Source organism: Haemaphysalis longicornis, unplaced genomic scaffold (assembly GCF_048455015.1).
Source record: "Haemaphysalis longicornis isolate Haplotype H1 unplaced genomic scaffold, Haemaphysalis longicornis Haplotype H1 scaffold_5, whole genome shotgun sequence".
Lineage (NCBI taxonomy): Eukaryota > Metazoa > Arthropoda > Arachnida > Ixodida > Ixodidae > Haemaphysalis > Haemaphysalis longicornis.
The window spans coordinates 61,540,531-61,612,619 of record NW_027526385.1 but is presented as its reverse complement, the minus strand read 5'-3'; positions in this window follow the sequence as shown (position 1 = coordinate 61,612,619).

The window sequence follows — 72,089 nt, the reverse complement described above, 5'->3', positions numbered from 1 at the left end:
CGCCCGAGCAATGACCATCCGGGCAGGGCAGGACACGGACACCCCAACTCCGGCACTCACATATAAAGAAATTACGAACGAATACAAAGACGAGCGGCGTACCCTCCCCGAGCCACACCGCACCCTGACCAGGGAGCAACAAACAATACTCAGGCGCATCCAGGCGGGGTCACTAGCCCACCCCGTCCTGTTGCATACATTTTACCCTGAACACGGGGGGGACCGCTGCCCATTCTGTAAAACAAACAGCGGCACGCTCGCACACATACTGGCGGAGTGCACTGAACTGAAGGCCCCTATACCCCCCCACCCTCCCTCCACCCCCCTACCCCACTCCACGAGCGATGGGAGACCTTGCGGTCCAGCCCCGCCCTGCCGACCCAGCTCGCGCTGGCGGCCAGGGGCCAGGAGCTGCTGGCCCAATACGGTTCCCGCGACCTGGGAACCGCTCCGTTTGGCGTCTGAAAACGCCTCCAGCTCAAATAAAGTTATTACTACTACTACTACTAGACATTTTACATCTCTCTACACTCTATGCTTTTACTTATTGAAGAACCATTGGCGTATTTCAGCAAGGTTTTCGAATTTGTTGAGGTCTGTGAATTCTTTTGATATAATGCTTTTATTTCTTACAACACCTTTATTAACGTTTTTGAACCTTCACTTAGCTATTCTTCTCTGTGTACGGTGCATTATAACGCAAAGGTTGCAGTGCTAAAAATCACAACTTCTGTCTTTCACACAGGTATAGCTATGCCTGACACGCGAAAGCGCTCGAAGCTGCAATGAAATATAAGCGGCAGAGGTTTTATTTGTGTTATGTTCTTGCCGCCGAACTGGCAAGTGGGCTCAGTCATAGACGCTTCGTACGGAAAGGTTTCAGGGTTTTCCCGGGGTGAATAGACAGAAATAATTGGTGACTGTGTTGCAAGAATTAGGCGCTGTACAATAATAATAAAACTTCTACAATGTTTTTTAGCCGCCGTACAATGAGCTTGTGACAAAAGCCATCAGCCCACGTGTGACTTGGTTGCCAACAAAGTGCCTTCATGGCACGGCAGTTGTGTCGATAATTTTGTTGCAGCTGAAGACGTTCTGCTCAAAAACGTCGCGCTGCTCCTGTGTTTTCATAAGACAAGAGACAAAATTTCTTAGTGGCATGTGGAGGGTGCGTTGATGTGTGGCATCTCGGTGGCCCAAAGTGCCTGTCAAGTAGGCTGGCATTCAGCAGGCAGCGTTGCTGTGGACAAATCGTGATGTGGCGTATTGGAAAGGCTGGCCGTGGGAGAGAGAGAGAGAGAGAGAGAGAGAGAGAGAGAGAGAGAGAGAGAGAGAGAGAGAGAGAGAGAGAAAACGTTTATTCGAGCTTTCTAAAATGGGAGTGGTTTCCTAGTCCGGGAATCCATCAATTCAGCGGAGAGCCTTCGCTCTGGATGCCAGGAGCTGCTGGAGTCCCCATGGTGGCTGGTCACCAGGTTCTACCACAGCTCAGGGGTGGGAAGAGGGAATCGGATAGGTTGATTGATTGATTGATTGATTGTAGGGTTTAACGCGCCGACGCAACGCAGGCGACGAGGCGCGCCGTAGTGGAGGGCTCCGGATTAATTTTGACCGCCTGGGGATCTTCAACGTGCTCCGAAATCTCGCACACACGGGCGTTTTTCCTTTTCGCCTCCATCAGAAAAGCGGCTGCCGTGGCCGGGAATCGAACCCGCAATCTCGTGCTCAGCAGCGCAACGACTTAGCCACTGAGCCACCGCGGCGGGTAATCGGAGAGGTGGAAGTTTGGGATTGCACACACACTGTATTATGAGCTAGATTTCCGGGTTGCGAACAAAACTGGCATACAGCAGAGTATTGAGTTGGAAACATACGGTGCAGGCGAACTGGGTGAGGAGAGGTATTGGTTTTTAGTCTGCGGAGCAGCGATTCTTCTTCCTTGGATAGTGGCGGGTGATGGGGAGGGAAGTCTTGTCTGTCGGACCGGTAATATTGCGTGATGTCTTGATACGTTACGAGCGGGATTGATGATGTGGTCTCCTCGGAAGCCTGGAGAGAAAGGGCGCAGGCTTGCTGATGAGCAAAGTTGTGGCCCGTTAGGGAGGAATGGCCAGGAGTCCAGATGATATAACTCTCCGGCGGGGTTGATGTGGTAAAAGTAGCTTTAAAGTAGAAGGGTGTTGGTGGTGGGGGTGTTGTCGAGCGAGGAGGAAGTGAGGTCGCTGATTCGGCATACGTTGTTCATAGTTGCGTTTAAGTGGCGTGGTAGTATTTTGAAAACTTCCAGAAGCGAAATACTGAAAAAGCGCTACACGAATAAAGGGAGCACAGGACGAGCACTTACAACAAAGACTTAATGATAAAAGCCGGAGAACATATACCCTCTCAGTCACCAGACCATGCGTGCGCCTCCTGTAATCTTATGGGAACAACCCAAAAAATTAGTGCCCTTCCACTCTGTGAAGATGAATGACCTGCAAAGCTTGATGCAGTCTACTGAGTGCATAAAACAAAACCCGTTTGTTATAATTTGCGATGGAGCATATTTCCTAGCCAATTAGCTAAATGCATCCTCTGAAAACCGTCTGAAGAAATGATATTGGCTCACGCCGGCTTTTCAATCGGGCAAGTTGCTGTTCATCCGGGAGTGATTCGCCGCTACTCGACGGGCTGAACTTGAGGCGGTAAAGGCGGCACCAGCAGCTTTTAGTTGTTTTGGCACCCGTTTGCGCTTGTGTTCGGGTCAACGCTACAATTGTTGCTCTTCTTCCTGCAAACGAACGGCATGCATCCGTCCCATAACGATTAAAAACTTGGAAGCCCTTGTGCTGTATTTTCGCGTACAAACATGTGGCTGTCCGTTTTCCTTCCCCGTCGTATGCATCTTACTGTGAGTAAGATGTCTGTTCCCCACATCAACCCACACCCGAAACACTCTATTTAAGTAGGATAGCCGAATAACTGCATCGAGCCATGTAATTTCGACATCTAAATCTCGCACCAGCACAACCGGCTTTTCACGGGTAGCAGCACGAAGCTTACTGTACGTCCACGCCCCCCCTTTTCCACTCGCAAACCGTGCACGCATAAACCGGCATCCGGTAATGGTGCATACTTAGACGGGAAAGACACCGGCGAAAATGTCACTCGGAAGGCCTTCCAAGCTGAAAAAGAAATGCGCGCTCAAGCCGTCGTTCGAACTGGGCAAGTTTCTCTTCAACCGGGAGGGATTCACAGCTACTTGGTGGAGTTGAATTTCAGCGAAACGGCGACGACGGGTTTCGGTCGCGTTAGGGGCACCCTTTGGCAGGTGTTACATGGGCTTGCGGGAGTGGCGTCTATTTATGTCCACGTAAACGAGTGAGCGAACGCAGCAGCGGCGAAAGTAAGAAATCGGAAAGCAGCGTCTAGCGAAGGCGGAGGTGGAATACCGCACGTGCGGCTACGGCGTCCGCTCTCTCACTGCCTTCCCTCACACATGTCTCATGCGTCACCACCAAGAGGCGCCCTCCCCCTGACACGTTCCACAGACGCTGTTCCATTCTCAGCTAAACCAAACCACGTGACATTTGCGCGGGAGGTTCAAAGATGGTTTGCAACAACGTGCTCGATGTTCTCTTGTGTGAGGTTAATCCGAACCACGTGATATTAGCGCGGGAGGTTCCAACACGATTTTCACCATTCTGGACGGCCGCGGCGGCGCGCTGCGCTGTAGCAGCAGAGTAGCGCACGCCAGCGGGCGTTCGCAGATTACGCGTACACTTCCTGAAACGAAGCAGAAATGCGCCGTGGCCGAGGAGACTGCAGGTCGCGCTGCGCACAAATTTTGTTTTAGGGAGTATAGTAATCGTCAGTGCATTTTTTATGGCCATTCGTGATCCTGCTTACTTTTAGCAATCATCTGATCACCGCACTATCGCCGTTAGCTGCCGACTGCGCAACTTGTCAAAGGGGCATTAGTGGAGGCGAGGGGAAAAATACTTGCAAAAGTGGTGTTGGCGGTGGCGAGGAGGAGCCCCGGAGTGGCGCCGAGTAAATCAATGACACCGGAATGAAAACGGGGGTAAGACGTATACTGCTTTGCAGTAAAACAACAAACAATAAAAAACCCACAAAAAACAAACACCTACATCATAAACAGCCACGCATGTGTACAACTCAAAGACTTCCAAGATACGCAACATCTTTCTACTGTAAAGCAACAGTTGTCTACTGACACACCCATTCCCTCTCAGGGTTATCTTGAACACCTCAGCTACTTCCCTCGTCAACTGCCGCACATGCTATGCTTGAACACAATCGTTGTATCACAGAAAAGCAGCCTGCGCCCACCACGGCGCCGGCATTTGCTGCAATGTTCCGCAATATGTAACGATATAGTTCCTTTCAGGGACAGTTCAAGCTGCCTGAGGCACACGTTTACGCATCTGCCCGTTTATCCGACGTACTCCTTACCGCAAGACACTGGAAGCATATAAATACAACCAACATTGCACTTGGCATACCGCGTTTCATGTTTCACACCGCATTCATTCCTGCCTGTGCGATGGTCACCGGACAACCTTTTTTCCATTAATGAACAAACTCTGCCAACTTTGCTTTGTGCTGTAAACAGAACCTTCACATTGTACCTGGAACAAACTTTTTTAACGCATGTGAAATCTTGTGCATACTGACCCCTTGTGAAAACAGGCTTCAGTACCTGGATTTGAATTTGACACTCTAGAATGAACATTTGTGCTGGTGTTATCAGCCTAGGTCCGTAAAGCCAATTCGGAGTTATACGTCGGGGCATTCTATGTTGGTAAAATGAGGAATGCAAAGTCTGTGTTGGGTGCTGCTTTGGATAGGTCATGTGTGCACTGTTGAGAGCAGGCTTTTGATCGTCAAGTGCGTCGCCTCCGAAATACCGGTTTCCCAAGCAATGTTTTGCGGTCTGTGTATAAAAAAATATTAGAGAACTAAAAGGAAGGAAGGCTGACGCTGACACGGCTGCAGTATTAGACGGTAGGAATAAGAGGCCGGCACCTATTCCCTATCTGACCAAGATGTCACATGAGTTGAAAAAAGTTGGTTCCAGGTACAATGTGAAGGTTCTGTTTACAGCACGAAACAAAGTAGGCAGAGTTTGTTCTTTGGTGGAAAAAAAGATTGTCCGGTGACCATCGCGCAGGCAGGAATGAATGCCGTGTGAAGCATGAAACGCGGTATGCCAAGTGCAATGTTGGCTGTGTTTATTTGCTTCCACTGTCTTGTGGTAAGGAGTACGTCAGACAAACAAGCAGATGCGTAAACGTCCGCGTCAGAAAGCATGAACTGTCCCTGAAAGGGGAAATATCGTCACATCTTGCGGAACATAGAAGGAAATTCTGGCACCGTGGTGGGTGCAGGCTTCTTTTCTGTGATACAAAGATTGTGTTCCAGCATTTGTGGCAGTCGACGAGGGAAGTAGCATTTGTTGCGTTACACGAGAAAGAGATTGCGTATCTTGGTAGTCTTTGAGTTGTATATCCGTGTGGCGGTTGATGAAGTAGCTGTTTGGTTTTGTTTTGTGGGTTTTTATTTGTGTTTTTTGGGTTATCATCTGAATATAGGAGATGCCTGCGTGGCCCGGTGAATGGGAGCGTGTATGTTCTCTGGCTTTTGTGATTAAAGTTTATTGTGAGTAAGCGCTCGTCCTGTGTTCCATTTGTTCGTGTCGTGTTTTTTCAGTGTTGCGCTTCAGGAATGATTCAAAAGGCAATTCCACCAACTAGCCAAATTCAGCATTCTGCGGCAGGGTAGTAGTAGTGAGCCCGGCCAAGGGTGGCATGTGCGCTGGCACGAGGACCTCTGTGGCACGGGATATTGGTAGAGGTGCATCTGCCGCACTGGAAATTTGGTTTATGGTGTCAGCGTCAATGCGAGAAAGTGTCGCCATGCTGGGTGGTTTAGAGGGTACAGTGTGTGGCAGCGTATCATGCGCATACCTGTTGGTACGTCTTCTGCAGCAGGCGGTGTCGGGTCGTTCCGACCACGGTACTGCGAAAGAAAATCAGCCCGAAATTCATCGTACGGGGTTGCGCTAGGGGTTGGTGCGGCAATGGCACAGCGGAGCTAAATGGCGAGTGTTTTCCAGTGGATCAAATAGTTAATCAGCTGTATTGTGACGCCGTTGATGCTCTCAAGATGGTGAAACATTTCAGGGGAAGCGTCGTTGCAACTCCGTTATCGGTGGGTCCCAGGTTGCCATTTCGAAGTGACGCTGTCCTGTCATAAACGCGGAACGGCCGGGTTACCACATGTTAGATACGGATGTGAGATCGGTGGAGCAGATGCAGCTTCTTCTATTTATTGAAGCGAAGGCTCTGCCAGAACTGGGAGCGCCGAAGACGATCTACCACCCAGGGGCGGAGTTATGCTCCATCTTTCTTTCTCTGGCAAAGCTCATGCGTCTATCCAGGTATCACTGAGGATGATAGCGCCGGTGAAGACGATAACGACGTTGTCGTTACAATCGGAAACGCCCATGTATGGAGTTTTTGGCATAAAGAATCTCACGTGGTCTACAATATAACGGGTGCTCCACTACAGCGCACCTGGCAGCCCAGGTGTAGCATTTCTAGGTTGAATTGCGCAATTGGATTTCGCACACGCACAACACACACCTATATAGCTTGGCGGTACTACTGCATTTTTTGTAGCTAAGAGTTGAAGCATTACCGATGTCGAAATTACGAGACAGGGCACCACTCAGGCAAGCAAGCGGGAAGTGACAGGGCTTTTTATCCTCCTTTACAGGCAGGAAGACAGCAGCTGCGCATTAGGAATCACCATCCTCTGTCTCTCCTGCATTGTAGGCATCCTTATCACCCTGGCTGCCGTCATCGTCCTCATTCAGACAAGTACGAAGTTTTCTCTGTTCTCTCGTATGTGGCGCAGATTGGTCGTTGCACTAGGCCGTATTGGGTGCGCATAGTATATTACATTAAACATACAGTAATGTTTGTGCAAGAAAAATTGACTAACGTTCAAACTACAGCAGCAACCAACAGTTACTGTAGAGAGCGCTAACCTCTTAGATTTTTCTCATTCCTAACCACCGGAAGCAATTTCGAACAGAACTCGTATTAAAGGAGTACTGACACGAAATTTCAAAGCTGAGATAACTATGTAAAACGCTTCCTTTTTATCAGGAGATATCTCCCAGCAAGTTTCAACAGCAACCGTTCAGCAAAACATATTTAAAATCCATTTTAATCTTCGCCCGCACGAGAAAGCCAAGAGCGGGCCGACGTGACATCATCTGCTACGTGCCCCAAACTGCCGACGTCGGGGCTCCCGTGACGAAGCCGACGCGCTGGCTGTGGTTGGCGGGCGCTGCTCGGGCGTGTGTACACGTCATGGTTTTGGGACTGACGTCATGCTGCCCGGGCCTGTGCGGACGGCGAAGACCTCGGCCGGTCTGGGCGCGCGCGTGCGCTCGCTCGCGCGCGCTTCCAGAGAGGCAGCGATACGGCAAGAATGGTGACGCCATGTCATACATGCTGTCATGGCGGCCGCTCGGCGTTTTTTTGTCGAAACCGAAACTAGCACGAATAAACGACGCCGTAAATGAATGTTTACGCTGCGCTCGACCGTCTAATCTGTCATTATATGATTAGTGGGCTGGTAGGCACGCATAGCAGCGAAAAAAAAGTAAAATAAAAATTTCGTGTCAGTACTCCTTTAAACTGAGAAAATGTTTTTCCTATAATTTTCGGCACACTTTGCCATACAGAAACCTGTTTCTACGCGTTTATAAATAATTGTCGGCAAGTAAAACCGCTTTTTTCTTTTTACTATGTAAATGTTAAAACAACTGGAATGAGTACAGAAAGGTCTGCTGTGTGTTTTCACAGAGGATGAAACAGGCTTGTTTGGTCGACATCTCTATACAGGATTAAGGCTTTGTGTAGCTCTGGGGCACAGGGGAAACCATATTTGAAGGTGTTTTGTGAAAAAGATGTTAGCCTTTATCAAAAAACCTCCCATTGCCGGATCGGGTCACTGGCGCTTGTAGAGGGCCGCGGCAGTTTTGAAACTTTTACCACTGTAAAACAAAAACTACTGCAGCTATCGCGTTAGTTATTTTTATGCACGGAATTTGTATACTTCTTATTTATTTGACCCATTTGGGTTTGGCTTGCGGAGCAAAGACCTTTAATTAAAAATTTCACACTTGGAAAAGTTTGCAGAATTCTCTTAATAGGGGGGGGGGGGCTTTTTTCGCTGCATGTAAGCAAGCTAGGTAGTTAAAGTTTTAATGTTATTCTTGTATTTCTGCTCACTATTAATGCCAACTTGTGTATGTGGTCAGGACAATTTAATTTGAAAAGAGCATTTTACTGCAGCTAGGTAACGCATTTTGGTAAATGCCACTTTCGAATTATTTATGCTTTTTCAAAATACCTACACTGCAAAAAATGTTCAACTAGTTTTGTTGTTTTGAACCCACAAAGCACCAAGTAAGGCCTGCGGTGGCCTTCTCAAGCGGTTTCTGAAAAGTATATGACCGCAAAGTAGGACGAGAATGGGACATTACAAAGGGAAAATCACGAAAGAAATATTGCGGTGAGCATGCTTTGTTGAAATCGAGTGTAAACAAAGTACCCAGCATTTTAACACGTCATCGAAAAGTACCCTTAGTGGATCATTCAAACTAGCGCACTCGCTCTTCCGGTTGCGTCTTCTTGTGCACAGCTAACTGCTTTCGCCTGCGTGCTGTTTAGGACCACTCGCACATACACAGATTGTTAGATCAGACCCGGACCTCTCTAGAGCGACTAAGGAGCACTTGCTATGCACAAGCTGAGTCTAACTTGTAGCAGCAGGGAAGCGTTCCCTCGGAAATAAATACCTTCTGAGAGACGGTGGCTGCCGTTTTGCTTCCTTTCCGTAGAATATGATCGTACGCTACCCAGCAAAACGAACACTGTCACAAAAAACACATTACCATGACCTTAGCCACTCGGAGCGATGACAGGAGGCAGCTAGAAAAATCACCGCAGCTATGAATGGTTCATGTGTGATCATCGTCTGCGGCGACTCATACATATCGACGAGCCTTCAGAGGCTCTATGCCTCAAAATATTGAGGAGCGTACGCTTTGTGTTGATTTTTTAAGAGATCATAAGAGAAAAATTGCCGTAAGAAGAACCTCTCATAACGCGAAATATCCGGACGCTAAAACAAAAGATTCTCTTCAGCCGACTAGCGAGCATGTGCACCCTGTCCTGTATTTAAAATCGCTACACGGCTGCCCCCATGGGACTCTTAGCATCTAAATCGCCTTAGTTGCCGCTTAGCCGCTATTGTCCTCGTGCATCAGCCTCACGTTCCTCCTTCTTCACGCTCAAGCGAACGACAGTGAAGACGTACGGCCTTCTCGGTGCTAAGGGCTCTGCAGTAGCAAAGGGTGACACAATCCTCGGGAATCACTTTATGTGTACTCCAATTTTCAGTGAACAGACAATTGCACACAGGTGCTACTCCCGAAGTTCCAAGACAGCGCGGGCACTAGGTACGCAACTGAAATGCGCATAATTCAAACCAAAGGGTAATTTGCAGTGTTGGTTCATTACATGCATTTTGTGTCACTCCATGACTCCGTTGTGTTTCATTTGAAATATTACTGCTATATTATAATTATAAAAAACCATGTGCACAGCAATGTTTCTTTCTTATTCTGTGTTTGCCACCGCAATTTCTCGCCCTGAACCTGCCGCGGTGGCTCAGTGGCTAAGGCGTTGCGCTGCTGAGCACGAGGTCATGGTTCGATTCCCGGCCGCGGCGGCCGCTTTTCTAATGGAGGCGAAAAGCAAATACACCCGTGTGCGCGACATTTCCACGTACGTAAAAGATCCCCAGGTGGCCAAAATAAATCCGGAACCCGCCTCTACGGCGTGCCTTATCGCCTGCGTTGCGTCGGCCCGTTCAACCTCACAAATAAAACCAATCAAACTTCTCGCCCAGCATTGTAGTAAAAGGGTTCCTAAAAACTACTTCAGTATATCACCGCAATACTGCTAACAAGCCCCTATTTGGCGATTTTTGCGCTGGAAAACAACAAAAATAATAAAGAATGTTTTATTGTTGGCGATAGAGTGCAGCTTGGATTTATCGTAAAAGCTGGAAAAACAACAAAAATTGCCATTTTTATTATTGGCTTTCAACACCAAATGCGTTACCAAACCAAAATGCCCAAATACGTTACCAAAATGCCAAATGCCAAAATGCGATATACCAAAATGCGTTATCAAGCTTCACTGCACTGCTTTTTTTTTAAACTAAACTTTCCTGACCATACAAACTGAAATTGGCCCATACAAACTGAAATTGGCCCAAGGTTTGGCCAAAGATAAAAAATAAGACTGAAAAATTCAACAGCCTAGCCTGTTTAACTGCAGAGAAAAAACGCCACACATCTGGCAACTTTTATGAACTTCTCAAATTTGGGACTTTTTATCAAAAAGAATACGCTCTGCAAACCAAACACGAGTACAGGAAATCATTTGAGAGTATCTAAAGACTGCACAAAAAGAACAAATGCGACAGCTGGAGTAGTTTTTTTATCGTGGTAGAAGTTTAAATTTTTCGAATACCCTACACCTGACTAAGAAGAACTTCCTGGCTTAAATAGACGACGCGCTTGTCGTCACTAGCGAAAATTGAGAATGCCAATCACATTTTTCAACGTACTGTATTGGAAGGGCTATGAAGCCAAAACACGACTTCGCTGAGTGTGATAAAACTAGCTTTTGAAAAAGTGAACTCACTCGCACGGAACCGACTGAGCTCCATTCTAATCGCACTATAAGTTTTTGTCGTAATATTGGCCGCAGTAACGTTATATGGGCCAGCATTATAGAACCACCGCTGTCAGTGTTAACTGTATCTCAGCATTGAAGCGGTAAAAACAAATTGAAGTAAAGATCCCACTACAATCACCCATGCAAGTTTTTTGCCAGTCGCCCATGTGGTTGTCTGGAAACGCAAACACAAGTTTTTTATACATATCATTAGAAATACCACAATTGCTTGGGCTAACTACAGCTTAATGTTCTTCAATAGTATCTCGTTTTTCCCTTTTTATATTCTGGGCAAGCTGATAATATTCTGCCAGGGCAAAGCAGGTGTTTTTTTTATGAGCCTACTTGTATTTCTTCTTCAGGGCCTTTTGAACGAAGGTCATCCTCTAACCAGCGTTTTCTAGAAATGCTAAAGGCAGTAGAGCAGTAGAATTCACGTCTCTAACTTCGGAATGAAGTTTCTTTCAGGTCAATTGGAGGAAGACTAACGTTCTACTGTGGGGCGGAAGTAAGACAGACGTAATTTTGCACCTTTTTTTGCAGCATGTACCATGCACTGCCAACGTTTGCCGAAAGCGAAGTTTTCATGCCTTGCTGGTGCCGTCTATCGTTACTTCCAACGCTGTGCATTAAAGCCCCCTTATTAAATTCACGCCTCGAGAAAAAATGCTACCCGTTGTCGGAATCGGATCGGGGTCCTTGCTTTATAAACCAACTACCAAGTGCGCCCTTTCGACACGGTCGTAGAAGTTTGCATTTTGAACATCAGTTGCATGGGTGAATGCTGCACATTTCATCAATAGTTCTCTTGAGAAAGATACATGGATATTTTTCAGGTCATGGTACCGATGATAACGTGCCCTTTTCTAAAGAAAATGGAGGAGGCACCGGTCCCACTGAGCCAAGTATCAAGCCATACGCTGGTAAGTGCGCTTCAACGCAACTGTTTTGTATACAGGCACAAGAAAACGATCGAAAATACATCGTTCTGCTTCTGGACATTCAGCCAGACTGCAGTAGCTGTGATGAGCGAGGGGAGACATTTGGCACGTCCTCCTCATTATAAGAAACCAACCCATTTTCTTTTCCAAAAGGCTCGGTTCCACGGCTGTCTAATATCTTGAAAAATAACTGCGGATGAAAATTCAGATATTAAGGTTTCACAAGCCGAAGCTCCACCTTGTTTATAAGGCGCGCCGTAGTTGAGGTATCCTAATTTATTTGTAAAACCTAGGATGCTTAATGTTTGCAAAAATCTGGACAAGTGGGGACTTCGATTTTAGCGCTTAAAAAAACCAATGGTTCCCCTGGGCTACCGCGGTCGCAATCTGGAAGAAACAAGAGGCAACATTAGGGTGTGTTTTGTCTGCCGGATGCTGAACTAAACTTCCAAAAAGGACGTGTATCCATGCCACGAATCGACGATTCCTTCGACAATTTCTTCCACGCAAAGTACTTCTAATTGGTGTACCTGAAAACAGGCTACTCGCTAATTGAAGTGGATGAGACAGACCGAGAGAAGATCACATTTATAACCCCGGACAGCCTATACGAATTCAAGATGATGCCGTTTGGTCTGTGCACGGCATAAGCAAGGTTTTAAACAGTGATCGACACCGTCCTAGCTGGCCCACAGTGTCCAGCACACTTGCCTCAAAGAGCTCGACGACGTTGTGGTATTCGCCCGGACTTTCTGCGAATACCTTGCAAGGTTCGAGTCTGTATTCGAGGCTATTCGTACGTTGGGATTTACGCTGAAGCCTGAAAAGTACCGATTTCCGTACGAGACCACGTCGTCAACCCCATGGGACTCGTGCCTGGCCCGGCAAGGACTTCAGCCATAGCGGACTTGCTAGAACCGAAGACAAAAAGGGCGTGGGATGATTTGTGGGTCTGTGGCCATAGCAGCGGCGGTTCGTCCAAAACATCGCACGCATTGCTCAGCCATTTACGCGCTTGACAAAGGATAGCTCCCCTTTTAGCTGGGAAAATGCCCATTTGGAAGCATTCTGGGAGCTGCAATAACGCTTACAAAGCCCGCCCGTGCTCGCTCATTTCAACAAAAACGCCGAAACTGAACCTCACACGAACGCCAGTGATGTTGGTTTCGATGCCGCCCTTGTCTAAAAGCAAAGTGGTTTCGAGAAAGTAATCACCTATCCCAGCCATGGTATATCGAAGGAAGAGAACTACTCATCGTCTGAGAAAGAGTGCCTCGCTATTTATGGGGTCATTTAAAAGGTTCGCCCTACGTGTGTGGTAGACCATTCAAGGCTGTGACAGACAACCATGCGCTGCCTTCGCTCGGCATTTTGAAGGCCCTTGTGGTGTCTTGGGTGGTGGAGCTTGCACCTGCAAGAATTCTACGGTACCAATCGTCTATAAATACGGAATCCGGCAGGAAACGCTCCGACGCCGACTGCTTGTCTAGCACCACCGTCGACCCACCACCACAAGACACGATGAAGACAGCATGGTCTTCTGAGTTGTGACGGAAAGCAACCTTGCTGGCCAGTAGCGTGGCTACCCCGAGTTACATATCATTATCGACTACTCCTAGGACGCAACATCGCTGTTCCTTGGGCCTACAAACAGAACTTACCAGAATTCAGCCTCCAAATTTTGGTCCTCGTAAAGAAAAAGTTTATCCACGGAACGAGAACAAATTATCTTCGTTCTCGTCGCCGGAAATAAACACGAGACCTTCCGGACTTCTGCAGCCAATCGCTTTCCCATCGAAACACCGCCAACAGATTGGATTCGACCTTGTGGGCCTGTTCCCTTCGTCACGGTCCGATAAGAAGTGCACTAGTAGGGACCTACTACATGACGCCCTACGGAGAGACCGACTGTCTTCCTAGGGGGACTGCACAAGAAGTCTGAAGTTCTTCCCAAACCATGTTGTGCTGTGACATAAAGCCCCTGAGGTCCTAATCATGGACCGTGGAGTGGCTACTGCGGAGCCCTTCCGAAACCCGATCTAGTCAGTATACACCCTCTCATGCTCTAGCTAATCATGCCAGTGGTTCGCGAACACCTGCTCGAGGACCTCTCTCACGCACTAAATCAGCGTGATGGGCCACAAAATCTCGATGCTTGGTGGCCTTCCCAGTTTCGAGGTCAATATCGTCTTCGTCATCTTCTATTGGATCGGTTGCTTGCCACTCCGCTAGCGCACGGTGTAGTATCACGTAAGCACATCGATTGAGGGATCAACTAATTTCGGAGAGCCTTGTTCAAAACTCCAGCTGGTCCCATCACTGACCTGGTGTGTAGCTCCCGCTGAGCGGTCTTGACCTCGCCCTTGATGTCGCGATCTAGTTTCTTGTTCGAGACCACCGGAACGCCGGATGTTTCTCGGCCCGCGTATAAGGTGGATACTTGGCACTCAGCCTCTTAACCAGCTCGTACTTGCCGAGGCTCTTTTCGACCTCGTGTATGAGCCGAGCCATGCGATTCTGCTGGAATGACTTCGTCTTGGTCTCGTCCAATAAATTCCGGATCAATGACCTGGTCCTTTCTCTGATGCAAGCTACCATAGATGCGGTTGCACACCTCATTCCACTGCTGTCTGCAGAGCAACGCGCTGTGCCTCGCAATCTCTCGGTGCAGTTGTCACCTACTTCAGCTTCTTGTTCCACTTCTGCTGCTTCTACCACTGCCTGATCAATTTCTTTGCTTCGATCAAGTGCGCGAGCTTGCTGTCGAATCTCGGGATGTCATCGTGAGTCTCGATCGACTTTATAGTTTGCTAGACCTCCTCCTTGATGCCCGCCGTCCACTATTCGATATTAACAATGTATTTTACTACCGCCGCGTCGTTTCGCCTCAGGTTGCGAAAAGCATCCCAGTCGGTCCACTTCTGCATCAAGTTGCAGCCCCCGCCATCGACCAGCTCGATCTCCAAGATGAAGTGGTCGCTCCCCAGGTCCTCCCCGGTGTTAAACCACGTCACCTCTCCCCAATACTTGATGAAGGTAAGGTCCTGCGTGGTGTCGCATTGAGTCGAGGAGCCGCTCTTCCGTGTGAATTGCTTGGAGTTACTGATGAGAGTGAACCCCTGCTTGGTTGCGTCGTGCATCAGCTCTTCTTATTTGGCCGTATCATACTTGTAACCCTATGCATGTTGCGAGACATTAAAGACGCCCGCCACCACCAGTGTCTATTTCTTTGCTTGACTGCTAGATGCTGTCATCATGGTCTCGAACGTCTGACTGGTCTTGCACGTTACTGTACACCTTCACCACGAACACGGCACGCTTTCTGCCTGTACCTAACTCGATCTCGAAAAACACTTTCTCGCACTTTCTCTTCTGTTTAGTTGAGGTTCAATGGCAGTTAAGCCCTTCCTTACCAGTGTACGAACCCCTAACCGACAGGTCGTGTCAGCGTGGGCCCTGTACAAAAGCAAGGTCGGGTTCTTTACCGCCGTTTCTTCTAACATGATGATGTCTGGCTTCTTCACCACTCTCCGCACATGCTGCTGGAGGGACGCTATCTTGTTTTAAGGCCGTTGGCAATTCCATTGTCAGATCGTGAGCGACGTGGTCGCCAACCCCCATTTTACTGTGCATTGGGACCATCTTGGCATGGTTGCTGCTGTGCTGCTTGCTTCATTGGTTCTTGTAGATACAGTTGCTTAACGAACTGCGCCGCAAACACCGGGCTTCTCACAATGGGTTTTGGAATTTGCTCAATGAGCTCGAACCTCGCGCTCAAGTTCTGCATCAAACCCGCCATTGCTGTAATCGTTTTCTCAAGTATGGCGAACCTTTGCTCTGTTGCCCCCGCCTTCTCCTTGATCACTATCGGGAGGGTACCAGACGTTTTAGGTAGTTTCTCAAGCTGTTCTTCAAGGTTTACCTTTGTTGACATCCGTGTCTTCTTTTTGGAGGCCTCTGGATGCCTCCTCGTCTTCTTCGTCGTCTCTGGCGACCTACATGGGCAGCTGTTGGGATGCCGCAACTTTTTCTTGAAGCTGCTCTGCTTGTCTCAGCTGTTGTACCTGCCTCTACTGCGCCGGAACCGCCACCTGGTATCCGCTGGCCTTGGCTGCCCTTGATGCCATTGCTGCCGTTCTTGCGGTTGTTACTATTGACACCCCAGTCTTCCCACCTCTCCAGCTGCTTCGCCAGCATCTCGATGGTCGGCCTTTGATTTTCGTTAGTTGCTCTTAGTTGCTCGTTGGCCCTCCGTAGCTGCTCGTAAACCTGGTTGTTGCTGTTGTTCTTGTATGTCCTGCCGTTGCCCTTTCCGGCGGCCGTCCAGCTCACCCCCGCGTGGAGCTGCTGCGCCGGCTGCTGGCCGCCTCCATTGTTTCCGCGAATAGACACGCGTGACAAATAGCGTTTGATCGCAGGTGTTGTGACTCATCCCGTGAAGCACGCCGTCTGCGGCTGCCGTGATGTGTCGTCACGGCACCTGGTCTTGTAGCCACGGGAAGGAGCCCCGTGAAGACGTCCGCTGCGGATGCTGCCTTTGATGTTCTTCGAAGTTTCTTTGTTCCCAACGTCGTTTTCCTACTACGTACGGAATCTTGCGTCTTGATTTACTGGCTTGGTCTCCTGTCGGGTGGCCCTCACCACACAACTTATACTCGGATACACAGGTATGATCTCCCTTGGGGTAATGACCGCACAGTCCAGGCAAAACGTCACCGCTCGCAGCTTTTCATGCACCCGTATGCAGCAGGAGTAATCGGAGTCATAGTACGGGCAGGCATCAAGCTCAGAAGTAAAACACATCGTTGGAACGAACTCGTTAGGGAGGCTCAAGGTGGAGATGCGGGAAAGGGCATGTGAAGAGGGAGGGCATACGTCGCCGCGGTGTCCAACTGTTCGGCAGCACCTATATACCTGAATTTGCTTCCTGTACGTTCTACACTGGTATAGCATACACCCGCACCTCGCAAATCTTGGAACCTCCTCACCCCTGAAAGCGACAATAACCATCATCCGCGTACCAATGCGCTCGGCCCCTATTGCACAATGGATGTAGTTTGTCACAATCTGTTCATTGAGCTTGCACTCGGAATCTTCTACTGGGACTCCCCTCCCTTGGCGGTACTATATGCTGTCGTTCAGTACGTGTTGACTTCATGCTTTTTGCCTCAAATTTCAATCTTTCCTACTTTGCTATACTTTTTCGCCAGTGCCATGCTCGTCGTGCTCATAACCACGATGTTTTGCAGAAACGTAGGGCACATCACGTCTTCCTCTCTCTACACTTTCTTGGTAATACCCACAGCCACCATGGCGGCCTCTGCCACACGTGCCGGTTCACTATTTTTTTTGTCTAACCACCGCAGGGTCGCAACACAACCGTGATCTTCTCTGCGGTGCCGCAGAGGAGATCAAGACAGAGGAGTACTTTGAATGTGGGTGGCCCGTGTAAACTCGCTCCTCACGCACTTGGCCCTGTCCTTGTTTTCAGGCGCTGAAAGCTCAATGTCGGGAAGGTCAGCCACCTCACCTCGGTCTTCTCGCCATCTTCATATCGCGCTGTTCCCGCTCACGCTAAGCCATCCGCAGGTGTTGTTAAACTCTTCGGGCGTAATATCTTCTCCCTCGACTTACACGAAAATCTGGGTCACCAGCTCCGCCAGTGCTGGCGTAATAGACGGGGCTCCGTCGATCCCGCCCGCCAAGACCCTGGCAGTTATAAGTTTAGCCCCGCAACTGCGGCGGCGAAAATGAAAAGTGCGATAAACTGGTGAAACCGCTCCTTTTACCGAAAATAGGGTGTCAGTCGATGACCCACACCTTCTCGATCACGATAGTACTAAATATTTCGGGGATGGAAAAAATAAACACTGCCTATTTGGACATTAAATGCAAAGTCGACGTGAGCACGTTCATAAAACTGAGTGACTGCAGCGCCCCCTCAGTTGTGAAACGTTCATCGGTGTATTTTTATTTCTCATATTTAGCCGCAAGAAATTCTAAAGCATTGCGGGCAACGCGTTTATAGAGTCTTGCTTGTGCAAGTGGCGGTACGCAAACAAACCCATCGCTAAGAAACAGTATCGGATGGTTCGACTGAGTCTTTTAGTTTCTTTTGATGGCATCGCTTCAATGCGAACGTGCACCAAAATAACTGAAATTTGTGTTTTATAACTGGCTCATTTCAAGTCACTCCGGCTCAAGACCCGCTACTGTTGCGCGAAATTGGGTAGTTATGTTATTCGCTCAGCATTTTCTTGCTAAGACACGTTTTCGTGGCTCGAATAGAGCTGAGGGAGGTACTAAAACCAGGTTCTGTCTTCTTTAACAGTGTATTTTATCTTCCTTGCTCGTTTGGGTAAACGAGTAAGTAAAAATAGGCTAGCAGGGTTTTTTACGCCGAGAGACATTGATGTAGTTTGTGAGAAATGAAGTAGATACCTTCTTTTGGTGAGAAAAAGATAACGGTACAAAAAACAGGCTCACATTACTAAGACATTCGTCGATGGATTTTTTAAATGTGCTTTCTATACATGGGCATTGAGGATGCGGGCCACACGTTACGGAAAATGTCATGGCGGTTAGAATCAGGGAGTGCTTCCAGCATCTAACGCTGCGTATAACAAAACCTAAAACAACCCACACGTAAAAAAGCGGTTTCGTGCAGTCCGACTGAGCGCATAAACCTCTATTCTCGTTTGAGACACATGAGTCCTGTGTCAGTCTATACGTCTCAAGTTTAACCACCTAGAGGCTAAAAGATATCCGCGTATCCGCTCACATTGCTGGAAAACCGTGGAAAACCGATGACGTTTCGGTGGGCTCTTTCCCTCACTTTCCTCTCATTCTTATACCCTTGGTTGCTCGTTCCCATTGCCTATCATAACCCTGAATCGATTCTCTTCATACTCCCTCCGACAGCAACTCTCCGCTTCCCTACTTATCCTCCAATGCCCTTGCTCTCGCTATCGCTCCTTTTTCTTTCTCCCTTTGAAACCTGTTTTTTTTTTCACCTCCTCCTCCGTAGCACAGTTGGGCACATCGGGTACGCTGGCCAAGCATCCGTGCCTAATTTAGAGATAAAATTATAAAATTACATTTTTCAATTCCTATGTTAATGTTGCCCTACCTGTAGCATACTTTGCTTACGAATAATAAATTGGGAATTGGCAGCGTAGCCAGCAGCCTGTGATTAAGGCACATGTTTCTTGCAATCTTCTAACACCAAAGATGCGTCTAACTAGATAAAGAACAAAAAAATTAGGCGATGTATGCTATTCAGATGCCTGCTGAGCTGGTGGTGAACTCTAGCGATACATTGTCTTTTCTTACGTCTGCCAATCTCATTGGTAGGTCGGACACTGAAGCTCCCGAGCGCACGCCGTGTCTCTCAACTAGAACACCTACACGTCAGAGTTTACTTCATCACTGGGCGCAGCCGGTCCCCGACATGCATCGCGAGCCGAACATCCGCAACGCGACAAGCACCCCTGACACCTGCTCGTCGGCTCCTTGCCTCCTCATCACTCCCTCGGATAATTCTTGGACTGCATTTTGCTCTGTCCTTTGCTGCGCCGACTTTTGAGTGATCCCCAGCGCGGCTCCTATAAATGGCGGTTGGTTTGAATATGTGGGCATCAAAGTAGAGTGAAGCTTTCGATGATACTTGCATCGTCTTTGTGCTCTTTACGCCATTCAAGTCAAGTAAAAAAAAATTTATTATAAATAGAATGTTGATTACATGGTTAGGATATGAAGAACGAAGTCCCAAAGTCATAGACCAGCACGGGACCTCCTGTTCTTAAGTGCGGAATGGATTCAAAATAGAACGATTTTTGAATGACAGCCCGGGACTCTTGGCATAACTTGGCTAAGAGGAGACTGCCTTTGCCACTTTTGTTACGCTTTTTTCTATTGCTCGTGATTTCCACTACGCTCGTTCTCTTTCAATGCGGCCAAACGTTGTTGGTTGCCTCAGGCTTTCGAGCCAGCATACTCAGCTTACATTCGTGGTCTGCGACGCGTTTCCATGTGTGCGAAGAGAGTTCCGTTGTACGGGACACTTTTTTTCGGTCGTAATGTACCGTACGCGGAAACGTGTTCGAGCAATTTTTGTACGGGACACTTTTTATTGGTCGTAATGTACCGTACGCGGAAACGTGTTCGAGCAATTTTTTGGACGAATCTTCACGTGAAACTAGTGGCACGTAGGAGGCACGATATTTGGACACCAGCTCCAATGGCACGGCAACTTACAAACTGGAAACAGCTCCGGAAGCGGCGGCGGCGACGCGGCTTATATTTGCGAAGAACAGCGCGACATCTGGTTCTGTTGTGAGAAACCGAGGATGTTCTTTCCGACAGCGGATTGGAGGGCTCCGGGGCCACTTGGCACACAGTGGTGCATTCGGCCAGGGAACGTCATCCCCATCTCCAGCCCCTCTAAAAGCCACAAGGAAGAAAATGAAGGTTAGCGTATTGACCCGTAACTTACATGCTTTTATTTTACGACATCTAGAGTAAGCGCAAAATTTCGGGACTGGCACAATCAAAATTTTGGTACTTCTCATTTTCAGACCTCCCTACAGGAGCTGCCCAGGGTTCTACGATCGGTGAACAGGAAAGCACTATCAGGTCATCGGATGCTACGAATACGGGAACAATGGTGGCACCCATGACCACAGTAAAGAAAAAGAAAACTACAGATTCACGTTATGGTGAGCGTACGTAAACGCGTCTGTATTGGGAGAGCTGCCGTGGTTTTTTAACGCGTTTCGTTGAAGCATTCATCGGTCCTCTCTTCCAGGGCGGACCAAATGTCAGACTTGTGCGTGCATCTGTTCGCCTCGTGTCATTCTTAATTTTGGTACTTTCATGCGACGACCGCGTTTTCAGGCAAGTTCGAAACGTGGCTGTAGGGACGCTCGCAAACAAGGCGCGGTTCCACGCCCAATTCATAGCAGCAGATGCCGGTTACGGTGGTTCCGTTTATGAAGGTTAACTCTTTATAGGCCTCTTTGTTCTATAGTTTTTGAACAGGGTGGCCACATGCGGCGGAGCAAAGAAGCACGTAATCATTTCAAAAAAGCCAACAAAGCGCAGGGCAATTTTTTTTAGTAAGTCACGTATGAAACTTCCGCTTTAAAAGATGAAGGTCCAAACAAAACTTACAGGAATAAAACGCTAAATTTAATATTACAAAAACACCTTGAACATAACTGAAAGTAAATAGTAGCAAATAGTACGCATTATTAATCTGGAATCAAATCAACAATAGCGCTGATTCCATTTATATAGGAATCCTCTTTGTGGTCTTCAGACTCCACGTTTGTCAGCAATGTTATCACGCCAGTGCGTGATTGTGTTACTCATTAAATCCACAATGTGTGTCTGGCTAGTACGGAAAATGCGCAGTTCCCACTTTGTTTGAACGTTGCATGTTTTTCCGGTTAAAAAGACGTGTATGCTATCACTTGAAAGTCCCGGCAGGGACGCATCGAAAATTATGGCATACCATACGATCAGTATGCCACTCAACATAGGATTGTTCATTCTATTTCTGTATCGCAGCATCACGACATTTATCAGTCTGAACCCGCCGTCTACATCGTCGTTGCGTGTGGGACTGGCTAACAACGACAGTGCGAATTGCTGTGTAAGCTTAGTTCCGCGTTCAGCATTTGCGGACAAAGATAGGCACTTCTACGCATAATTTTGTTTGGTGGAATGACGCCCTAGTGAATTTCGCGAGCACTCTAATCAATCCATTCTCATAAAACACTCGAATAAATTCCCCACAGAAGCTTCACTCCCGTGAACAAATCTTCAAGTGACTCGGTAACAAAAAGACGACCAAATACTTAAATAAGTTGAACTGCCAACCATGATACCTTGCCTGTCCCTAGCGTACACGCCGATTACTTATTAAAAGTGTCTCACAAGAGAGTTGGGGAGAAATCTTGATCTTTCAGATGAAGCTCTTGTTTGGAGTTATTTTTTTTTTGCTCTTCAGTATATCAGTTTTGTTTTTGTTGCAATGCTGTTCAGTGTTAAACACATGAAGCTCGGACAGGTTCTCGACACTGAAAGCTGTTTTGGCTCGCCCCAGTGTCACGTACTTTGTCCAAGGTGCAAACAAGAGCAAGTAAGAAGCCAAATTAGTCGTAGTGCAGGGTTGAAGTGGAGGGGCCCTATTGACTGTCAAGAAATTCGTACCCCTTCCTGGCTGTTTTCCCCACTCGACATTTTGGTGGCGAGCGGGGGAGAGCGTTGAATAATAGAGTACCCGCGTAGTAAAAGAGCGCTTTCGTCTCCACGGCCGCACACGGGTCGGCAGGCCGGGTGTTTCGAAGGGAGAGGTAGGAGAGGACGCCGTGGACAACGGAAGCCCCTACCCCCCGATTATGGGAAGACTTTGGTGCTGCGCGCAGTGGGCGGGAAGAATGGAGTGAGAACTGTGGGTGGCCGGACGGGCGGCCGGGACGCGGCGTCGGCCATTGAGAGCTCTGTTGGGATGCCAGTGGGACTGTATTGGTGAACTCCGGACCCCCGAAGATTGCTTCAAGGAGGTGAAAGTGTGCGGCCTAAGTTCATAGAAAACTGCGTCGCTAATGAACGGTGCCCATCCAAGAGGACCGGCAACCTCCCGCGTCACCCCTGCGAAACCATCACCCGGACCGCAGCTAATTCGTTATCCTCTTCGTTACTATATTTCGGAATTTCTGAAATCATGTTTTGTTTTTTCGTACTTACTTAAAAGACAACGTGGTTCGTGCGAAAGATTGCCTCGTTAGAATCATACTGACACAACCTTCAAAGCGAACTTCGCTCAAAGTAGCTATATTAGGAAAAAAGGGAATGTTTATGAGACCCACTCGCTGATTTCACGCAACAGAACCCATGATGTCATATGTGCCAGCTGCTCGATGGGGTGAGGCCAGCGACAGCGCACCCAAATTAGGCAGGGTTTATCAGCTTCCAGAACGAGCTATTTGCGCTTAAATTTAGGGCACTCTATTTTATAAGAGTATGGATGGAGGGATAAACGGTGAAAGTTATGCAAGTGCTTATAAATATTAAGGTACCAAAGGGTTTAATGGTGTTGGGGCTGTGCGCAGTATGGTTGCTTTAGCAGCGCAGCACTTCGGCACTTTGGGCTTGTTTGAGACGACACTTGCTGATTGGCGTAAGTGACGGTGCCTTACGTGACCATATTTGGGAAGCGAATACCATTTTTTACGAAACGATTACTTTCTACCTGAAAAAGAAACAAGCCAGGTACGAATACGGTCCAAAACAAAGCAAAGAGAGCAAAGGGCCTGGCGCGGTATGGAGGTGTCATCGAGGTTAGTAACGGTAAGCAAGGCTCTGCACCCCACCAAGTTTAGCTTGAAGGCACGTGCTTGTGATGTCATTGCAGACTTCATGAAAACACAAGTTGGGAGGAGAGTGAAACGTTTTACTTAAATTGAATAATTTCTCAGTGAATAACCCAGGCAGCACAGGAGTGTTTGGCCGAAGTCAAGCCGATAGTCTTTGGCCAGTAATTTGTTATTCGGTCATTTGCCGGCAGACGGGTTCTGCGCGTGTTCGAATGTGGGCCTTTTCGCCGTATACTGCCGTACCCCCATGACTATCCAACGGCCAGTCTCCGTCGGCTTGTCGACCAGATTACGTTCATACGGCCAGACTCCAGGGGTAGGGTTCCAGCCATTGGACAGGCACCCATGTGCGGCCGAAGTATGGCCACCGGAGGTCAGCCGAGATGCGGCCGTCGGACTCCAGCCGCACTACAGCTGCCGATAGTTCGGCCATGTTACGGGCATTTGAGTTCAGCCACAGTACGTTAAGTGTACTGATGCCGCTAAACGACCACTGCATACAGCGCAACCATATGACTCAGTCACCCACCATACTGGGTCCACTGCACCCACATCATAGCGAGCCCGCAAGACACCACCATCCGTCCAGCCTTCAGTGCAGCCTTGCGTATTGATCAGCCTCAGTTGACAGCAACATTCATTCATTACACACTACTCACAACTATTCCAGCTATAGCAAAGAAATATTCATGTTTTTACTATTGGTGGAATAGTTGCATAGTCGAGGTACTGATATCTTCTGCGCGGTGGCCCAGCTGCAATGAACAGGGAGAGGGGGCATATGGCGCATAGTTTGTTGGTAGAATTTCAAACAAAAAAAGAAATATTCATGTCTTTGCAATAGCTGGAATATTTGAATAGTCGAAGTCCCGATATCTTTTGTGCGGTAGCCCAGCTGCAATACATAGGGAGAGAGGGGCGGATGCCGCATACCTTAGGGGGTTGAATTTCAAAAAAATGAAAGTGCTGCTTTTAACCATGAAATTTCTTTTTGGGCAATCTTCCCGAACAGTAGCATGCTCTTAATAAATCATGTATTTTTACAAGAGTTTTTTGACCAGTATAGTATTTAAAACCGCTACGCATGCTTTTACGAAGCGTTTTAGCACTCCCCAAAACACCCAGGAACATTCAACGTTTTTTCCTTCACACAAAAAGTAAGTTCTAATTTTCTACCATTTTTCCTAGAAAGGAATTTTATACTCGACCAACTTTTCTGGTGATCTTTCACAGGGCTGGTTTTAGGAGAAATTGAATGACTACCTTAATTTCCAATCTTTTCTATGTTGTTTTCTTGAGTTACGTGCACGCCTCTTAGGTAAGTCCAAATTAAGTCCGAAAGAACCGAATTTTAATCGAAGATCATACTTCGCAAAAAATTCTAGGCGTGTTGCGAATTACGCCCTGCATCTGGTGGCTGCAGTTCTGTCCAACTTTGTGTTTCCGCAAGGAAAGGCGTAAGACTGGAGTTTCACAATTTTTTTTTCAAAACAAGAACTTACCAATAGTTATATGCATACGGCAAACCTTGCTTACTCCAACAAGTAAAACAATCAATATTTCATTAGCCGAGTTTGAATGCGTAGGGCTCTCAACCCCTCGGAGGTAATCTTGGGGCTCGGAAATATGTATGTGCACCTTCCTCCAGCTTTAGAATGTAACAATGCCTTTCTCGCTCGCCCCTCGAAAGAGCACTAGCCGTGCTGTTCACTCTACCATTCCAGAGGCCACTCTTTCGCACTTTCGACAGCAGCAATGGCGGTGCGTTAGTCCTGTTTTGTTACGGCAATTGGCACTCCGGTAAAACAATTTTTGTATCGTTCTATAGCATTTGCTAAAGTATGCCCAAAAACAGGCACTTTTCACCGGGTCTTTCTTTGTTTATTCATTTGGTACCGGCATCGCCTTTGCATGCAGTACATCAGGGGGATACTTAAAAATAAGCAACGAAGTTGAGACCGAATAGGAAAATATTTCACCGAAACGCGGTGAAAATCGTCTTTAGAAACAATGGATACAATCATAGGTGGAGGATACGTTCACTGTTGTATTGATCTAAAAATATTTACTACCAATTACGATACTCCCTAATGCAATATTTGGGCGTAGCAGCAGTGCGCAGAGGCAGCATTCACTCGTGGGTTCTCTCGGTGGCGGCGATGATCAGCCTCTCACTCGGCGGCGCGAAGCGCGTCTCAGGAAGGGACCACGACCCGCGTATTAAGCAGGCAACGCGCACCATCATCACGCGTACGCCCCTCTCACCTTTTCGGCAGCGTCGCGCAGATTGGTGTCTCGTGCTGGCACAGCATAGTGCCCTCCTCCCCCACCGTACATTTTCGGTGAGCGCTCGCGCCCGGTGAACCTTCGTCCCCTCACAATTTCGCGCCAGTCTCCTCCTTACAGCATACCACCCCCCATCCCACACCGCACACTTTCACAGAGCGCTCGCGCCGCCACAGCGAACATCGCTCGCCTCAGAATTTTAAATGCGAATGCATTTCTTAGCCGCGGGTTGTCTTGCGTCGTTGAGCGGCGTGCGCCTAGCAACAGCTGTGGCGCGCGCATAGCAACCGGAGCAGGTGCGGAGTAGCGGAGGGCAAGGGGAGAGGAGGAGCGCGCTCGGCGTGTGAGGGCGCTCGCATCGCGGAGCTCGGAGCGGAGAGAGAGCTCGCGCGCGGGCTGGCGCGGGTCTTTCTCTCCTCTCCGCTTACCCCTCTCCGCTCGCTGCGCATATAAATGCAGGGAGCGCACGCCTCTCTCCGTTACTGCTTGCCGACTGGCGCCTTGATAGCGATGGAAGTCGGTGAAGTCGAATCCCTCGCGGCAACGACACCGCGAAGAAGAATTCGGTGCACCCAATGCATTCGCATTTCCGCACGATCCCCTTCGGGGAGGTGGGGGGATTTTTTTTACTCTCTCCTCCGCTGCCTTTTTTTCACTATTCGGTGTTGCCGTCGTTCACTTGGTTAAGATGGCGACGCGGCTTAGCCGAGAGACAGCCGTTAAAGGGCTGCGCCCTAAAGATGAATTGTGGAAGGCGACACCTTTCACGTACAGTTAATAATTTACTTCAAGATTGCGGTCCCACTTTGGAATATGTCGAATGGCGCTTGTATAAACTTATCCTTATTCATTCCAGTTTTCAAATGACAGATATTGTGAAAAAATTTCAACCTGAGGTTTCGACTCTGATCTTTCACCTCTTATCATTAAGGTTACTCTTTGCGTTCTCTCACTCTAAGTAGACTATCCCAATTACCTAAACCGAGTCGCATGCCCCATTCTGTACGTCTTTGAGCGTATCGACCCGCTACTTGGTGTGCGAGTTCCAGGAAACACATGCGTACTGCAACATTGAGCGTACGTGAGTGAGATACGGTTGTTCTTTTAAGTTAGATGAAGGTTCGCTGAAAGTTTGTGTCCGAAAACCCAAAAGACATGAAGCCTTAACTTTTATGTTGTAAAGGTGCCTAGTTCACTTCAAACCAGTCGTTAAATAAACTCCTAGTTTTTTACATTACCGGGCCGTTCTGAAAGCAGCGCCATTTACGCCGTACGTATTCAACGAGTACGATGGTTTTCTTGTAAAGCTGACGTGAACACACTTAACATTCAACGACATTTCCTAGTCGGCACAGCAGGATACTATTACAAAGAAATCATGTTTCAGGTATTCAGAATCATGTTCATTCTCTATAATCCTGTAATCTACACAGTCATTCGCGAACATTTTGAACGAAGATTTTGAGCCAATAGTAATATATTTATACATAACAGAAACAAAAAAGTGCCCGCAACTGATCCCTGGGGAATTCCTGAGATCATGGAAACATATCCAGACGAACATCCGTTGAGAACGACCGACTGCGCGCTATAGAGACAGGTACTGGGCTATCCATTCAATAACCGATTTATTAAGTTTATAGCCCCGCACTTTACTGACAAAGTCACATAAAACAACGTCGAATGCTTTTTTGAAATTCAAGAAAATAGAGTCAACTCCTTTACTCTTATCTATTGCGAGAGTCAAATCGTGCGTGAACTCAACAAGCTGCCTTGAGCAAAAAAAAATCCTTGACGAAATCTGTGTTGAGTAGGATGCTGAAGATTGTTTAACCAAATGTTTCATATCCCAAGTGTAGCTGAGCACATCTTCAAACACCGAAGCTAAATTAAAATGGGGAATTCGTCATTGACAAGTCTTTGCGGTTATTGAAAATTTAGAATAACACTTCTTTTTAAACAGGCAGTCGTAAAATCAGGTAAAGTAACATTCTGCCGGGCACGATGTTGGGGCTACAAATTCTCGAGCATAACTTCTTCTATGTTCTGTAACAACAAAATAATGCGACATTGTTTTTCGCAGTAATATTTTCAGAACAACTGGCGGAAACTTGCGCTTTTCTACGCCCTTGCCGAGTCTATCGTGGGGAGTCCTTGTCATGGCGCCGTTAGAGCTGCTGCCTGGTGGCCGCTTGCTCGACGCCCTTGCAGAGCAGTTTTCTGTGAAACACGGCCATCTCGGCTCGGACACCTATGCTGTGTGGATGTCTCCAGTTCTCTCCATTTCTGGAGGGGTTGAATAGCGTAGAGCTGGTGTGTCGACGAGACCGGAGGGCGAGTCATGGTAGCCCTATAGTATACGACTGGCGAATCTTAGCTCACCCGTCTGTGTAGCACAGACTTCTTGTGGCAGACAGTAGTATTCCCACGGCCTAAGAGTTTAACTGGTAATTTCCAGTGGGTCCTTGCACCTTGCCTGTTCACCTAGTACCACTCATTGCTGCTTGACAAACGAGGTACGTTCATTTAAAGCGCAGGAACACTAGCGAATGAAAAACGCGTCTGCATTGCTCGGCTCCCTAAAGGCTTTTTCCTCACCAAAGGAAAAACTGGTCGTACTCCGGCCGGTGTTCTTCCAAACACGAGTTCCAAAAAATGCATGGGTTTTCTGCGCCGGACGCGTGCCATTATTCGGATGTACACCGATTACCGAAGGAAAGACGGTTAACGAGAGACCTTACATCGGCTGCTTTGGTGAAAACCGGTTGCCAAATATTCTGCTGCCATTCCCTTGCCATAATTCGGCCGAAGGCCGATAACCGATTAGGAAACGTACATTCTGTGGCTCTACGTCGGCCGGTCTCTTTTATAAGACCGGTTTCCCGAGGAAAACGTGCCACCAGACGCACGGTTCACCGTGGAGAGAGGGAATGGCATGGTAGTCGCATTTCGGCCGGTCTCCTTCCGAACACCAACTGCCCCAAGAATACCAATATTCTGTGGCCGGTCGTTTGCCATGCTTCGGCTAACCACCGCTTCCCTAAGAAGAAAAGGACGCCCTATGTCCGTCTGTGGGTCGTTCTTTTTCTGAACATCGGCCGCCGAAAGTAAACTGATTATCTGGCAGCCGGGTACCTGCCATTGTGTGTCTGAACACGGGCGGCTGTAGTGGCTGATCAGGCGTGGACCTATTCCCGTTAGCAAGTCGGAACCACATCTTCTCATTCATCCGCATGCAGGGTAGAGCTGTTTGTCGCCCCTCCCGTTCTAGGCATCAGCCCCGGATTGTGTCATGGCTGATGACATAGTCATTATTTGCACTAGGCCTCCCCTTTCCATCGTGCACCAAACCACCAGTAATTTGTCGCAAGGATTACTGGGCGTTTAGAATGTCTTACATGCGACTTTCAGCCTCACCATAAAAATACGTACCGGTGCATTAACTGCCGCAAAACCGACCCAGGCTATTCTTGCGGTGGTGTAAAAAGCTGTGTCACTCAATTTTAATTGCTTTTAAAATGTTAACAAACATCAGACTGATATTATTGTTGAGTAAGTTTAAGATCAGGAGATTTGGGCGTACAAAAATTTCATTGGTAGAGCAGAATGAGACAAAGGAACCTTATTCGCTTTGAAGTAAGATATGAGGGAAAATATTTCACAATTTCTTAAAGGAGCACTGACACGAAAATTTTATGTTACGCTTTTATGGCTTTTATAGATGCTTAATGGTCTGTCGTACCTTAAACACCACTTCAAATACTTCAGCGCGCGATAGTTCATTACATTGAACAGCCTCAAAATCATTTGTTTCAAATTCTCGCGCTTTCATCCCGAACGGCGCATATGACAGAATTCCGGCCTGACCTCACCGCTTTGTGCGGACGTCACTGGCGCCGCTTGAGAAGGTGTTGCGCCCGCTCGCCGCACGTGGGGCCCCGCGCGGGAAGTGACGTCACAAGTTTTTGACGAGCGCTATCGCGTCACTTATTTTGGCTTCACGGGGTGATGTCACGCTGATGTCCATTTGCTGAGTGCCCCTCCGCGCGCTGCTCCGACGGCGCGATAAATGAGATCCAATTGAAGTATGTTCTTCGCATCGCAGGCCGCTCATATTTCAGCCAGGGTATTCTGCTGAGGGAAGGAAGAGAACGGTGCAATAATATTAACGCCGAAAATTGGTGTCAGTGCTCCTTTAAGATAATGTTTAGGGTTTCTGCAAGTAATCATAGCTAGATAGAGCTGGTATTTTGAGGTCGCTAGGTCAATCTCTTTGACATTGAAGATATGTAATCTCTGAACTGATGCCTGACTACATCTTGTGAAATCAATACTAAAGACAGTAATAGGAGAACAAACAATTTGGCTTCCGTCTCTCCCAAAATAAGAATACTGACATCAGCCAGTAACAAGGGATAACCTGCACTTCACACTCTGGGCGCCATTGTAGCACAGAAATGCTGGAAAGCTTACAAAATGGGCGCGTGTAACATTTACTGCACCCGCCTTTATACCATTGCAGATTTGGTTTTCGCTAAAAGTAATCGCCATTATGCACACTAATCCTCGCAACAGACCGCTTGCCATTTGTCAAAACGACCCATATTCGTTCACGTTACTCCACACGGTGGCGTACCCCAAGGGTACGCCGCCGACCTTTCATTTATACGTCTGACTCGGGAAAGTGGCAACATTCAGGTTTTGCATTTTCTGTTCTTTACCAGTGAAGCCACGCTTTGGACCACAACTTGTAGCATGCAACGCACGCCACAAGGACATTTTCTGAGTATTTTTCAAACTCCCGCAGATGCCCCTCCAATGCCTCTGAACAAACTGTTGTGCACCGTAAGCACCGTGATTGGGCCCCACACGTATCTCCCTAGCGACGGAGTGTGCAACCTTATTTTCTACGATTCACTCTCCAAGGATCAAATACTCCACTTGCCTAAAGATTTGAACGGAACGCACAAACTTTACAGAGACTATGCCAGAGGCCTTCGAGTCACGGAAGCCGGCATGTCCTTACTGCAGGAGTAAGTAGGCTTTGCTCTGCAATGTTTTCATGGGCGTTGAAATTTCAAATGTGTTACCAACGTTCCCAGTTAAGCACCGTTAAATCTGTCACGAATGTCCGCTTTTTAAGTAACGTTTAACACAACTTACAAATTTCATTCGAATTGGTGGCTCGCTGGAACTGCAACCAGGCTAAATCTGGGTACTGAGAATAAGTTGAAGGGAATTCACATCTTTTTAAAAAAAATCGAAAATTCAAAATGTCCTACCACATTTCCCCCTTCGCTGTACTTGGTTTTCTTGACTTCAACATATATATATATATATATATATATATATATATATATATATAAATGCAGTGGAACCTCGAGAATACCCCGATAGCGTCGTACGACCGAGGTGGGAGTACATGCCAGCCTAGTAGAAGGTCCCACGGCACAGATGGGCTAATAGCTTATTTAAACTATATATTTAGCGTGTTCTGTCGTAATTTGGGGCTGAAATCCAAAGTAAAAAAAAACGCCAATTTTGTACCCTTTCCCCTCTATGACGTCCGAGATAGCCTGCCAGCCAAGCGCCGCGCGTTTGGAGACACCCGTACCGTCCGGGGCTATTTATGGTGGTCCGCGCGCGTCTCGCGCCCACGAGAAAAATCAGGAGTGGTTGAGCAAATTCGGAGGGGTAAAAGTAAGTGTGAAAATCATAAGGCCAAGCGAAATGAACGTGATTACAAGGTGGAGATGAAAAAATTGCAGAATGTCCACTCAGTGGATGATGGCGAAGGTGCGGAGTACGGGGACTCGAAGTGACATCCAAGGTGCGCCCCGAGTGACATCCGATTGGCGCCCCGACCGTCATTCGATCTGAGCCGTGAGTGTCACCTTGATTATTCCCTAAATTAAACTGCAACTTACGGCGCAAATGGAATTTCGCTTGATTTTCGCTTGATGCTTGTGTGCGCGCAGATAGACGCGGACGGACATTACGAGGTCCTAAGGCGCTCCGCATCGTTACAGGCGAGGGAGCAAGCCGTTTGACTCGCGGGTACTAACTCACGGCACAGCCCAATGGGTCAGATGACACTATGTCTGGTCTACTAGACACAGGCTCGAATCCTGCCGGGGCCTGTGTGATTTTTTGCGATTGTAAATGGTATACGTTCGCACGCGGCGGGACATTTTGCGGTCCTATGGTGCTCCACACCTAAAAAAAACTCCCGATATCTCCACGAAGTCAATGATGATGAGAGGGGCGAAGCGAAAATTCTGATCGGTGAAACCTTGAAACATTCGCCCACACATCATATGAAGACTCGACACGTTGTTATATGTCTTCTTGACGGCGCGCACCATCTGAATGAGTGAAGGACATAAGTCGCGTTCGTAGCCGTGCTCGCGGCTCGGTTTGTAGGGCAGTGGGAAAAGCGCCACGTACCTCCGTCGCGGCCAGAGAGTCGTGGGATCGAAACCGCGCGCCGCCGCGTTAAGACCACCACTCTTCACTCGCAAAGCTTGAGAATTGCCACCGTTCCATTAACAAGCCCGTCGACGATGTCGATGTTTGTGGTGATCAGGTAGGGCTTGTTTGGGACGACGAGAATCTCCATGGTAAGTTAGCAAATTCGGTGTGTGACATTTTAGCCACCTTGGCCGTCGCCTTCTGCAGAGCGTCTTTTGTCGCGTGCCCCCTGTACATGTCTTGAGCTCGCAGACGACAAACTACAACCTCTTCTTCTTCCTCTTGTCCTTGTTGGGTACCAACGAACGCGTTCCACGTTTTGACCTTTTGATCTAATCGTTGGTTGGCCAATCCCTAGGGGCATTCTGCCACAATCATCATCAGCGGTATGTACACGGCAGCAACGAGGGACGGGACAGGACCCGAGCAAGAGGAGCTTCGCCCCTAAAACAGCATTGCCGTACATGGTAAAGACCGCCCTTGAATGGACCCGTCACCCCCCCTCCCCCATTGGGTCAAAGTGATAAGACAGCCGTCGTTTCACACAATGCCCAGAAACGCGAAATAGATCAGACGATTCAAACTTCACCCTTAACCGTGCTGCGGCAAAATTATAGCGCGGTATTGCTACAGTGAATTGCTGCGGCGGCCATCGAGGGACACAAAATGGCTGTGCCAATCTGTACAAGTCGCCATTCCTGCGGCGGACGCGCCTGAATTGAGTCACTCTAGCAAAGACAGGGGCGGAGTAACGACGCGACTTAGAAAGATACTGATAAGCAGACAGTCGACATAGAGGGAAAGACAGCGTAGAGGGAAAGGAAGAAACATGGATCGAATGGTCGGGGAAAGCAGCGTATTGTTTATAGCCCTGAAGGTTGCATCGTATGTGGTTTCGCGTTCGTTGACGGCTCGATTGGCGCTTCAAATTCACGGTCCGCCTGCCACCGGAACTTTGACTTCTCGCGGTTGGCATGCTGGCTTACTGCGACCGCGTGGGGCCGTCGCAGGGTAACTTATGCGCACGAGTACCTGCCTGCTTGCTTGCGCTTCTCCAGGCAGTAATCTGGCCCGCTTGCGGGCCTTTGCACATCAAGCAGTGTCAAACGGGGGTTAGTAATAAAGAAGGTCAGGACGACGTGGCGAAACGGTATAAAAGATGGGAAAAATGCCGGCTTATCCGTGCAAGGGTCCTTCGCGAAAAGCGGACCACGTGCCCCCTAGCCTCATATCTGGGTTTTTAAAAATGCACTGTTTTTACAGGGAGTTAGCCGGGACAGCGGGGATCCGTCGTAAGAAGCCGGTCGTCGTAAGACCGCGGGTTGGATAAGCGGGGCTATATATATATAATCGGGATATATATATACAGGAGAATCTCGATAAATGGAAATCGCTTAAACAGAATTGCCGCTTAAACAGAACAGTTGCCTGGAATTTGGTTGGTTTTGTATTCAGATAACGTAAAAAAAATTCTCGGTAATCGGAACTAAAATTTTCGCTACACCGTTTAAACGGAACCAGAAATGGAACTTCTTGTGAAATCCACTGGCATGAGAATCAGCTTTTTACGGTTCCGGCTGTTTGGTTCTTGTTTTTTTTCTTCCTCCATGGTTTTTTAGCCATCTTGGTCTCGTAAGCCTAGTCTCGTAAGTGGGTAGCCGTGTTAGCGCAACGAATGCCACATCGCACTTCTTGTTCCAGTCGTTTGGTCTCGATTCTAGACGCCGAGGCTACAAGGCTCACGTCCTGTCGCCTCGTTCGTGCCATCGTTGTGCTATTCGTCCTTCATTACCACGTGGCCGTCTTCTAAATTCGGTGGCTCGTAAGCACTCGTGAAATTGAGGCCTCTAGCCTCCGTGAAGATGCAGTTGCAAAGAGTCAAACAAAAATAATTGACGCATTTTGTAGTGCACAGCAACTCATTGTTGCCAAATCAACTTTGTGAATGTTGTGCTTACGCTTCTTGTAGTTTTCTTGCTTTCTGAATACTATGAGCTACAGTCAATTTCCAGTTGTTAGAGTTCTATGAAATGCCCTTAGAAGTGTGTACGCACATAAATTTGCACCTTAGAACATCTCTCTCAGTAAACGGAACTCCTGTTAAACGGAACTAATTTTTCCGGTCTCTTGAAGTTCCGTTTATCGAGAGTCTACTGTATATATATATATATATATATATATATATATATATATATATATATATATATATATATAAAAGTTTCAGGCATTAGTTCCTAATTATGTGCCACTTCACGGTGAACGGCCTAATTATGACGACTCACAAATAAAGAACAACGTGGTATACCCAAAAGTGTAATTAGTATAGTTACCCACCATGGCATCGCTGGAACCGAAAACCGGAACCGATATGCTTGCCGAAACTGAACCCGCACCTTAACTAATTCGAAAAAAGAAGTACCAGTTACCGGTTCACGAAAACAATTTCTCCGTCCGTTGTTGTTAGCGTCCGGTCAGTGTCATTCTAAGGTTTTCTTTTCACGCACAACACACTTCGCAATTCCTCACGCACTTTTCTACATAATATGAACCGAAACCCTATGAACGCTCTCCGTGGTCGCAACATTGGGAAAAGAGTGTGCAACACCACTGCGATGGGTGTTGCTGCTGGTCACGAGAGCAGGCTGCTCAGCTGGGAAAAAATGTCACACTTTCGCCGCAGCCTGGAAAAAGGTTGAAGCACCCACATCAACCTTCTCTTGGTGAGACTATGCAGGGACAATCAGGCGGGGCTCAAACCTTAAATGTGCCCACTTGTAGCCCCTCAAAGGTACAGAAATTATGGCTGGTAGGAACTTTTTCATAATAATGTACACAACAGCTCGAGAAATGGTTCACAGAAAGAAAGAGACCACATATGCGCTGACAATGAAAAGCATGTCTGTATTGATAAATTTATTTTGAAATTCAGATTAATGGCTACTGAGTGGTAAAACCGAGAGACGGGAATCTGCACAGTTTGTTCAAGGTAGAACAGGCAGGGAACCACTGCCGTTCCCACAGGGACGCACACAGATGATGATAGCTGGATGCTTCCGGAGAATGCCCAAGCAGGGATTTGACGATCGAGATCCGTTGGTCCTACTGTTCTCTTCATTACAAGTAATCATTTATTTATTCATTTATTTATTTTATTTTCATCTAGGGCCCCCAATGGAAAGGACGTTACATCAGGGGTGGGTTTGCAACAGATCGGCAAAGGAAAAATAGGATGTGGTTTAACAAAAAATGTGGTTTAACCAGGTGGCAGAATTTATTTTGTGTTTCAGGTTGCAGAATTAATTCCCACTTTAGAGGTTCAAAGCATTGTCCAGTACAAATAACCGCAAATATACGCGCGGTACCAGGAAGATAACTGTCGGAACCATTTATTAGATATTAGAAATAGTCGGGTCCGTCACTAAACAACTGATCAAGTACGTCCAAAAGGTCCCTTCCAATATGTTGCCGTTAAATGATGATTTTCAGTGATTCTTGAATGTGACCCGCCAGGGCGTCTCAGTGGCTAAGGCGTTGCGCTGCTGAGCACGAGGTCGCGGGTTCGATTTCCGGCCGCGGCGTTCGCTTTTGTGATGGAGGCGAAAAGCAAAAACGCCCGTGTGTACGAGATTTCGGCGCACGTCAAAGATCCTCAGGTGCTGAAAATTAATCCGGATCCCTCCAGTACGGTGCGCCTCATCGCCTGCGTTGCGTCGGCCCGTTATACCCTACAATCACAGCGATTCTTGAATGTGTGTGTATCCTATTTTAACTGGTATATGCTTGGACATTCCATTTCTTAGCTGTCGGAATTAGGAACTATTTTGCAATTGTGGTAGCATTGAGGCAAGTGTATTGTACCTGCATGGTGTTGGAACAGCGATCTGAGAATCAAGGGAGTGGGTCATGTGTATGTTCGGTGGGGATGCGTGGTAGATTTAGTGGAATAATTCGAGTCGCGCTGGTTTCCTGCGGTGACAAAGAGGAATAAGTGCGGCACGTTTTAGTAGGCCTTTCATAGTAGTGAATGTGAGTAATCGAAAAAGACGAATCTTGCAGCACGGTTTTGGTTGGCCTCAAGGTTTTGCTTCAGAAAATTCGGGTGTGGGCCCGAACCTTCTGCGGCGTTATTCAGCTTAGGGGATATTATTGTGGTGAAAGCTAATGTTTCAGGTGGCAGAAGCAAACTTTAAAGTTCGTTGGACGTAACCTTAAGATCTACTAGCTCACTGAATAGATGTGATCGGACCATGATAGGTCACTTGAGGTCGAATTTATCGGCTTTATACGAGCGAGGGAAACCCCATGCTACAAGAAAGAGATAAAAAGCTGGAAAGGGTACCTTGGAAATAGGTTTAAAACACACAACCGGGGTACTTGGCCCGGGCCAATTCATGACAATGCAGTGAATATAAAGAAATCCATATATTTCTGTAAATAAACAACTCATTTACATGTTGTCAGCAGAAAGATTTGCTCTAAAATGAACTATCTAGAGCAGATATATTTTAATTTTTTCTTACAGTGTGCATGCAGACGTAGTACGTAGGTCGTCGACACGGCCTAAACTTTAGGCCCCTAGCCAACGTGCAGTCTCTGTGCTATCATAGAACTTAACGATTCATTCACTTTACCGGCCTGATCCAAAGTCGTGACGATGGCCGGAGCGAAGCATTATTACGGCCCTGGTGGAGCCCTGGTCTGGCCAGGCCTCAGGTGAAAATTCAGTCGGGCACTCCCATCCCCACCCCAATGCCTGGATGTTTCGGGGCTTTAGGTAGGATTGAACCAATGCACACCTCTTGAACACCTGTTCCTATCGTGTTTCACCACGTGTTCACCCCAAGTCCGGTGCTCCACGTGGCTTTTTGGTACCGTACGGTCAGGACAGTCAGCCCTGACTTGTAACGTGAAATACTTAAGTACCTACTTGTGCAAGAAATATACGAAACAAGACACGTGCCATTGCAAATTTTAGAATGAGAATTCGATGATTGAGTAGTGCGTCCAGAGTTGCTCACTAGACATTTGAGTTCACAGATTGCTGCTGCCGTATACGGAAAAGTTGCTCTTCAAAGGCGGATAAATCGCATTGTGTGTGCGTGGAAGTTTACGAGATAGTTTTATTTGTAGATTATATTGGCAAACATATGAAGGCCGTCCCTCCCCTTGGTTGACGGATGTTCCAAATATTATAAACGAAGAAGACGTGGCCACTGACAGCTTCTGTCTAGTATCATCATCGTCATAGTGGAGTTCCATCCGCCATTTAAGAGCTCTTTCATGTCCCGTTGTCTCCAGTTCAGTATCTTCAACGAAATGGTGCCGTGACCAGGATGGGATATACACAGTTGAAGAACAGAGTGGGCGGACCGGCGTCAACGATGACGTGACTGACACGGATGCGATAGGAATAAACTGTTACCGCTTACCAGAGACCGCAGGTGGACCTGACTACCAAGGATCAATTGAGACCTCGCCAGGCGGCTAACGTTCAGGCGCCCTCCACAACGCTACCGATTCTTAACGGACACCTGCCGGGACCAACGGAAGAAACGGTTTAGGTTTCCTGCCTACCATGATTCTTCTTGGCGACCTACAGATAGTAACACGCCAAGCATCGCCATGGAAGCTATTTGCGAATGAAGATACCTAATCTGCAAGGACGCCACCACACTGAACAGCGACATAATATTACGGGATGAATGCCGAGAGGCCATTAATCGGTGAGCTAATTCTCCTCAAGAAAAGACTAAGTTAAAAATATGAAATTGTGAATGAACTGGACAGTGAAATTGAAGAACTCGTTCACCTAGTTACTTTTCGAAAGAATGTGAAGCCACATATTAATTCGCCGATTCTATCATGCTGAAAAAACTCAGAATGGACCGACTGTTCCCGGAGTTACAAAAATACCCTAGCGATGAGACTGTAGCAATAGCCTCCGAACAACACGATGGCACCATAACGAACAGAGTCAGCATAGAAGAACAGTGGCCTTGGTAACCGAACCCTCGATTTAGCTGCACCTTCGAAACACAATCGTGAGGAGCCCCACGTCACAGAACGAGCTGGTACCTTCAGAGAGGAACTTAATGCCTCAATTGACAAAGTGCAGGCAGCAGCACCTAGTGCTCACTCAGACGCAACGAAAGAGATTTTTCCACAGTTGACGCTGCAAACGATGAACCGGCTTGATTACCTACAATGAATATAATGGGTGATAACAGCGACGACATCACCGTGAAGGTGTCTAAAGAGTCGTCTTCTGCGCAAGATTTAGAAGAGATTAAAAAGTGTTTAGCGCGCAACAAACGAGTTCATGGAACACCAAAGGTGAACCAAAAAACACTGGGGAAGCATCGACATATTGGCCCAGTTTCAGGCGCACCCATCGAGTGTTCTAATATATGTTGCCATCGCGGAAACACGGATTCGGAGGGGATTTTATTGACTACGGCAAAACGTGAAGATTTGATATTGCCGATGCCAAAACAACGACGGCGAAAATATGCGAAGCCGGACGGCCCGACTACAAGCATGCAGAAGTACCACAAGGCTCGACCGAAAGTGAAGTACAGAGGGATAGGGAAAATAAGGAAGCAAGGGAAAGCCCCACAACGAAGGAGCTGTATACACCTGAAGAGGCTCATCCAGTACGTCAATTCTCTAGGACCCGATAGTCAACCCGACGTAAATGGCGAAAAAAGTTTGTGCGATGAACGCAAGGTCGTCATCCATGACGGACAACGGTTTAAACGAGTCGACTACCCTGTTCAGAGTCCGCAAGGCACACGTAACACAGACGTTCCAAGCATCGATGGAAACGAAAGGATGGAGCAACATGATGCGGCTACCACGCTGCTGACATCGATTTATGCTACGGCCTGTGTAATGACCTTGAACTTCGACTGCCGGGGACATCGAAGAGTGCTATCCGAGATGACTGCGAAAAACGGTGAACCCTTCTTGTCACATCCAACATCTTCCTATGCTAATCGCATGGCGGGGAGGATGGTGCCAATATTGGAAAGGAAGAAGAGGTGGCCACTAGCAGCGGCTGTAAAGTATCATCATCGTAGTTCAGTTCCATTCGCCATTAAAGAGATCTTTTAAGCCCCGCGTTCTCCACTTAGGTTTCTTCAACAACGCAGTAGGGAACCCGATACCGAAAGTGCCGCAGCCCCTGGTCGGCAGTATTTCTCTGTTGCGTCCTCTTTCACGATTATCTTGAGACAATAAATGGACAGCGAAGATGAAGCACACCTGTCCCTTTTTTAGAGAACTATTCTTTCATATTTCGCTGGACTGCCTTATGGGATGTTGTGTTCTATATAAAAGATCGGAAACGAAAAAAAAATGTTTAACTTATCCCCTACATGTTAGGCGGGGGGGAACAAAAATGAAGCTGTGTTGGCAACCGCACAGGTCACTATAAGTTCTTACATAGGTGACAACGCGGACAAACGACCCCCTGACATAAGCTGCAGCCACCCGAGGCGATGTGTTTATAAGTAGAGGGGAAACAATCATGAACGGTGGCAGTCGGAGCTGTGGTCAAGCTGTTGCCGATGGATGGGCGACCTGAGTATTTACCAGGCAGGGACCTCCGTGACGTCTCTCTGCATCAGGGTAGAGCGAGCAAAGAAAGTATGCTCTGCTTTATACTGTAGCACATCGTTTTTTCTAAACCCATCCCCAAACATGATCGGCTCCTTAAAAGGGGCCAAATCGAAGTAACGTTTCCCCATTGCCTTGCATGCGTTTCCCACAGCCAGATAACTGGACATTTTTGATAATGGAATCCGTTGACAAGTGAAATTCCTTTGCTTCGCAGTCTGTCTGTCTCATCTCCAAATTTCTCGAAGGCATTGTTGGTCATTTCGACGAAGCCAAATAACTGAGGTCTGACGAAGTCCTTGTAGACGTCAGTAATAGGCCGCAATCCACTAACCTCTTGATCCAGACTTACATAGCAGATCTGGACATCAGGGTCACACCCCACTGCAGCCTTAACAGCTCCCAAGCTGTGATCACTGAGCCAGATCTGAGAAATGAGACAGAGGCTGATCTTCTAGAAGGCTTTAAGGACAAAGCTGGGATGGCAGTGAGGCGCATCAAGATGCGTCGAGACAATCAAATTCAAACAAAATACTTCATCTTGACCTTCAACTGTTCCCCACTTTCTGAATCAGTAAATGCAGGCTTCATTCATTGCCACGTCAGGCAATAGATCCCAAACAGGCGCCACTTATTTAATGAACAACGGTTGGGGCATGACGCAAACTCTTGTGGTGACAGATTTACATGACCGAAATTTGCTTAACATGATCATCCATCTAAGAAGTGTAAATCGCACAATTACATCTGTGCAAACTGCCAGGGACCCCACCCGGCACACTTCCTGACGTGTGAATGTTTAAACTAAAAAAATGATAACAAACATTAAGGTCACAGAAGGCATCACCTTTCCAGAGGAGCGGAAGAGGTTTGCCCCTTTTCTTTCTGGAGGGGTACGCCGACGCAGCTCGCCAGGGGGCAGAGAGGCGTCTGGACTCGGCGGCAACACAGGAGAGCATGGCTTACTTTGTCCTTCCGGCCCCCGCTGGGCTAATTTTGGGTTTTGGCAGCTCAGCCCGGCGCCGCACACCATGCAGCACCTGCAGTGGTTGCGGCGACCACAAACTCCACAGGGAGGGATGCCGCTCCTTCGGCTTCCCCTTTGTCAGCCCCGCTTACGTGAGGGGGCAGTGAGGAAATGGACACGGGGGAACCCGCAGAAGCTCCAAGGCTCACACCACCACCATCACCCCCGATGGCACACTTGAAGGCCTGAGCGGTGGCAGCTGAGCCAAAGAATGCGTGTAGGGATGCTATAACCAGAAGCCTGAAAACTGGGTAACTCTACGGACATCAGACGATGAAATGAATGTCACGCAGTTCTTGCCTGCATCACACCCCAATGAACGGGCCACGACGTCAGAGGCAAAAGAGAAGCCCAACAAATCTGGTACAAGAATAACAGCCCTGAAAGTCTATGCCTGAACATACACATAGACGAGCACTCCAGTCGCTATTAACACTAAGTAATGGCATAAGAAAACATTACACTGTGGAACTGTAGAGGTCTTATTAAGAATATAGTTGATATATACGAGACTGTTCATTCCAATCAGCGAAGTGTATGTTTTCAGAAAACACCTAACAAGTGAACTTACTAATTTCTTAAACTGGTGTATTTCGAAAAGACCGACACGGTCGCACATATTCTTCAGGTGGTCGGTCTATGGTAGCCCGATTATCGATATCTAGCCTCTCACACCCTTCACATAAACACCAATCTGGAAGGTTTCGCGATCAGCAATATATATATATATATATATATATATATATATATATATATATATATATATATATATATATATATATATATATTTGATGCAATAATAGCGTGTAGTCCTGGGCTTCGCTAATCACTTATCACTTTCTTCCCCTGAGTTGCAGTGACACCACCTTAACATCGGAGTCCATCGAAAAGTTTAGGCTTTTCTGGGATGCACAAATATATCATTTCGGCATGTTGAATATGCAGAGCCCAAGCACATGGACAAATATAAAGCATTGCCTCGACAGCCTTAAGGTAAGAGTCACTTGCGTGAAGTTAGAGGTATTGTCAAACGTATATGTGAGAAATTAGCAGTGAAGCGTTCGCGAAATTTGAACAAAAATAATGATACCAGCATCTTACGTGGCCGTTTTTGCTGTGTTCCATCTTGAGCTTATTCGATCGAGGGCTGTGATTATTCCTGATGTTGTTCGAAACAGTTCTGCCCCTGCCGTAACGGCCATCAAGTCTTAATCCTTCAGCTTTCCTGCATGGCAACAGTTGCTAATATTTGAGCTCTCACTCCGTTTCCTTCCACATGTTTTGGCGTCAGCTTTTCATCAAACGCCTACTGGGCGATTGATTGTGTGTCTCATCGCAGTTGATCTACCAGATGACGGCAAAATATTTTTTCTACCACCGGAACATTTATACCGTCCTTGGCATTGCACCAGAGTACCCGCTGCATGACCAGATCACCACCGCTTTGTAAGTATACGCCATTCGTCTCCTGGAATAATGTCGCTAGTACGATCAACATGCACATCAACATGCAATGCATCTGCACCCTCTTTCTCTCGGCCGCCTTGTGCAAGCCAGAGGGAGCTCAACTGGTATTTAAGGCTCCGAAGCTGAAAAGGGGCGTGAGGCATACCTTAGTGAAGGGTAACTAAATACTTGTGTACAACCTGAGTGTTATTTATTGCACCGCGGTCTGACGACCCGACGGTCATTGGTCTTGGCCTTCAACAATCTGCGTACAATAACCTCTCGTTATAACGGAGTCGACTTATTCAAAGACTTCAATTGCTGCTACTGCTGCGAGACGACGGAAAAAACCGTCGTTTTGAACGAGGTACCGGTTATAATGAAGTCATATTTTGTGCCCCGAAGATTTTGTTACATGGATTGTCCTGACTTGAACAAACCTCAACGATTTTGCCGCGGGGTGACGTGTTATCTGGTTCAGCAGTTTGCCGAAATCACAATGTCCGTGCCAGCTTTGTGAACACTTTAAGAATTCGAGTAACCTGCGTGTCATGGTTCGAGCAAACTTGCACAGAATGTCTTCGTTGCGCCGGTATGCGTTTGAGGCGAACAGAAGAGTGAGCATCCGAGCGTTTACGATAATCATTGTTGTGTTAGTGGATATCAGCCCGATCATTTCTCGAATGGCGCGGCTTACATTGGTCAGGATCTGTTCCGGGCTGAAAATTATAAAACCTACCTTTGCAGGACCAGCATATTTTTTGTAAGCACCGATATTACCAAAACATACGTTTAGTACCATACCCCAGTAAATTGAAACACTGTGAATCTTCGGTTGTTTTAATGCACTTTGGAAAGCCAAATAAATTGCTTCGTTCTATTCCGAAACAAACGGCTTTATTTGAACATTTCAAGAAGGAAAGTATAAGTTGTATTTTTTATGTACGCTTGTGATTATTCCGGGGTATTTTGAAAATAAAGACATGCACTTCTGTAAGAATTCTGACCACATTAACAACAGCGTAGAGAAGTCGTTTCCTGGACATTCCGGTTTATATGGAAGATCTAAAGGCTGGCAATAGGTTGTTTCATTGCGACTATCACTCCCGCTTAAAAAGCTCGGTGGGGTGTTATGTCTTTTTCCTAACATCAAAACATTCTATTTGAATAGTTAATACTTGCGACTACGAATATTAAAGGTATAGACAGGTAATACAAATATTTTTTGCGGTGATAAGGCTATATAGAGTCCTTCGCGAGAGATCTTGAGCACACAAATAAACAGGCATCCTTATGAAAGGATAGCTTAAACAAGTCCCAATGTTTGAAACAGCTCCTGAACAACTTAATCTCAAAACGTAGATCGTTTATTGCGATAATTTGCTAGTTTGCCTTACAATTATATTCTCGCTGCAACTGCTGCTGATTCCATGATTATCATCATTATATTTTCACCTCCGCTATTTTTCAACCTCTCATTAAAAGACCACGAATTGCTGAATAAATCTGCCCGCTATGGGTGCTGATTGAGCAGTAGAGTGGTCGATTGTAAAGGACAGGAGTGGAGTAGTAGGAAGAAGGGGAGAGTCGAGTCGAGTAGAGTTGAATAATGTAGAGTCGAGCGAGTACAGGAGATTAGAGTAGATGAGAGTAGAGGGGAGTTGAGTAAAGTGAACAGTCACGAGGAGAGGACAGAAGATTGGAGAGTAGAGTTGCGTATAGTGGCTAAGCACAAAAAAACCGCTGTTGAGCCTTTTGAGGAGTCACTTATTAAATCAAGAGATATGAATGTTCTCATGCATCCGTTAGAAGGAAAGAAGACAGTTTGTTGAAAACCTGGCACGTCATCAGTTCATTGCCTTACTCAAGGTGGCGGACGGAGTTTTTTGTTGGAGTAGTTTTTGACTACGTATAACAAGTGCTTATATTCTGTTCTCCCCCGATAGGCTTTGCAAAGATGTAGTCAATGGTTTCGTAGCGGCCACGGCGACAACATGCAACAGTAGAATATGTGCAAACAGTCCTTAGTAGCCAACTGATGTTCATCCCAGGAGAAAGAACAATTAAAAAAACTATAAAAATAGGGAACCACTTGCATTTTGTGCCACAGAGACGTTTATGAGCCCGGACTAAAGGCATTTTTATGAGTGTTTGAACAGCAAGTTCGTATTCAAATGATGTGATGGGACAGAACTTGAGCTCTTGCAACAATTGCCTATTCACCTTTCTTTGTGACGGCTAAAGTCGGTAGCCGCCATTTCCACGAACAAGAATCTATGACGTTGTAGCGCCCTTTGGTCGGCGCTCTTAGCCGGCGCCAAGGCGCCGGTTATGAAACACGAGGGAAATAAAGAAACGAGCGGCGCGTGCTCGGTGCGTCATCAAGGCTCAGGCAGTTCGATTCCGAAAGCCTGCCACGCTGGTACTTTCTCTCTTGCGGTGCGCTGCGACGGTTCCCGACAGTGGTGACTCCAGACTAAGACATGACCGACCCCCGCAACCTCGCACCCTCTGGTCCTCTTTTTCCTGACTCTTCCTCGCGGCCGCCGGACGTCGCAGTCATACAGCTTCGTCTTCCCACCTTCGTGCGCAAGAACCCGCACGTTTGGTTCACCCAGGTCCAAGCCGTCTTCGATCTGCATCGAGGCACCTCGGAGACTACTCCGGTTCGCCACTTGCTTTGCAACCTGCCTCCTGATGTGGCTGATGTCATCGGTGCACCTTTGAACGATGCTGCGTACCAGCGGCTGAAGCAAAGTATTCTGGACCGAACCACGGCATCCGAGAGCGCGTGCCTCCGGCACCTGCTCACCCACGAAGAGCTTGGAGATCGCCGCCCTTCCCAGCTGCTCCACACCATGCGACAGCTCGTGGGCGCGAGCAACGTGGACTCGAGCGGTGCACGTTTAAAGGAGCTCGTTCTGCAGCACTTGCCACAGTCCACTCGCATCGTGTTAGCTGCTGCAGGGGACTTGACCCTCGACCACGCCGCCGAGCTTGCCGATAGAGTTCACGACGCGACCTCTCCCTCAGTCGCTACCCTCGTTTTGACAGCAGAGTCACCGGCCGTGTCCCGCTTAGAGACTCGGATTGATAAACTCGCCGCTTCCATTGAAGCGCTTAGGACGTCCTCTGATCCCCGATGCGGCTCCTACCCACGTCCTAGCCGTCTTTCGTCTACCCCGGGAGGTTCTTGCTCGCGCAGCCTTCGAAGCTCGTCTATCTGCTGGTACCTTTACACTTTCCAGCCCCGCACCCGTCACTTCTCTTCCCCAGGCAGCTGGTCGGGAAACGCGACGCGAGATCACTGATGGCGGCATGTGACCTCGCCTTCGAACCTGGCCGCCTTTTCCTTGTCACGGATCGCATTTCTGGTTGGCGCTTCCTTGTACACACGGGTGCTGAGGTAAGTGTATTACCAGCAACCAAGGATGAGCGTACTTCTGAGTCACCTGAGCCTACGCTTTGTGCAGCGAACTCTGTCTATCGCCACGTATGGTCTGCGGTCCCTCACCCTCGACCTTGGTTTGCGGCGTGCCTTCCGGTGGGTCTTCGTAGTAGCCGACGTCAATCAGCCCATCCTCGGCTCTGATTTCCTGACCCATTTTGACCTAGACGTCAGCATGCGTCACCATCGCCTGATTGACAGCAAGACGCGCCTTTCCATCCTGGGCGTACTGTCTACTGTCGCTCCAACGGGAATCTGCACGCTGTTTTCCTTGTCCCTGTACGCAAGAATCTTCGAAGACTTCCTGAGGTTACGAGACCCTGCAAACTTAAGCAACCGCCCAAGCATAGCGTTACCCACCACATCGTCACGTGTGGCCCACCAATCGCAGCTCGGCCTCGCCGCCTCTTCGGTGAGCGCCTGGCGACTGCTAAACGTGAATTTGAGCACATGCTGGAACTCGGTATTATGCGCCCATCGTCCAGCAACCACGCGTCCCCACTGCATATGGTAACAAAGAAAAGTGGAGACTGGCGTCCCTGCGGCGATTACCGGGCGCTCAACGCTCAGACTGTCCACGACAGCTATCCCTTACCCCACATCCTGGATGTCACAAGCCACTTGGAAGGGTGCACAATCTTTAGCACAGTGGACCTTGTCAAGGCATATCACCAAATTTTCTGGTCTCCCGAAGCTCAAGCCGCTTTCAAAGCTGCTAAACAAGCCGTCGCCGATTCGGTGCTTCTCATCCACCCGAGAACCAACGTCCCCACTCGCATCATGGTGGATCCTTACAGCGTTGCAATCGGCGCTGTTATTCAGCAGAGAATCGACTCCGAGTGGCCCCCGCTGGGTTTTTTCTCTCGGAAGCTCCAACCTGCCGAGACGCGCTACAGCCTTTTTGGTCGTGAGCTGCTCGCCATTTACGCCACCACTCAAACCTTCCGGCACTATTTGGAGGGACAGTCCTTTCACCTTGTTACGGACCATAAGCCTCTGGCGTACGTTTTCCGTACGAACTCCTCTAAGTACGTCGCACGGGAACTCCATCAGCTCGCCTATATTTCGGAATTCACGACGGACATTTGGCACATCAAAGGTACCCACAGCGAGGCTGCTGACGCACTTTCCTGCATTACCTCCATCGGCAGTGCCACATCTGCTGTGGACTGGGAACCCCTAGCGCCGGCCTAGAGTGGAGAGCCTGAGCTGCAAGCACTGCGGCGCCACCCCGGTTCCCTCCGTCTATAACTTGTGCCTCATCCGTTCCTGCCTGGCTCACTGTGGTGTGACATGTCAGCGGTGGCGCCTCGACCCTTCGTTCCGGCTGACTTTCGTCGTGCGGTTTTTAACTTGCTCCATGACATCTGCCACCCTAGCATCCGAACCACTCAGCGCCTCGTTACACAGCGGTACGTCTGGCCTAGCATCAACACTGATGTCCGCCAGTGGGCCCGTTCGTGCCTCGCTTGTCAGACAGCCAAGGTGACTCGCCACGCGAAGACTCCCGCGCAGCCATTTTTGCCACCTAGATGTCGCTTTGACCACGTGCATCTTGATTTGGTCGGACCATTTCCTCCATATCGTGCCTGCCGGTACAATTTCACGATGATTGACCGCTTCACCCCTTGGCCTGAAGCCGTACCGATTCCAGACACCACAGCAGAAACGTTCGCAAAAGCCTTTGTGCCGCATGGGTTTACCGTTTCGGCTGCCCTGGCATTGTTACCACAGATCGAGGCAGGCAGTTTGAATGTACTCTTTTCACTTCCCTCAGCCGCCTTCTTGGCCATAAACACTGGCGCACCACCGTGCCAACGGCATCGCTAAGCGGCTCCATCGCCAGCTAAAAAGTGCTCTCAATGCTCGCCTGGATCGAGATCACAGGGTCGATCACCTTCCTGTAGTGCTTCTCGGCCTGCGTGCCGTCCGTCTTCGCGACTTCGAATGATCAACTGCTTAACTTGTCTACGGCGCACCACTGCGGCTTCCTGGGGACTTGTTCGTCCCTTCGGCCTCCTCGCCCCAGCCGCTTGAGTACCTGAAATGCCTACAGGGCAAAATGCAGCACCTGCGACCAGTCCCGCCTCGGTCTTTTGACCACCGCATTTTTGTGCATACCAACCTGGCGTCTTCGACACACGTTTTCGTCAGGCGAGACGCTGTCAAGGCGCCTCTCACTCCCTCCTACGATGGGCCGTAATGTGTCCTTAACAAGACCCAGAAGTCCCCCACCATCCTGTGGAATGGCCGCGAAGAAGTCGTTTTGTTGGACTGCTTCAAACGGGCTTACCTCGAGACGCCACCCAACGAACTTCGCTCAGACATCGCAAGCCTCGCCCCCACAACCAACGCCCCTCTTCCTCGCCGTCGCGTGATGTTCGACATTCCGTGTGGCCGGTGGGCCGTGTAGCGCCCTTTGGTCGGCGCTTTTAGCCGGAGCCAAGGCGCGGGCTATGAAAGACGAGGACAATAAAGAAAAGAGCTGCGTGAGCTTGGTGCGTCAGCATGGCACGGGCAGTTCGATACCGAAAGCCTGCCACGCTGGTACTTTCTCTCTTGCGTTGCGCTGCGTCCCCGCGGTTCTCGACAGCGTCATAGAAAAATTTGAAGAATATGCTGCCGTCTGCAATTATTCGTGCTTTTTAAAAAAATATTTATAATAACTTTTGGAAGTTTGCAAGAATATCGATGTCATAGTTGTCCGGAAAAAGCAGCATTTTAAACAACCACACTTGCATTTCTCATTGACAGCCCATTTCACGGCGCGAGCTTGATACAAAACCTACTGACGGAAGTCGCTGCAATTGCTTTCTTTTTCTCTGTGTCGGGTTACGCAGGCGTGACAACCCTCCTTCACTCGTCATCTTCCGGACTCACGTCTCGTTCGAGCACAGTCGTCGCCAGGACTGTCACATGCTACCGGCATCTGTGCTCGAGTTCCCGAACAACTTTTACAGAACTCACTTGAATTACGGCGTTTCTATAGTACGCTCTTTTCTTTTTTGCTAAGTAGCACCGATGCTTATTTCAGGTGTTTTTTTGCGGCCTGTTCTCGCACATGAGAAGCGTTTCGGTGATGCTCCGTATTTTTAGCTACCGCACTGTTTAAGCTTGAGCTTGGTCTGGTGCAGCAGCAAAAAAAATACCAAGAAAAAACTCCTCTGGCGCGAGCCACCCGGAACGACCTCCGGGTCGAGCGTCGTATAAGTCAGCTCAGTTGGGTTGGTGGAGACAATCCACGCCTAGCTACGACGTCACTGCGCCAACCCGGTGACCTCGGTGACAAACAGCGCCTCGCCATTCGGCGTGGAGCACACCGTTTGGACTCCTGTCAAACCTGGGTCGGTCCAAGAAGAAGCGCAGAAGCAAAGAGAAGCGCGGAGCCAACGCTGTCGTATCACTGTTCGAGAGCATATGAGGCAGCTACAACACTTAGTGTAGCGTAGCAAGAACATTTAAAAATCTAAGAAAACCTATTAGAGCCTAGCAAAACTGAGGAAAACAGGAAGAAACTAGATCCAAGCCCCGTTCCACGGTTTCTCCAGCGTTGTATCACTTGGGCAAGCTGTTCCAATTTTTGCTGCGAAGCAGTGAATGTCGCAACCCCCCTCCTGTCCCTCTCCCCAGTTTTCATTGCAGTAAAGCCGAATTACTCATCGCCTCTCAGAGGCTCCTCCTCGCCACCGCTGTCCCTTCCTCCACAACGGTTATAACAACGATTATTCCCCATGCCTTCACCGATGCGTCTTTCACAATTTGCGCTGTCCGCTGACAGTAGCCGTAGCGCCGTTTTCTGCAGATTACGGAGAATCAACCGCTGCGCGAATGGGTGTATAAACGCCACAAAGCCGCCACTACCATCCCCGCCGAGAATGCGGATGCGGCAGTTGCCGCCTCACATTCCTCTTTCCCTACTATCTGCGAGTCCCTGTCCGTTGAAAGCGTTTTGCCCTCTTAGAACACCGGCGTGAGCACATAGTCTTCTTTAGCTTAAGGCCATTCCGAGCGCCATTGTCCCGTCGGCGGCCCTCATTGACCAGCTGGTTGTAGCTCTTCGGGTAGAATATTAATAATAAATCTTAGCCTGGTTGCATTCAAATTCTTTCTCTCCCCCCCTTTGCTGGTGTATTCCAGGCCTAATTGGGCGCCACTCCCGCTTCCTGGTTTAGGCGCACAAGGGTTGGGGGTAGACGGACGGGGCACGCATGCACAGCAGGGCTTTATGTCACTGCCTGTTACAGATCTGTTGTGGTAGTGGGAGATTTAAACGTGGGAGTCTCAACGCTCACTGTCCCCTCTCAGCTGTCCTCCAAAATGGAGCGGTTTCGTCTGGGTTGGTTTGTTGCACCAAAAATAAAGTGTCTACGACTAGGCATCGAAAAGAACACGAACGTGTTTGTCCACCAGTGTAAATGTCGAGGCCTTCGAGGTGTTAACACGCTATGCAACGGACGCATGTCGTTGATTTGGAGGAAGAAGAGTGCAAATTCAAGAATCGTCAGCCTGAATTGGAGCGTCAATGCGCTTCAAAACAACGCAAAGAAGCTGCCGTTATGGCCTCAAATTGGGTTTAACAGCTGCGAATTCCTCAGAGATCAACAGCAACTGTCCCGCTTGCAACGCTGGCGTGGGCCAATAGTAGTTGTTCCACTTAAAGGGCTTTCAGCGCGACATGTGAGACCTTCTTGAGGATCCGCTCATGACTGTTCGGAAAACCAGCAACTGTGCAATCATGACTCTCCGCTAAACCAGCAACTTATATGAGAATCCGCTGAAGACGGGTTGCCAGATTATGCATGCACCGGTTGGGAGTGGAGGGAGCGGGAGGAAGTGAGCACGCTCAGCTATATGTTCCATGCCCTTAGTGATGACATGTCCATTTCGTTTCCACGAGGTTGAAACGGGGCCGTTAAACAGCTCTATGCGACCTGTCCGGTGTCTTTATTGGTAAATTGGATTGGGTTGGCGTGTTACACCAACAGTGATATGCCTACGAGGCGGGAGGGAGACAGGTGTAGATTGGTCCGCTAGGATAAAACCGGGGTCCTTTAAAATTTCACTCAGGCAATGGGCTAGAACTATGCTCAGTCGGAAATTACAAATAAACGTGTTTTATTCCGTGACTCCGCGAGGACGTGCAGCTTCGCAGGTCGTCCTTCTTCACGGTATTGAACGGCACTTTTGCAAATTGGGCACGTTAATTGTGAAAAGGCATAATTGGTAAACGGCGAAAGCCGTCTGCGGAGAAGGACGCGTTTCCGCACGCGCTTGTTCGCTCTCCGAAAAATTCCGCCAGCCTTCCAGTGGGTTCCTGACTTCTGCCGAAGCGGTGTCTGGAGAGGGAAAACGCCTCGGGAACGTGTCGTATTGAACACACGGGAGTAGCCTTTCATGGGAGATTCCTTTAGGCAGCAAAACCCTGCGAACGTGGCTTACATTTGTACGCTGGTTGAGATAATCAGGTACAACCAATGCAGCCGATATCAGGTATCGATTATTACGTAAAAATACAAACCCCCGTAATGGTTTCTTCGATCTAAATGTGGGTGAGAGCCGGCAATGTCCAACACGGAGGGTCACTGGGGCCTGGTGATGCGGAAAGGGCCTGTTAATATGGAAATAAGCATTCGGCGTTTTTACTGACTTTTTCCAAGATTTGTTCCAGTTTATTACAGATCGCATGATCAATGAGCTTACTTCCTGCAACTTTCGAAGCAAAGCACCACAGCATGCGTTACGGATTGCGACAACATATACACGACCTGTATGCTATCAGAGACATCAGTTGGGACGAATGCACGTTTTATTTTCTCGTGCAAGTCCAAGTCAGCTAGGCCTTTGAGATGTTAAGTGGTGGTTTGCAGAAGACGGCAATCGAGAAAAAATCCCGCTGTGATTTTAGTGATTTGGCATGTCGTTTTCTTTGTTTCTAGTCGTGTCCAGCATATCCGTGGCTTGCATGCTTGTTTGCGTTGTTGTAGATGGATGATTACGACAAAATATATGTTCGTTCCAGAAGCTTCCATTTGGCGCAGACGCGTTTAGGCGGAGCTGTGCGAATTTTCACATTTTTTACAAGTTCTAATAGTCTCGCACTCCTATTTCGTACAGTTCTAGAGTAACTTCATACAAAAGTTGAACGTTGTAGCACGAATATTTTTACTATTATAAATGTTTCCTTCTACCGGCGTGGGTTGGTCGCACGTGCTGCGTCACACATAAGCAAAACAAGCGAAAGAACGATAGCTGCCTTCCGTGACAGGGAGACCTTGTAAAACCAAACTCGCATTATCGCGTTGTTGTTTCGATAGTCCGACAAGCTAAATCATATTGCGCGGCCCATTTTTGGAAAATTTACAAGGAAAAGCCGAACTGTAAACAGTCACAATATGTTTGAGAAGCTTCCAATTATGGCGGACACGTTTTCACGGTGCTGTATGAGCTAAGCTTCAAACTAGCCAGCTGAGCATCATTTTACAGCTAGGCGTCCCTTTGCCAGTTTCTCCATGGTAGCTGAGCTTCAAACTAAGCATTTCTTCTTACGTATATACTTTTGAATGGCAGTGGCTTACCTTTCCAACGGCCAGACTTCAGTGAATCTCATCAGTAAGCCAGCGTGTAAAGAGCAAATCGACAAACGCTGGCTCAGCATCACTACAGGCGTCTTCGACATGGACGTCCGAAGGAAACTTCTCTCGATATTTTTCATCAGGCTCAACCATAATCTCGAATACCTAACCGACTACACCAGAAAGGTTAAACCATGCTAGGAAGGCTCTTAAAGACATAAACAGCATGCCCTCACCACAAAAAGATCGGGCCACTCCTAGGGCAGTAGTTCACCACCAGATACCATAAATAAACAACTGAGCTTTCGTAACTCAGTCCCCAGCAGTTGTAGAACACGTGTCCACGGTGGCGGTCAGAACAGCAGCACTGGACAAGGTGCTAAGAAGCTCTGTGTCTGGACAGACCTCCATGGGAAATTTACCCTAGCAGAGTTCAAGGCACGCACTTTGTCTAGCCAGGCAAGCTTCCCTGGACTACTGGAGAAGCTCTCTGATATTAGGGGGACATTATTGGGTGAAGCAAAGTTATAAGGGCCGCAGAAGGCTTCAGAAAGCTCACTTGCAGTAATTTTCAATGGTTTATTGGCCCTCTCTAGTAAAATTAACACTGGGTGGAATTTCTAATCCACCCAGTTTCACGGGGGTGCTTGGCATAATTTGGTTATGCCAAGCACCCCCAAAATATAGAAGTTGGTCTGACCGGCTCAATTTCTTTGCGCTCACAGTTACCGCTTCCTGAACGGGTTGGGAAATGGTTCCTTCGATTCGTTCTGGTTCGGGTTCAGTTCCAAAAAGGTGGAAAAAATACGGATTCGGTTCGGTTCCGGTTGCGGTCAAATGCGCAGCCAGAAGTGACGAAGACCGGAGATGCCGAGCGGAACGCGTTCCGCTCCCCGCTAGCAGACGACGCTCGCTTTCCTAGCGCAACTCGCAACCGAAGCGCCGCGGTGGCGAGAGTCGCGGCCGGCCGCCTTCTGTCCACGGCCGCGGCGGGGAGATACGGAACTGAACTAAAGCGTGGCAAACTGTTCGCATGGCAACGCAGTGAAACATCCCCCTCGCGAGGGGCACGATCAAATGCAGAACATTTCCGGGGGCGCACGACGTTAAGTAGTTTGCGTTACGTTAATGTTGTTGCACTTCTGGCCACTGCTGACGAGAGAGCGCTCGTCAGCAGTAAAATTGGCAGCCTCGGCGCACGTTCAGTCCGAGAGAGGGGAGATAGTGTCCTTAAAACGTGCCTGGGCGCGCTATCGAATGTTGATCGCGCCGATAGCGAAACGTCTGAGCCGGGCATGTCGAGGCGAGCGATGCGGACAACTACGGACGCCAAGAACGGGTGACACCGTGAGATAAAGAAAGGCTCTGCATTTAAAATTTATTTCCGGTTCAGTTTCCGGTTCGCTTCCAGTTCCGGTTCAACTTCCTGGTTCCGGCACTCTCGGAGAGCAGTTTTTTTTCCAGTGCCGCAACCAATTATTGTGGCGCTGTGCTCGCGATCACCACACCACGTGAAATGTTGTTTGGCGTCTTGCCCTGTCGCTGTTGTGTGCGATTTCCTATTCCTGGAGAGGTATCTTGTCGCACAATCAATATGTTTGATTACACAAATATGAATAAACGTATGCTCTTCGTGGGCTGGAATAACTGTAATATAAACCCCTAGATTTTTTAACAAGCTTCCCAAAGTCGCCACAGAAAGTCGAAGATATCGTATATCGTAGAATGGGAAAGTTCCGAGAACCTAAAAAAGCCGGGTTTTCATTAAACGGAAAACTACTGCCTGATGTGCGTCGCAAAGACTAGCTGACCGCTTGTCTGATATTTGCGTCACCACTGTTATTGTTGAACGACAAGATTTACAGCAGATATTTTTGTTGTATTGGAGCCATGAAAGGCTCCCCATATAAGTCAATGTGTGACGTACATGATAGCATTGTGGCTTGAAGGGTTATGTAGTGGTTAACTGTCCACAAAACGCATTGATAATTCTAAATGCTGTAATTAATTACAAAAACACGTCAGTTGTTGGTCACCACTTGCTTTGAATTCCTGTTTGTTTTGTGTATGCTGCGCTGTGAAGATCGTTATATGGGTAAACTTTCTAGCAGCTTAGCCTTTATTAATTAAAACATGGTGAGGAGGAGGCAAAACGTTTATTGAGAAAAAAAAAAGAAAAAAAAACGGTGGGTGGCGTCCTCAGTTCAGGAGGCCGCGCGCCGCCGCTGCTCGCGTGGCCCGCTGGATCAGGCTGAGCTGCTCCTGCAGGTCCGAGCTAGTCAACGCGCATTCCCACTGCTCGGGGGTAGGGGAAGGCAGAGGAACAGGGTGTTGAGGGCACAGGAAGACGATGTGGGCAGTGGTGGCTGGAACTTGACAGTCCGGGCAGTTGTACTCGAAGCGTGAGGGGGAGATGTGGGAGAGGACGGTGGAGTTATAGTATGTGCCAGTTTGTAGTCTGCGCCAGATTCGTGATTCTTCGACGGACAGGGTAGGGTGGGGCGGAGGATATTTTCGGCGAGCGTGGCGGTAGTGGGATAAGATGTCGGTGAAGCAAGGTGGAAGAGGATGGATAGTGGCCGTCGTAGAGTCCGAGCCGCCTGGCCCTGTAGGATATCTTTTTTCCCCCTGCAAAAGCGTCCACCAAACACGAACTATTTCGATAGGTATCCTTAGAACCTCTCTCCAGAATTCTGGCTTTCTCGCACCGAGAAACCCTTTTTCTAAATAGACAAAACTGCTTTAAGATCGGATGCTCAATGGTACTTGTATGGAAAAAATGGTGGCATATCCGCCACTTAATGAATCTCCATCGGTAATTTTAAAGGGGCTCGGCAACATTTTTTACAATTTTTTTCGAATACTCAATGATTTCAGAACGTAGTCACCAAACACATCTAGTGCTTAGAAAAGGTGTCACAAAGTACTTCATCTAAGAATAACCGCTCATTGCCCACCAGATAACTTGGAAAACAACTCAAACGATTGTTCTCTCTTCCCAGACTCTTGTCGTTACTTGAGGTCTCGAATACCGTTATCAGAGCGATATAGCGGCAATTGGCCGCTTCTGTTTTGTTTCGAAATAACCGTTTTCGATAGTCAGAGTATCTTTGAAAAGCGGCAAAACAAAGCATGAACCAAAATGGGATATTTCTGCTTCGACGAGCAAATCACGCAGTGCCGCGGTGTTGTGTCCTTAACTACAGCCTTGACAATGCTTCCGGACGCGAAGGAAAGAGAAAAAGCGTATATCGGATGTGTTGCAGCGTCCATTTAGGCGCTATGCCCTGGAGTACCCGATTTATGACGCCTCTAAACAAATTCGCGCAATGACAGCAACGCCCACATCGTTACTCAGAAATAGGATCTTCACTGCGCTGAGACAGTGCACAATGCGGAACTTCACCCATGCACTGGGTGATGCCGACGAGAAAATCATAAGTGTCCAAGTCCACGGTCCCCAATACCGGGCCGAGCTGGGCAAGGCATGAATTACAGACTGGGACAAGATGCGGAAGTACACTCGAGAAGGCAATGACACGGCCAAGGAGACAGGAGCAGAGCTCGAGCATACAAGCAAAACAGCTCGTGAAAGACAGACCGCTCCTTGAATAAGGTGACTTCAACGCACCACACCGGATGTGGGGCTTAAAGATGGCGTCCAAGAGAGGCAAGGAACTCATACAAGCGATGGAAAAGCACGACCTCACACCCTTTAACGAACCGGGCGTCCCCAGCAGAAGAGGAAACAGTGTTACTAACGGCACCACACCTGATCTAACATGGATGGCAGAGACACGGAGTTGAAGTGCGATGACGTTGATCTGGGATCCGACCACAAAATCATAAGCATCGAAGTCCACGGTCCCCAATACCGGGCCGAGCTGGGCAAGGCATGAATTACAGACTGGGAGAAGATGCGGAAGTACACTCGAGAAGGCAATGACACGGCCGAGGAGACAGGAGCAGAGGTCGAGCATAGCTTACAACAGCACGAGGAGTGGGCAAAGAAACAGCAAGAAACACTCCGGAAGTTCACCCAAAAGATCAGGACAACGACGGAGACAGCGTTCGTCGACGCCACGCTATCCAACATGTGGGCAGCTAGACATTCGCTGACTTGCAGATGGAAACGCCAGTGAAGAAACAGGAAGCTAGCACGACGCATTGCTCTCCTGAACAAGCAGATTGCAGAATACGCAGCGAAGCTCTGTGCAGAGAAGTGGCATAAGCTGGGCGAAGGACTTTAGGGACAGCTATTGGCGGGAAAGGCGTGGAAGGTACTACGCCACGTTTTAGACCCGGCTCAGATCAAGACGGCAACCAACCGAAACCTTACCAAGGTATTCAATACGTACGACAGTAACGAAAGCGAACTCTTCAGGGCACTCAATAAAAGATACCTGCAGACTTAAAAAGGAGTTAACCCAATACCGGAAGAGGATGAGGGACCGGAAAACGGCGAGATAGACAGACCCTTCACCAAGTTGGAGCTCTGGTTGGCACAAATGGAAAGAGGTGGAAATAAGATTCATACCGAAGCTAGGAAAGCCTCCGTCGGTATACAACCTGCACCGGATATCGCTGACCTCCTGCATCGGAAAGGTTATGGAGCGAATATTGCTACGGCGGTTACAGAGATACCTGGAAGATACAGGACAAATTCCAGCTACAATGTTTGGCTTCTGAAAACACCTTGGAAGGCGGGACGTCATGGTGCAGCTCCACGAGTTGGTGATCAAGCAAGCCACGAAGAACGGACCAAGACCATCTTAGCCTTAGATCTCAAAGGAGCGTTCGACAACGTGACGCACGCCAGCATGTTGCGAAACCTCAACAAGAGTGGGTGCGGGCGCAGAACATTCAAGTACATTCAAGACTTCTTCACGGACAGGACTGCGACCATAGCCATCGGCGGGACGAAATCAGACCCCATAACACTAGGCGAAAGAAGCACTCCTCAAGGGTCTGTGATTTCACCCTTGCTTTTAAACCTAGCCCTCTTACCCCTGCCAGGGCTATTAGAGCAGATCAAAGGAATAGACCACGCCTTCTATGCAGATGACATTACAGTATGGACGATAAGAGCCGGATCTGAAGGGTGGATGGAGGAAACACTACAACAAACAGCTTTGATGCTATACGAATATGCCAAATCGTGTGGCCTGAGCTGCGCACCGCAAAATTCCTAGATCTTGCTCGTCCAGCCGGGTGTCAACAACAAGACAAGATGCAGTATCACCGTCCAAATCGATGGATTTGAAGTGAAGCCAACCCAAAAGTGTCGTATAGTGGGATTGATGCTACGGAACTACGGGAAAGATGAGACAGCGATCGCTAAGTTCCGAACAACGACCAAGCAAGTGCTGGGTGTGCTCCGGCGAGTAGCAAACCGCAACCGTGGCATCAACGACGACGACGCCATCTGTCTCGTACGGGCCTTCGTCATCTCGCGGATTACGTATTCAGCACCGTACCTGCAGATGACAAGGACACAGTGAGAGGCACTAAACGTACTAATGCGAAATGCAATGAAACAGGCTCTCGGACTCCCAATATACTCATTAACAAAGTTCTTGTATCGAATGGGTGTCCACAACACCATCGACGAACTTGTGGAGGACCACCTTTCTAGTCAGAGAGTACGGCTTAGTCAGATCAAGCACGGAAGACAGGAACTCCAGAAGTTGTGATGGACAGTCGAACCCACACTAACGACAAGTAAACTACAAAAAAATGGCGGGAAGCGCTGACATCGAAGCCTCTGCCAAGAAACATGGCACCGGGAGTAGACGACGACAGAAAAGCCAGGACAACAGCTATAGCACGAAGATTGAGGGGAACTCCCGCGTCTTCTACGCAGACGCTTCCCTCCAGAAGGGCAGCGACCGGGCGTCAGCGGTTGTGACAACGAGAGACCGACTGGTCGTCTCGCCTTCGACGAGGACCAGCGAATCAACGACTGCGGAAGAAGTGTCTATAGCCTTGGCGATCGTTCAACCCGGAGTCGAGGTTGTGGTGACGGATAGCAAGAAGGCATGTAACAGCTACCAAAAGGGCTCCATCGCCTCGACACTAGCGATCGTAAACAAGAAAGAGCCACCGGGACAAGGCATCGAGCTCGTGTGGACCCCGGTGGACTCCTCACTAGTTAGCAGCACCATCGCTGACTACCACGCCCGAGAGATGACACGTCGGGAACACGAGGAACCAAGCGGAGGGGAGGACGACCCGAACCCGGTCTCGAGCTACACAGACATCACACAGATGTACAGAGATGATCGGTGTACACTACCAGAGCCTCACCATTCACTAACCCGAAAAGAGCAAACAATACTACGAAGAATACAGGCAGGGTCATTAGTACATTCAGCAATGCTACATAAAATGTTTCCAAATCGGTATGATGACACATGCCCATTCTGCAAACAAGAAAGAGGCACTCTGCGTCACATAATTGCAGAGTGCACGTCCCTCCAGACCCCATCCCACAGATTCCACCTCCATCACCACCCACCTCCCTCACCTCACCCAACCCTTCACCCAAAGAGCGATGGGAGATCTTGCGGTCCAGCCCTACTGTGCCGACCCACATAGCCCTCGTGGTTCGGGGCCTAGAGGTGCTGGAATCATACGGGCCCCGAGAACAGGGGACCGCCCCTTCGGCCGCCTTGATGGTGTGACGGTCGCACATCGCCACTGACTGCCGCGTACAACCCATGCGCACGCAGAAACGTGTTCCCAGGTAGAAGCGGGCGGCAGACACTTCGCGTGGCACGAAGAAAGGCCAAGCACGCGCGGAATGTGCGGAAGCACGCGCGGAAGAATGTTAATCTGCAGAAGAATGTTAATCCCCGAGGGCTTGCGGGGTGACGCGCCCACGCGCAGAGCGATGACCGGCCGGTTCCCCAACGAGCTCGTCCTTACCCCCCCTGTGCGTAACCCAAGGAGGGTATAAGAAGGCTAGCGAACGAGGCCGGAGGGCTCTTTTCCCGACTGGACATCATCTTGCCGGGCCGAACGAGGCAGCCGCCCGTAGGAGTAATCCGATCGCGCGCTCCCCCCACTTCAACCCGGGACCAGCCAGCCAGCGGTCACATCTCGGGTCCGCGTCCACGATCTGCCAGGAGCACGGACCGCCTACGCCGACCGACACGAGAATTCCGGCACCCTCCCGAACGGCCCTGCTCGAGCACGTGCACCCTGCAGCGCCGCGCCTGAACGACTTCTCGGCTCCACGACCCAGCGCCAGCCGCCCTACAGGGTCCCAGCCTCTCAACGGGTGAGCGCACCGGCACCAGCGCTAACTATTGTTAATTAAATTGTACCTTTGAGCCTGCGTTGTCTCTTTTCCCCTCAACTCTGCGTGGACCCACCTAGTTGGTAGAGTGACGCCATCTCCCCTCCGGGGAGCGTCACAAGTGGTGGCAGCGGTGGGATTCACTTAACTTAAATCGCAGAGTATAGGCGTGGGACTCCACCCCCACGCCTGAGGGGAAACGAGGCACCATGAACGAGGCCACTATGACCCAAGCGAATGTGTTAGGCGCGAGTGTCATGGCGTTAGGGGGGATGGTTCCATCATTTACAGGGGATGGTAACGGGATAACCATCCAGGACTTCCTACGTGTTCTCGAACAGGTGGGGGGTCTTGGTGGCTGGACAGAGGCGCAGATGACAGGTATTGCACGCTGCAAAATGGTCGGTGCGGCCTATAACTTTGCGTGGCACGAGGAGGCTGTTGCTGCAGCGGCGACTTTCGCCGAGTTTAAAGCTCTAGCCACGAAAAGGTTCGATACAGAGCCAGAGTACGTGAAGCTCCAAAGGTTTTTGTCCGCCGGACAAAAGGACGGGGAAGACGTCCAGTCGTTCGCGACTAGGCTCCGCGCGTTGGGCAACGCGGCCGTTGGAACGCAGGACGGCACCGAGACTGAAGTAAAGCGCGAGCTCCGCAAAGAGCTTCTGAACGAGCAGCTTCGCACTCAGTTCTTGAATGGGCTGCGAGACCCGGTCCGCAGGTTCACACTTTCTCGTGACCCCAAGAATTTCCAAGAGGCCATCGACGCGGCTGTGAGGGAGGAGAGAAATGAGCGAACAGTAAATGGCGGTCGCACGCCGGTCAGAAGCGTGCAGGAAGGCGAGAGGGAAGCTGAAGAGCTCCACGCACGGCTCGAAAGGGTCGAACGCTTGTTGGAATCTAGCATCGCGCTACAAAATGAACAAATGCAGCAAAAAGACAGGCGTCGCGACAACAAGACGGGACGGCCGACTTGCTATTCGTGCGGCGAGCGTGGACACTTTGCTAGGAACTGTAGGCAGCGCGCGCCCCCCCAGGGCCAACCGCGAAGGGACAACCAGGTAAGCGCGGATAATCCCGCGGGAAATTCCGCTTCTCGGTCGAACCAGGGAAACTAGTCGAGCCCCCTTTGGGCGCACGCGCGCTGGAGGGAAGCAAAGGGGGCATTCAAGAGTTCACAGTGAACATTTGCGGAGAGGCTAGCCCGATAATAGAGTGTGAAATAGGGGGAGCAGCTATGAAATGCCTGATTGACACGGGATCAAAAGTAAGCCTCCTCAAAGAGAGCGCTCTAAACGACGTTTTGCCCGACTGGCGAACGAGATTCCGGTCGGTAGAGCAGAGAACAAGCCTAGTGGGCATCACGGGCGACCGTTTGGAAATCGTAACATGCTGTGAAGTGCCCTTGAAATTAGGGGAACGCATTGTTACGGCGACGTTCTTCGTCTGCACAGAGAGAGCCAGGCTGCCGGTGGCTGGTCTAATCGGACAGAACATCATTTCGGAAGAAAAGGTAGACTTGCTCCTAAGCAGAGGCGCCATCAACCTAGGAGGCATCGACATTCCCATTCTAAACTGGGCGGGGGGAAACAAGAAGGCAGGCGGACGCGACGACTGGCATTCTTGCGACGGCGCGCCTATCCGCCTCACCAAGGAAAGCTTACTGCCCCCATTGAGCGAGTGCGTGCTGGTGGGGGAGGTAACTTGCGAGCTGGCTAGGGGACAGTTGGGTGTAGCGGAGAGCGGCCCCCTTGAGGTGTCTGGAGTTGCCGGCGCTTACGGTTTAGTTAGAGCTACCGAGACTGGCAAGGTCCCAGTGCGCGTCGTGAACACCACGCGTCAGGAGATTAAGTTGCCTCGCAACAAACTCATCGGTGTCCTCAGGCCAGCGGTGGTAGCCGAGAGGCCAGCAGAAGAGACTGTTTGCCGGCGTGTAGACGAGGTCGACCTCTTTAGCCGTTTTGATCTCTCACACGTGGCCGAACCAGATAAATCTAGACTTCGGGAATTAATCTCCGAGTTCGGCCCCGCTTTTTCTACCAGCGGCACAGATATCGGCCACTGTGAGGTGATCAAACACAGAGTTTCGACTGGCGATGCAGCTCCGGTCTACCGCCGTGCGTATCGGATCCCCTACTCCAAAAGAGACGAGATGGAACGGCAGGTTAACGAGCTGCTCGACGCGGAGATAATCGAACACTCTACTTCTCCATGGGGTGCTCCGGCGCTATTGGTCGAAAAGCCAGATGGATCGTACCGCTTCGTCGTTGATTACCGCGACTTGAACCGTGTGACTCGCATCGACCCTTACCCACTCCCGAACATTTTGGAGACATTGTCAGAGCTCGGTTCTGCGAGATTTTTCACGGTAGTGGACATGGCCTCCGGGTATTGGCAGATTGAGATGCATGAGCACGACAAAGAAAAGACGGCGTTCAACACGCCTTCAGGGCATTACCAGTGGCGACGCATGCCTATGGGCCTCGTAAACAGCGCGGCGGTATGGCAGCGTACGGCAGACGTAATCCTCGCCGGTCTTTTGGGGAAAGTGTGTCATGTATATCTGGACGACATAATCGTGTACAGCAGCTCATTCGAGGACCATCTAGACGACCTGCGTAACGTTTTCCAGAGAGTGCGTGCAGCCGGTCTCAAACTGAAACCATCCAAATGTCAATTCCTGCGCCCCGAAGTTAGGTACCTAGGACACATCGTATCAGCGGAGGGAGTACGACCTGACCCGTCCAAAATACAATGCGTTCAGGAGTTTCCAGAGCCCAGAACAAAGACAGAAGTCAGGCAATTTCTGGGTCTTCTGTCCTATTATCGGCGACACATTCCCCAGTTTGCTGAACAGGCGCGCCCTTTAACTCAGCTCACAACCAAGAAACCATTCAGCTGGGGTGAGGAGGAGCAAGCAGCTTTCTCGGCCATGAAGCGCAAGCTGACCGAGGCTCCCTTGCTGAAGTTTCCGGATTTCAGCAGGCCGTTCACACTTGCGACAGATGCCTCCAAGGTGGCGGTAGGGGCGGTGTTATCACAGGAGTTCGATGGGAAGGAACACCCCGTGGCGTACGCGAGTCGGCAGCTGAACCCCGCGGAGCAGAAATATGGTGCTACCGAGCAGGAGTGCCTTGCCGTAGTTTGGTCCGTGCGCCACTTCCGGTGTTTCCTATACGGACGGCACTTTAAGATTGTCACCGACTGCCAGCCGCTCAAGTGGCTCATGAACGCTCGTGACCCCAGCTCGAGGCTGGCAAGGTGGAACCTCCTTCTACAGGAGTACGACTATGAAGTCATCCACAGGGCGGGAAAAACGAATCAGAACGCTGACACTCTGAGCAGGATGCCAGTCCGGGCACTCGACATTTTCGTGCCATCGGTGGAGGAGGCCCGCATGAAACGGGAGCAGTTCGACGACCCCGGCGTTCAGAAAATTGTCAAATCACTTAAAGCAGGCGACGGTGAGGGACAATATTATGTGGACGACGGGGGTCTGCTGAGGTTCAGGGAAAAGGCGGGAGGAGGTACGGGGCGTTTAGTAGTGCCTGCCTCAATGAAAGGCGAGCTCCTACGTGTACATCACGATGCTCCGTACGCTGGCCACTCAGGGGCACGTAAAACCCGCCAGAGGATAGGCATGACGTACTTCTGGCCGGGGATGCGGAGGGACGTGCTGGATTACTGTCGGAAGTGCCCCTCTTGCGCTCTCCATAAAACGCCTAAGAACCGAAAGCGTGCTCCTTTGCAGGTGTTCGAGGAACTTAGCGCGCCTTTCCAGCGCACCGCGATGGATATAGTAGGGCCCCTACCAACTACGACTGCCGGAAACAAGTACATACTTGTTTTTGTAGACCATCTGAGCCGTTACGCCGAAGCCTTCCCGCTGGCTGACCAGAAGGCGGAAACCGTAGCACGCGTTTTCGTCGAAGGGGTGGTACTGAGACACGGCGTACCCGAGCAACTTCTAACCGATCAGGGCACCAACTTCGTCTCTCGGGTGATGAAAGAGGTGTACGACCTCTTGGGGATAAAGAAATTACAAACGACCGCGTATCACCCGGAGTGTAACGGTGCAGTAGAAAGGCTGAATCAAACCCTGGTGACCATGTTATCCCATTACGTAGCACACGACCAACGAGATTGGGATAGGTGGCTACCTTTCGCTGTGCATGCCTACAACACCGCAGTCCACGAGGGCACAAATGAGACCCCTTTCTTCCTCCTTCACGGACGCGATGCGGCAATCCCGAGCATTGTCGGTGAGACCCCCAGAATGCACTATAACACCATGGAGGACTACCGCGCGGAGCTGGCTCAACGCCTTTCAGTCTCGCACAAGCTAGCGTATGAAGCACTGAACAAAGCGGCGGAGAAGAGAAAGTCGCGTCTTGATAAAAGGAGCCAGGACGCCGGCTTTCAGATAGGCGACAGGGTCTACGTCAAAGTCGAAAGCCAGGCCCGCGGCCTGGCTAAAAAGCTCGCGCCGAAGTGGAAAGGTCCTTTCCGAGTTGTCGAAAAACTGTCCGACGTCACGTGCCGAATCAGAGGGATTCGAATGAAAGACGAGAAAATTGTAAACGTCAACAAGCTGAAAATTGCTTTGGGTGAGGTAGAGGACGAGCTGAGACTCCCCAGGGTGAGTGTTGGTACAGGCAGGCCCCGTCCTTCGTCCCCGGAACGTAGTAGCCCAGCTACGAGCCCATTCACGGACGCTTTACATGGAGCCATGCTCGATGAAATCATTCAGAATTCCCAACCCCCCGCGGTGAACAGCCTCCCTCAGCCGACACACAGCTATGCACTGCGAAGTCGTGGGGCAGCACCGTATCATATTTGACGGGCGTTCGTCCTGTGTATCTGAGGGGCAAAATTCCCAATTTCAGTGTTCATGTTTTGCACCCGTAAACCTGTATGTTGACATTCGCTTGGCTCATGTATATAGAAATTGACAGGATGTTTATGACTAATGTTTACTGGTGCCGACGCGCCTCGCCGTGTGACCTTGCTGACTGCATTCAGTGTGGTGTCGTGATAAGACGGTGCGGTGTGTTTTGCATCGAGCCTTGCGGCCCCACCATAAACCTTTTGTGCTTTTGTGAACAAGACTTTTGCAGTGACAAAAGTCTCCTCTGTGGATGGGCGGGTGTGACGGTCGCACATCGCCACTGACTGCCGCGTACAACCCATGCGCACGCAGAAACGTGTTCCCAGGTAGAAGCGGGCGGCAGACACTTCGCGTGGCACGAAGAAAGGCCAAGCACGCGCGGAATGTGCGGAAGCACGCGCGGAAGAATGTTAATCTGCAGAAGAATGTTAATCCCCGAGGGCTTGCGGGGTGACGCGCCCACGCGCAGAGCGATGACCGGCCGGTTCCCCAACGAGCTCGTCCTTACCCCCCCTGTGCGTAACCCAAGGAGGGTATAAGAAGGCTAGCGAACGAGGCCGGAGGGCTCTTTTCCCGACTGGACATCATCTTGCCGGGCCGAACGAGGCAGCCGCCCGTAGGAGTAATCCGATCGCGCGCTCCCCCCACTTCAACCCGGGACCAGCCAGCCAGCGGTCACATCTCGGGTCCGCGTCCACGATCTGCCAGGAGCACGGACCGCCTACGCCGACCGACACGAGAATTCCGGCACCCTCCCGAACGGCCCTGCTCGAGCACGTGCACCCTGCAGCGCCGCGCCTGAACGACTTCTCGGCTCCACGACCCAGCGCCAGCCGCCCTACAGGGTCCCAGCCTCTCAACGGGTGAGCGCACCGGCACCAGCGCTAACTATTGTTAATTAAATTGTACCTTTGAGCCTGCGTTGTCTCTTTTCCCCTCAACTCTGCGTGGACCCACCTAGTTGGTAGAGTGACGCCATCTCCCCTCCGGGGAGCGTCACAATGGTGACCCCTCTATGGGCTCAAATAAACTTCAACCAACCAACCAATCACCGCAGCGAAGAGCAGAATTTGAGTCAGATAGTATGCTCGACATCAACATTCACCTGAATTTTATTATTGGCTGTATGGATTGGTGGTTAAGCTACTGCATTGGGCTAAGTGGAACCACAGTATCGTCCTCTCGTGTAGGCTGCTAGTTATAAGTAACATGCAGGCGGGACATTCCGAATTTAAATGTTGAAAATAGAATGAAATACCAAATTTACCCATGTGCGTACTTTACTCTTATTTATTTCTGGAAAAAAGTAGAGAGCAACTGGGAATGTCACCCGAGAGACGAGTGGGCGAAGCGCCTTTATTTTATAAAAGCTGAGGCATAGCCGAGCCAGTGTGCTTCTGCGGGTATATACGCGGATCCAGTGCCTTGACGTACCTGGACACGCCACGATTCGAGCTATATCTCTGACGCTTGTTTTTGCGGCGCATGTTTTCACCTGACATCGTGTACTGTGCTGCACGGAGTTCATAAAGTATACCAAACATCACGGCGCTTAGACGGGCAGAAAGCATTAGTTACTAGCGTCTTCTAAAACTTCATGCGCCATTTGTGCTTAGTCACGGTGTATTTTATTTGCCACGTTTAGTACCTGTACCGCACCTTAACGATGCCTTTCTTTTTTGTGGCCTATTAGGCGAAAAGGCTTTATGGAAATACGGCAGCGCAAGGAGTAGAACAGAATTCAAGAAAGGCCGAAGTGGACCCACTGGCCTTTCCCACAAGAACAGTGCAACACCACGAAGGCAAGAAGTAGTTATATTTTGTGCCTTCACCTATTCTATCTTTCAGTGTAAGGCGTAGCATTATTGAGCTGCATCGTCACCTTCGAATGGTAGGTCGGACGCTGGTAATTCGGATTCCCCATTAAATGGCCGTGTCGTTAGATCACTCGAGATTGCCTCAGAATGTTTTTTGCATACAGTATGAATATATGTCGAGAAAAGCAACATATCGTTAATTATGTTCGCGCGACACTCACACTTGACGCGTTACCTTAATACACAGATTTTAACATATCACATGACAGGCCTCAAATCTGGCGAGTATGCTAGCACTAGCAAGTGCAGTAAAAGTACACAAGTCCGTAGCGTACTTTTGTCCGTACCGTACTAGTGTACACAAGTCCGTATTGCCTAGTGGCTCATATACCTTTAAAAAAGTCCAAGAAGGGAAAATCATTTATCGCTTCCTTCAACCAATAAATAAATGCAGTTCCGACTCATGCATAAGACTTGAAGGTAGCGATTTAACGTCTGTTTCGCCTCGAACTCTTGTCTATGCCCCGCCACTTTACTAGGGAACACAGCTGGATGTTCGTATTCTTCTATAGCACACGGTTCTACTGCGCCCGTGGCCTCGTAGCCTTCCTTCATGCCGCACGCTTATCGCTGCAGCAGAGGCCCCATCGCCTTCCTCCGTCACGTCCCGCACACGTCTCCCTTCCGTCCTAGCCTATCTCTCCCCTGCGAATATCTCTCCCCACCATCGGGCGGCCTCAACGGGTTGGGCGTTTACAGGAGGGTGTGTGGTTTGACGTGTAGCGCTCAAGGGCCACACAGAACACCCCACGAAGACTGCCCGAGGTAGCGTAGTGAAGCTTGCGCTACAATCACCTACATATTACAGAAAATAAATGAAGGACTGCTGACTCCCCAGTCACTTTCTGCTGAGTTTTCTATAAGGTCACGGAATTTTGCTTACACAATTGGCGGTTAGTGACGTTAGCCACCGCCCAAGAGACTAGGCGATTGTAATGAAGCTTGTGGTTCTGCTTGATTATAATATTAAATTCAGCCTTCAGGTAAAATACTGATTACAACGTTCATCGTACTGGTCCATTTTACTACACTGCTGACCATATGCATCCCAGCATGGCGAAACTTGAAAACATTTTCCCAATTTATCCTGTTCTTTTGTTGAAAAATTCTTTTGTTGCGGAAATTAATCGGTGTGAGTTACCAAAGGCTAGTTCTTTCGAATAAACCAGTTCTATTTTTCTCCTCTGTCACTTTATTTCCATTACTGAAGGACGAAGCACATCTCCGATGCTATATAACAGCTTGGGAAAAACCGCAGCGTCTCATTAAATAACGTTGCCAAATAGCACGCATGGTGTACTTGATACCAGTAGCGGAAATGACCAACGCCTCCTTCTCCAAAGGCACTGAAATACCCCCTATGCTCCTCGGCATTATTTCACGTCGTTCTGATTCACCTTAACGGTCTGCTAGGAATTACTCAACCGAGCCATGGATATACTGTGACAGTTGTCCTGTTCAGCCAACCTGCTCCAAGTGGTCCTTTTTGTTCAAGCAGTACTTCTGAGTCTTCTAAATTTCTCGTGACAGCTGCATTGTTGTCACACAAGTGACATCTCGTGCTGTTCTGAGGGATTTAGGTGGAACGTTATTAACAGCCCTCGTAGCTGTCCGTCTTCCTACCCCAACCATTTAAAATACGGCTTCTATAAATATTCTCCAGACACATAAACCTGCTGACCCCTTACCTTATACACTCCGCCACATAATTTATTTATACTTCCATACCGACAGTACCAATTAACAATATTCTTTCATTTTTGCCTTTAACGTACAATCACTTATTTCAACGCCTCACCGGACCCTCTTCGTTACCCTCCTTTCCGGCGTTGTCCCTTTATTCAGTATTCTTGCACCCATCTCTCCTGGGTAATTCCCTCTTGACCAGTGTATCCGCCACCTCGTGCAGTGTCACCACTCACCCAGAGGAACTCACAAGCCTGCGGAACAATACACGCAAATCGTGTTACGACGACCACCAACTTCCACGGGTTTTGCTTCAACCAGGACATGAGTTCTCATTTGGAATACTTTATTTTTTGCGGCATTACGAGAACATTTCCCTCTCGCTTCAGTGGCCAACACACCGTCCTTAAGTAGACCCCACCACTATGCTATTCGCTACGTTTTGCCACAAGGCGAACAGTCTGGTTTCGGCTTGTCCCGCTACAGGCATCCACTGCTCGTTCATGTTTCTTTGTATTTTCATTCGTTTAGTATGATTTATCTCTGTTTCTCTCTCTCGCTCTCTCTCTCTCTCTCGCCTCTATCATTTTATCGGAGTTCTCAGTCTTCCTAAATCACCGTCGCAAACAACCATTCAGCAGTGGGGAGCAAAGTGGGAGCATTTGTCCAGTGCTAATGGTCCAAACACGGGTGTTGATTATCATAACATAGCATCATCACGATATATTAGTTATCGCTACGGCTCGTGGGGGTGCATTACGTCAGCGGATTCAGGGCTCCTTCTATGGATTCAATAATGGAGGTCACTCAGTCGCCCAGTTAAGACTGAGCGGGCCCTCCTCATGCTGGCTGTTTGCCTCCTTCATTGATTACGTGGCTTGTGATCGCACTTCCCGCTGGTAACCCGTTTCCTCAAATACGAAGATTAGCATAGGACGCGCTTTAAACGTGCAAAGCGCCAACTTCCATCGGCAGACCAGCGAGTTCTCGTACCTGGAATGCCATACGCAATTGTTACAATTGCGCAATTTTTGGTCTGCCTGATTATAAGCGACCGCTCTGACTGTAAGCACTAGGCAGTAATGTCGTTACTGTCAGCATTCTAGTTACCACTGATCTACAAAAGATACTACCTGTGCCGTTAGATCTCCATCCTTCGGTGCAGCATAGCGTAAAAGACGCCAGCGAACTCTCGGTACAGGAGCAGGCTCCTCGACCTGCGTGGTCAACGCGTGAAAATGGAATTCTCGAACAAAGCAACTCAAAGAGAGGCCGCCAACTTGAAGAAAAAGTAACCAATGAACCAAGAAGTTTGTGCCGGCTTCACAGTGCGTAGTACTGTTGCTTGATCGCCAAGTGCGTATTGATTGGCCAATCAAACAACACTGCTAAATGATAAAATATTATACCGTTACTTAAACGTATTGTAACTGACGCGTCGTTTTTCTCACATCTGTCTAAAGCGACATTTGCACACAGAACCACAATATTTCCAAATGTTGATGAGTCGGCTCTATTCGGTCCTGCTAGAACTTGCGCACAACGCACGCAAAATTTCGGTCTCCATGTGGATAGTGGTGCCTCATACTATGACTGCAGGTGTGTACGCCCAATTAACATACCCCGTGTTCCATCATATTATGTATGAAAGAGAGGAACTGCAGCAAGTCAGGTTTCTTTACGTGAACTGTACCTATTCAACACTGTTTATTGTCCTCAAGAGGCAGAAGTAAAAAGTCCGCTGAATTCTAGCCTGCTAGGTCCTATCTGGTAGTGTATTATAAATGATTCTCTCTCCTTTCACCCTGCAGGTTAAAGCGGAGAAGTGAAGGGACGTCGCCTCGTAGAACCGCACACCTACTCCCGCTATGGACGAAACGGAAGATGTCATCTCTCCACAGTACCAGCGGACGCAGCCGGATGCGTCAACAGCCATCAGATAGTTCCTCAATAACTTTAGATACATAGCCAGCACGCCACTAGCTCATGACTTCGCCGATTAATTTGCCAAAGCCAGCAAGCATGTCGGCTGCGAAGCAAATCAGGCCAATTGATTGTATTTTGAATAAAGGACTCACTCTAGTCGGCTGAAGGATTTTATTCGTTCAGTCGTCCAGTAAAGCTACAGAAAAGCGAGACAAACTTCGTTTAAAAATTGGGGTTTGTAGTAGCTTAACCTTTGCTCTACTTCATTCATCTTCATTGCTCGTATCTTAAATTTTTAAATTGTGAAGGTACCTAATTTGCTTATGTGTGAGGATACAAAATTATAGGCGGGCTCTTTTAGACATAAAACCTCTCCATGTAGTGGCTAACAAAACCAGAAGCTGCCGGATAACACCGTCACGCGTCATGCTGGGACTATACACTGACACCGCAGTAGATCAGCGTTCCAGCCAAATGAAATTAAATGAAATCAGTTTACTTTGATGAAAGAAGTACAATTTTATGCAGGATGTTTAGGGAAACAATAGCGGGTAGGCAGCTTGCCTAGCCCTAAATGCTATGTTGACAAGCAGCGGCGGAGTTAGAGCACTAATTAACAAATTAAAAAAAAGTACAGAAAGAGGAGAGAAATAATGAAAAAAGAAAAAGAAAACAAAGCACAACAAAGCAGCAAAACAGAAACAAGTACATCTTAAAATCGCAATATGTCACAAGTTTATATACTATGAAATATAATTTGAACGAAAAACAGACAAACACTGTAAAATGTTATTTTTCACAAGGGAGAAAACTGGCGATACAATTCTGTTGAGGAACACGAGCTTATATCGATGTTTTCAGAAACAAGATCGTTCAGTAGCTGCGGTAAGCAGGACCGTAGCAACTGCATGCCACAGTTTGTTTTAGGCAGCGGTACATTCCACTGCTCAGGTGAACGAGTACAGTATTGGGCAATGTTACCCTTCAGGTTCGCCAACAAACGAAGAAAACGACTCCCAGATCTTGTTTCTTTGTGTTAACTAGTTGCCAGCCGGTAATTGAGCAGGTTATCAAGTTTGAAGAGCGGACTCATTGGGAAAAATAGTTTAGTATTGGAACTGAACGGTAACTTCAAAAGAGCGCGGATGGACTTTTTCTGCAAGAACTAGATTCGGTTGATATTGGTGACCATAGTACCACCCCATACCAGACAACAGTAGTTTAGGTGGCTAGCGAACAGAGCATTGTAATTGGCAGTGTAATACGATAGGTTTGTGAGATAGAGATAAATATTAGCAATGATTCTTGAAAGTTTACTTACAGGAAAGTCAACATGAGTAGACTAGGAGATATGTTTATCAAAGCATATGCCTACTGTTTTCATTGAATGTATATGTTCAATGGTTTGAAAACCTATTTTAATATCTTTTTGCAGAAAACATTTCTTGCTTATGGGATGAAACACTATACCCTGTGTTTTTTGGCGTTAATGTGTAGACCGTTTGTCTCAGATCTACAATATAGCAAGTGCGTTATTAGCAAGGAACACTAATTTGTCGGTGTTATTAGTACAAGATTGGTAGAATGGTATCATAAGCGTAAATAATGATCTTGGTATTTGAGTCAATATTAACAAGGTCGTTCACATATATGCAAAAAAGGGACCTAATGCGCTAACATGAAGACCAGCAGCTACTAATATGTGGTTCAGAAAATGCTGTATTTACTTCGACGGACTGGATTCTATTTTGCAGATTGCCATTCCAAGAGGTCATGGACAGCGCCACCGATACCATCAAGGTCACGTTTTTGCAATAACAGCGAATGATTGATGGAGTCGAAAGTCTTACTAAAATCCACAAACACACCGAGTGTCATCAAATAACATTGTTCACAATGGATTCTTTTTGTTCGAGTAGAGCGAGCTGAGTGGACATCTGCTCACGAAAAGCAAACTGGCATTCGTTGGTTAGTCTCTCATGATCCAGAAAGTCTGAGATACGGTTACGGTTTATTTTTTCTAACCATTTACAAAAAACTGGCAATATGGATATTGGTCAGCATTTTGACATGTCTGTTTAACAACCTTTCTTGAAGAGAGCTAGAACTTATGCTATCTGCATTTTACTGGGTAAACACTTCATACGTAGTGCATAAATTGTGGACATATGTCCGGATAGGGGCAAAAATATCTAGAACACATTTTATTCGTAATATTTTTAGGTTAGCGTCTAACATTTTACTTTTTTGGAGTTCACAGAATAGACGGGTTACCTCAGCCTCGTATGTAGGGAAAAGAAAAACTGTATCTGAATGTGAGTACGCGTTACCGCAGACATCATTCAAATTCACTGATGGAATCACAAGAGAAGTGAAATAATGATTAAAAGTGTTTGG